Source organism: Notamacropus eugenii, chromosome 5 (genome assembly GCF_028372415.1).
Source record: "Notamacropus eugenii isolate mMacEug1 chromosome 5, mMacEug1.pri_v2, whole genome shotgun sequence".
Classification (NCBI taxonomy): domain Eukaryota; kingdom Metazoa; phylum Chordata; class Mammalia; order Diprotodontia; family Macropodidae; genus Notamacropus; species Notamacropus eugenii.
The window spans coordinates 44,407,282-44,478,235 of NC_092876.1; the positions used below are offsets into that span (position 1 = coordinate 44,407,282).

General features: G+C 45.2%; 4 protein-coding genes across 4 annotated transcripts in view; 2 read left to right on the plus strand and 2 right to left on the minus strand.

The window, feature by feature from the left end:
- The window catches only part of RPL22 (ribosomal protein L22), a 9,909-nt gene extending 8,910 nt beyond the window's left edge, over window positions 1-999 (minus strand). The window contains exon 1 of the mRNA XM_072608712.1: window positions 779-999. Within this exon, the coding sequence (XP_072464813.1) occupies window positions 779-790 (12 nt within the window). The 5' untranslated portion in view covers window positions 791-999. The remainder of the gene's footprint in view (window positions 1-778) is intronic.
- A 9,111-nt stretch (window positions 1,000-10,110) lies between these two features.
- Window positions 10,111-30,289, plus strand: RNF207 (ring finger protein 207). Its single transcript, XM_072608699.1, is given in 17 exon segments — window positions 10,111-10,304; window positions 11,364-11,496; window positions 16,030-16,174; window positions 16,310-16,391; window positions 17,535-17,610; window positions 17,716-17,841; window positions 18,174-18,220; window positions 19,052-19,124; window positions 19,724-19,792; window positions 20,711-20,779; window positions 20,929-21,026; window positions 22,431-22,617; window positions 23,496-23,681; window positions 24,186-24,237; window positions 25,086-25,203; window positions 25,641-25,724; window positions 26,813-30,289. Coding segments are annotated over 17 exon segments (1,839 nt in total). The 5' UTR covers window positions 10,111-10,113; the 3' UTR covers window positions 26,916-30,289.
- ICMT (isoprenylcysteine carboxyl methyltransferase) lies at window positions 28,859-40,783 on the minus strand. The gene is made up of 5 exons (XM_072608698.1): window positions 40,522-40,783; window positions 37,149-37,237; window positions 36,070-36,239; window positions 34,894-35,111; window positions 28,859-32,608 (listed from the first exon to the last, which is right to left on the minus strand). Exons 1-5 carry the CDS (start codon window positions 40,702-40,704, stop codon window positions 32,426-32,428), a joined length of 843 nt encoding a protein of 280 aa, XP_072464799.1. The 5' UTR covers window positions 40,705-40,783; the 3' UTR covers window positions 28,859-32,425.
- A 16,940-nt stretch (window positions 40,784-57,723) lies between these two features.
- HES3 (hes family bHLH transcription factor 3) lies at window positions 57,724-59,080 on the plus strand. The gene is made up of 3 exons (XM_072616498.1): window positions 57,724-57,819; window positions 57,974-58,055; window positions 58,287-59,080. The coding sequence occupies exons 1-3, from the start codon at window positions 57,739-57,741 to the stop codon at window positions 58,706-58,708; spliced, it is 585 nt and encodes a 194-aa protein (XP_072472599.1). The 5' UTR covers window positions 57,724-57,738; the 3' UTR covers window positions 58,709-59,080.
- The last annotated feature ends 11,874 nt before the right edge of the window (window positions 59,081-70,954 follow it).

A 70,954-nucleotide genomic window follows, 5' to 3' on the forward strand; every position in this document is an offset into this window, starting at 1 on the left:
ACCCAGCTCTTCCTGGCTTCCAGGCTGGTTCACCAGGGCTCGTTTATGTATGGGGCATAAAGGAGGGGCCAAATTGTAAAGCCCCTAATAAACTAAGGTCAGGAAAAGTTACACAAGGCTCAAGCCCAGGAAGGACGAACGCTCGTGTCTTCACGTGCTCTCCGGTTCCCGTCCTGAGAAGGGGCCGCCAAAGGAGCGGCTATTCTCCCCCATCTACAGAGAGGCAGACTGAGGCTCGGAGAAGTTCGGTCAGACCCCAGCCACGGGCTGGCTGGGAACTTCGGGCCCAAGTCCAGCCCGGAACCCGCCCAGAAGGAGCGTGGACGGCGGCCACAGGACACGACCCCCGGGGCTCCGTACCCCCGATTTACCAAGGGGTAAACTGAGGCCCAGCGAGCGGAAGCTGAGGCCGGCCGGCTCGCGCGGCCCCCGGGCCCCATCCGGGGCGGGAGGCCCAGCGTGCGGCGCGGGCATTCCCAGCTCCGGCGGGGCCCCATCGGCCTGGACCCGATGCGGCACCCGCGGACAGCGGCACCCGCGGCTGCCCCGAGCCCCTCCGGGCGCCAGCCCCCGGCTTCGGCCTCCTCCCCATGCAGCGTGCAGCAGCCGGGCCCCGCCAAGGCGGAAGAAGCGGCTGCCCCGGGAGCTGGGCCCCGCCCCGATCCCCCTCCCCACCCATAGCCCGGCCCGGGCTCGGGTCAGGCCAGAGCCCCTGGAGCCCAGGAAGGAGCGCGGGGCGGCCCCGAAGGGAAGGCCGCGCATGGAGCGCGATACTAACCACGGGCGCCATGGCGATCGAGGAGCCAGAAAAGGACCTCCGAGCACGGCGCAGGCGCAAAACCCTCCGCGAGCACGCCCGGCACGCAGGCTCCAGGCACTGTCAATCCCACAGTCACGCCCCTGGATCGCCAGGGTTTCCTCCCTGGCTCCGGCGATCGGGGAGCGATTAGTGTACCCTGTAACATCTACCTCCCTCCTTCCTTCCGCCGCCGGGTAGCCGGCACGTTCCATTGGAGGAGGAATGGAAAGGGGGAAACACAGCTAGTGGACTCTTCCATAAAGAATGGGAGGGAACTCCCAAAGAACATGCAAAGGCCCCTCCCCCTCGCTTCTTTGCAAGGTTACTTTGTAGAGTTTGTGTTTACTGGCTTGTAAACATGTATCCCTGTTTAAAAAGTAAGCCCCTTGAAGGCAGAAAATGTTTCTTCTCTGGAACCAGGATGGAGGAGCTTCTCAAAGTCTCCTCACACACTCCCTAGCTGGGTGTCCCTGGGCAACTTTTAACCACTCTGTGCCTCAATTGTTTTCTCTGTAAAATAAGGGTAATAAGAGCTCCTACCTCACAGGGTTGCTGAGAAAATCAAATGAGCTAAGGCATGGAAAGTCATCTGCCACCTCAAGGCTCTCCAGAAATCAATTAATTTATTGATTTAATCAATTTCTTAAGCTCCTATTATGTGTCAGGGCAGCTAGGTGGATAGAGATCAGGGCCTGGAGTCAGGAAGACCTGAGTTCAAATCTGGCCTCAGATGCTTGCTAGCTGGGTGACCCTGGGCAAGTCATTTGACCCTGTTTGCCTCAGTTTCCTCAACTGTAAAATGAGCTAAAGAAGGCGATGGCAAACCACTCCAGTATCTCTGCCAAGAAAACTCCAAATGGGGTCTCTAAGAGTCAGAAATGACTGAACAACAATAGTATGTACCAGGCACAATATTAGGTGCTGAAGATACAAAAAGAGGCAAAAATGGGACCTCCCCTCCTTATCAATGGGCAAATGAATAGACACATAAGCTGGAAACAGAATAAAGCAAGATAAGGGCAGCTAGGTGACATGGTGGATTAGAACACGTGAAAAATCAGGAGGATCTGAGTTCAAATCCAACTTCTATGAGCGGTGTGACTTTGGGCAAGTCATTTCACCCTAATTGCCTCCCCCCTCCAAAAAAAGAGTAAATCGAGATAACTTGAGAGGAGAAGCTGGGAAAGATGGGCAAGGGGCTCCTACAGAAGTTGATGCTTGAGCTGAAACTTGAAAGAACCAGGGATGTCTAGAGGAAGAGGTGAGAAGGGAGAGCATTCCAGGAATGAGGAACTGGCTGCCAGTGTAATGACAAAGTCTTGTAGAAGGAGCAGTAAATAGATCTGTATTGCTAAACCACAGAATTCCTAGAGGGGAGTAAAGTGTGAGAAAGAGGCCAGGTTGTGAGAGTCTTGTGAATTCCTTAACCACTAACCCAAAGACTAAGTCTCAGTCACTTAACTATCTATGTGCCTCCATTTACTCAATTGTTAAATAATAACAGCACTTATCTCACAGGATTGATGTGAGGTTCAAATGAGATAATATTTGTAAAGATCTTTGCCTGCTACATATAGTAGGCACTTAATACATGCTTGTTCTTTCCCCCTTTCCCCTCCTCTGAACTTAAGTATTAGCTACTACCAGAAGCCATTACAGATTTCTGTTTTTATTCATATTCTGCTCAAGCTTGAACTATTTTTTTGTTTACTTAGTAGATATTTTGTAGTTCCTTATCTCTTTTCATGAATTCCCTGAGTAGAATACAATTTCCATGACAGAATAGGGACCATTTTATTTTTGTCTTTGTATCATCAGCACCTAGCACATAGTAAGCACTTAATAAATGCTTTTTTTTTTTATTGAATTGAAATGAACAGTGCTGAATTACAAAGTCATAGGATTGTAGACTTAGAAACTGTAGAGTCCAAACCCTCTCATTTTATGGATGAGGAAAATGGGGCCCAAAAAAATTGTGTTTTCCATGGTCATGGAGCTGTTGTTCAATCTTTTCACTTGTGTCTGTGACCCTATTGAGGATTTTCTTAGCAAAGATTCTGGAGTGGTTTGCCGTTTCTTTCCCGAAGTCATTTTACAAATGAGAAAATTAGGGCAAACAGGGTTAAGGGATTTGTCCAGGGTCACACAGCTAGTAAGTGTCTGAGGTCAGACTTGAATTTAGGAATATGAGTCTTCCTTATTCCAAGTCCAGCGTTCTATCCACTTTACCACCTGGATGCCCGTAAAAGGTAGGATTTGAATCCAACTCTTCTTGGCTCCAAAGCCAAGGCAATATCTACTTCAGGAGTGGGGAACTAGGCCCTGATGTCTCCTGTTCACTTCATGGATGATCTACATTCAAGCCCCACCTTGCCACTGCCTATCCTGCAGACGAAGATCGGATGAACTTCCAAATTCCAAATTCCCTTACAACTCGAAGATTCTAGCAGCCATGACATCTTTCACTTGGAATATTAGACCCTTTACACATGACACATTAAGTTTCATGAGAAATCTATGAATCAGCAGAATAATATGCTCATTGACTACAATAATATAAACAAAAATGAAGCCTAATGCAGAACAATTGAAATGACTGATCTTATTCCTGGAGAAGAGATAGCTAACTGACTTAGGGGATAGAGCACTGGACCTGGAGTTCAAATCCAGCCTCAGACACTTACTAACTGTGTGACCCTGGCCTAGTCCTTTCACCTCTGTTTGCCTTCATCCACTGGAGAAGGAAATGGCAAGCCACTCCAGTATCTGTGCCAAAAAAACCCCCATAGACTGTATAGTCCATGAGGTGATGAAGAGTTAGCCACAACTAAACAATTGAACAACAACATTCTTGGAGAAAAGATAAAAAAATATACTGGCATGTTTTCAGTAGAAAAGTGACTCAGACAGGTGGGGAGTGTCAAATGAACACAAGATCTCTGAGTCAGAAAGCTTGACTCAACTGTTTTTCTTGGAAAGGAAGGTTCATTGGTGTTGGGAGTAGAGGAGGAAATATGACTGCAGCAGAAGAAAGACTAAAGACTTATCTAAGGAAGGACTTATGACTAAGATGGATAGAAATGACTATGGTGTTCAAATGAAACCATTGACAGCATTTCTTATTTTTTTTAAAGGGGTTATTAAACCATGTTTAATTGTTGTTGTGTTCATCCTTTGTTTTTGAAGAGGACCATGACATCGGAGAAATGATAATATGACTTGCCCTTGACTTTGTTTTGAATGAGGGAGGGCTGGGCAAGGTCACCAGTCTCACTTTCTCCTCCTGAGCCATCTGGGTCCAGTGGCCAGATATTCATTAGGATGACTGGAGATGGCCCAGGATACAATGGGAGACCTTGGCCTTTTTCTCCTAAGGCCTATTCAGGTACCCACTTAGAGTGAGGTGATGTCCATTCAGTGAATAGACCTCTTTAAGAAGTAATCAGGGAATGGGCCTTTTAATGAACAAAAGGAAAAAAATATAAGTAAATCAATCTGGGAAGGAAAGAACCACAGTTACTACTGATAATCACTCTGAAGCCAGAAGGGTCCAGAAAACAGTCATTAAGTGGAGTTTGGGCAGGGACTTATTGTTGTCCAATCTGTGGGCTTCAGAGGGCACTAGGTTTAAGGTTTATCTAGCCAGTAAACCCCAAGTTAACTGGGCATCCTCTGGCCATTCAAATTTACCTTCCTTTGGAGAGAAGAAGGAAGCAGGGGGACAGAAGGTAAAGGATGAGCTGAGTTATCCAGCTAGCTGGGTCCCCATTCAGGCAACTCGGTCTACTCACAGGTTGTGTTCATCCCTCGTTTTCAAAGAAGACTATGACATCAGAGAAATGATGACATGACTTGTACTTGACTTTGTTTTGAGTGAGGGAGAGCTGTGCAAGGTCACCAGTCTCACTATCTCCTTCTGACCCATACCATGTTTAACAGAGGCAAGATGGAGGTGAGGATGGGAGGTGGGGGTCCCCACCTGGGAGGTTCTGGAATGAAGCCAATCTACTGACATTGGAAAGAGATTTCCTCAGACAACTTCCCAACCTAGCTAAGTACCCATGTCAGATGCCAGCAGGATCTCTAGACCAGGGGAATCTTGCCAGGCAAATCAGAGAGGAGGGGCTCCCAAGATGCACTGAATCATAGCTTCCAGGGTATTTCATCATCATCATGGTTGTGTATTCAGGGAATCAGCAACAGTAGAAGACGGAAGAGTCCTGGTGATTGATAAATGGAAATGTTCTTGATAGATCTTCCTTAGCTGTGCTGGGCTCTGGAAGAAGAGACAAATTTATGTTCCCTAGTTCCAACCTGCAGCAGAGGGCACAAGCAAAAAGATGATTAACCTTCATATGTGTGGCCCAATGGGTGAAAATACTTGTGGTGGAGCAAACCTGAGGATAGAAATGACCTTTCATTCATTCAACAATCATTAAGTGCCTACTTAATATACAGCACTGTCCACCTCTGTGTCAGTTAATCAACAAGCATTTAAATAATCCCTTTCTGTACCAGGCACTATGATGAGTACTGGGCATATGAACACAAAAGTAAATCAAGCCCTGCCTTCAAGGGGTTTACTTTCAAATGGGAAGATAGCATGTATGAGTAGATGTATACACATACATCTACACACACACACACACACACGCACAACACATACAATGTAGACACAAGTTGACAAGAGAAGACACTAACAGTAACTGCTGGAGAGACCAGGAAAATTTTTCTATAAAAGATGAATGAGCCAAGACAGTTCTGAAGGACTTATGATGAAAAAGGTAACCCACCTCCAGAAAAAGAACTAATAGAATCTGAATGCAGATTGAAGCAGACTCTTTTACTTTATTTTTTCTTGGTTTGTGTTAGTTTTTTTTTGGGGGGGGGGCTGTGTTTTCTTTCAAAACACAGCTAATGTGGAAATATGTTTTGCATAACTGCACATATATAATCTATATCAATTTACTTGCCTTCTTCTCAAGGAGAGAGGGAGGGAAAGAATTTGGAACTCAAAACTTAAAAAGCAAATGTTAAAAAGTTGTTTTTACATATAATTGGAAAAAACGAAATATAAAAATTTTTTTTAAAAGATGATGTAAGTCTTAAAGAAAAATGAGAATTCTAAGAAGCAGAAATAAGGGATCATGTACATTCCAGGTATGAGACTTAGCCCAACCTATTCTGTATCAATTCATTCTCAAGGATGCTTTCCATGCTTTTCAAGGAAAAGTGAGCCAAGCCTGTGTGTGATAGATTGTGCTCCTAAGACAAGTAGCCACACTTACAATTTAGCAAAGTCACTTTGATCAATGAGTAAAGGATAAATTGGAGTAGGAGGAGACTAGAGGCAGGAAGCCCAATTAGGAGGCTGTCCAAATAATCCAGCCCTGGGCTGATGAGGGCCTGTACCAGGAGGGTGGTGGCTATGCAAATAGAGAAAAGGGGACATAGAGAAGAAATGTTTTAACGGGGGAAAATGGCAAGATTTGCAACTGTCTGGACATGTGAGTTTTAAAAAATTCATTTTAAACTTAAATACAAAATGAGAAAAGAAAAAAAAACATTTCAATGTAAACAGTGGAACCAAGAAAGGATTCAATATAAAACATTAAATTTCCTTTCAAACTGTTTCCCTCTTTTTTAAAACCGATGTAATAAATACTACACATTGTTTCCAAAGTTATCCAGCTTTTCTGTGCTTCCTTCTGAGTTTTCTTCTCTTCTGTGCACTGCTTATTTTTTCTCCTCCCCTCCTCATCCCACTCTAGAAGGCTACAATTAAATATGAATATATACATATACACACATATCTATAAACATCCACATATATACCTATACACACATATACATATATGTTAAGGCCATACTCTACATATTTCTACTTGTCATCGCTTTCTCTGGAGGTAGAAAGCATCTTCATCGGTCTAAGTCTTAACATGTTTTTTCTAAATCAACCAGCTTATCATTTCTTATACCACAGCAGTATTCCATCACGATTATGTACCACAACTTACTTAGCCATCCCCCCACTGAAGGGTATCTATCATTTTAGTCAGTCTGATAGATGTAAGATAACTGGATATGTGAAATGAGTAAGAGTGAGGACTGAAGGATGACTTTGAGGCTATGAGCTTGAGTGAATGGAAGGATGGTGGTGTCTCTTAGAGTATTAAGGAATATTGAATGAGAGGTGAGTAATTTTTGAGTTTTGTTTTAGACCTGTAAAATTTGAGATGCCTTCTGAATATGAAGTTTGAAAGATCCAATAGGAAGCTGGTGATTCGGGACTATAGCTCAGGAGAGAGACTAGAGTCATTGGCATAGAGGCAGTCTTTGAATTCATGGGAGAGGATGAGGCCAGCAAGTGAAAGTGTAGGGAGAGAAGAGGAAAAGGCCCAGAACAAAGCCTCGGGGGCAAGCCTATGTTTAGTGGTGTCGCGTGGATGAACTTCTAACAAAGGACACTGGGAAAGAGCAGTGAGTCAAGTAGGAGGGGAGCCAGGACAGAGCAATATCACAAAAGTCCTGAAAGAAAAGCATATCCAAGGAGGAGGGAAATGGTCAAGAGTAGCTAAATACAAGAGGCCATGGATGTTTACTAAGAAAAGACCACTGGTAACCTTGGAAGAAGCAGCTTCAGTTGGATGATGACATGTAAATACAGAGTAAGAGAGCAGAAATGGAGGTATCTAGTGGAGATGACTTTTTCAAAGATTTTAACTGAGGAAAGGGGAGACAGAAGATGATTCCAGCACTCATGGTAGGATCTAGTCAACACTTTTAAAGATGAGGGAGACAGGTCATAGGCATCAGTGAAAGAGTTGAAAATTTGATTGATAGACTTCACTCTTCTCAGCAGTGCAAGGACCTAAAATAACTCCAAAAGTCTCATGATGGAAAATGTCATCCACCTCCACAGAAAGAAACATGGGGTCTGAATGCAAATCAGAGCAAATCTCTATTTTTGTTTAATTTAGTTTTGTTTTGTATTTTCTTTCTCACATTTCCATTTGTTCTAATTCTTCTCTACAACGTGACAAATGTGAAAATATGTTTAATAAGTATGTACATGTAGAGCCTATATCGGATTGCATGCCATCATGGGGAAGAGGCAGGGGAGGGAGGTGGAGAAAATTTAAAAGTTATGGAAGTGAATGTTGAAAACTAAAAGTAAATTAATTTATTTATTTAAGAAAAGAAAATTTGAGAAATGGGGAGATGATATGAGGGGACAAACTGCTGGGAATAATAGGAGGTGCTGGGAGCAATGGTCGATGGACAGTGATTAACTTGGTAACAGTAGGGCCAACTTTTAATCAGAGACTAATGTAAAGAAGATAGTGGGGAATGATGTCTGTAGAGGGCTGAACAGAAGAGAAGAAGAGGGAACTTACATGGAATGGCCTGGCTTTTGGGTGATATAGGAGGTGAGAACCTAAGTGGAAGACTTGAGGGAAGAAGAAAAAGTCTGAAATATTCAGGGAAAGAGTCCCACAGAGATTGAACTAGGGAAAAGTATGAAGTATCACCTTACTTTGGGGAGAGTCCAGTTAAGATTGAGAAACATAAACTGGCATAGTCATCCTAATTCAATTCACCAAGCATTTGTTAAGGTTCAGCAATGATCCAAGGGTTGAGCAAGATGCTTGCAGTATAAAGGCAAAAAAGGAATCATCCCCTACCCTCAAGAAGGTTACATTCTACAGTAAGGCATGCAATCTCATGCTGTATACAACATGGATATAAATAAGGAAATACCAGTATATATGAAGAAAATACAAAGTACTTTTGTAGGTGGTAAGAGAGGGACCCCTAATAACTGGGTTGGTTAGGAATAGCCTTATATGGTTGGTCGCCCTTGAGCTAAGCTTTAGGTGATGAAGTGGGTTAGATGTTAGTCTTAGAATAAGAAATACCTAAATTCAAATCCAGCTTCAGACACTTAACAGCTTGATCCTAGGCAAGTCACTTAACTATTGCCTGCCTTATTTTCCTCATCTGTAAAATGGGGATAACAGTACATCTTCCAGGGTTATTGTGAGAATAAAATGAGATAATATTTGTAAATATTTTGCCCTGAAGGGAAGTAGGGCTCCAAGAGGAGATGAGGAGAGTTTTGTAGGCCTGTGTGGTCAGCCTATGCAAAGGCCTGGAGACCTAAATGGAATGGCCACAGATGTGTTTGCCAAGCTCAAAGAGTTCCAAGTCTGGGCTTGAGGAGGAGGGATAGCCAGAGGAAGGGCTTTGCATGCAGCTATTGGGAATAAGTCTTTGTTCCTTATAGAATGGAACATGGTGATACAAGAGATCCTGGGAGGTGGGAGAGGTAGGAAAAAAGGTTTGGAATTTCTTGGGAAGGGAAAAGGGGTTGGATTGATAAGAGAAGACTGAGGCTGGGTCAAACAATCCAGGGGCCCCAGTCAAACCAAAAAGGGGGAAGAGGATCACTGTTGGTACCAGGGTGGGTACCTTGACCTCAATGTGCTCTAGAGCTCCCCATGGCCTCCCTGCCCCTTGGATCTATTCTCCCTGCCCAGAAGGGTTTCAGAGTCCCCTCACCCCTGGCAGCCCCGCCCTGCCTCAGGAATGGCCATTCTGTTTTCCAGCCCAGCCCCTGGCCTTGTGGAGGAAGGCCTGAAGCTCGCCCCTCCTCTTGTCAGCGGGAGAGGACAGAAACTGACCAAATAATCTACCCCGAGTAGGGGTAGCTTCTGGCTTCCGCGAAGAGCCCGATGCTCCACTTCGATCCTACAGAGAACCTCGTCCAGCAGCCTCTCCCAGCCTGGTGAGCACTTTCTCCCACAACTAAGTAACAGCGCAGAGGTGGGAAAGTGCCTTGGGAACATCTGAGGAGAAGGTAGGAGGGGAGCGGCAGCTTGCCTACCTCCTCACTTCCCGCCCCTGCCTCAAATGCTTTGGGAGAGATGATGAAAATTATCTTCTCACTTACGTACAAATTCAACCCATTCATGACCTCTCGTGGGCCGTAGACGCCAGGAGTCTCTTCCCAGGCTGTCTCAGGGCTCCAGCAGTGTCCGCAGTCCAGGTGGGAGACAGCCAGTAGGGGAAAGTTGTGTTTGCCCAGGGTACCGGGGGTGCTCAGATCTAAAGCCCACTCTCTCCCCTAACCCTCGGCGCCAAGTCGCAGAGATTGCTGGATGCCTTCCCGGCCTTCGATGTTACTCCCACCATCCCTACGACCTCAGGCAGTTGTCCTCGGAAGCCGAGGTCAATGTACAGAGCAGAAGAGTTGATTCTGTCGCTCCCCTGTACCTCCTCTCCCACCCAATCCACGTTCCAATTCCGAGCAGATGTCGGGTGAAATCTTCTCACCTCTGGAGGGCCTCGCTGCCCTGGACGCCTCAAACGGCCACCCTCTCGTCTGCTTCCTGTGCCATGGGCAATATGAGCACCCATGCCTGCTGGATTGTTACCACAACTTCTGTGCCAGCTGCCTGCGGGGCCGAGCCGTTGATGGCCGTTTACTCTGCCCGCTTTGTGGGTGAGGAGTGTGTCCTTGGGTGGGACGGTGGCCTGGGTCAAAGTCAGACGCAACTCGAGTCTTTGCGTTATTAGGAATCCCAGAGAAAAAAATGAATTTGAGACCAGTGCTCCTTAGCTAGGGACAGGTTTGCAGGGAGGGAATTCGATGGCAAGCGCACAGGAGTGGGGAGTGAGTTGGGGGGCAGCCCTGGTCCTTGGCTGCAGCTGCCAGGGTGTATAGCCAGTGTGTACCTGGCAATCTCCAGTTCTTTCCCAAAATTGACCCTGCCCCCGAGGATATCCCAATGGAGATCGAAGCTCCCAAAACTGGGGGGAGGGAAGGTGCCCGAGAAGGGAAGGCATTTCTGCTCTGGGAGGCTTGTGTGTGCGGGGTCTTCACTTAGCTGCATCTCTGTCTACCCCTTCCTTTTGTACCCGGCCTCCAGTGCTATGGTTGCAGAGGCGGGGATGGGGAGAAGAAGGAACGCAAAAACTAACCAGCCTGCCCAGGAATGTGAGCCCCGCCGGAGGGTTCCAGCTAGGGTAGCTATGCACTTTAACACCCTGCCATGATTGTGTGCTCCTGAAACATCTATGTTTCTGCTAAGTCATCACCGAAATCCGATTTCTCGACTTTAAGACCCACTCTACACTCTGATTTTCTGCCTTCTAAAGTCTTGCTTCTAAACAACTCAAATTTTCCGTGAGCACTTGGGTTGGGTGAATATTGAAATCACCTTGACCAGGTTTAAGTGGTTGTGCAAGGGAAGAGAGGGGGCTTGTGTAAAAAGGGCAGGGAGATAAAGGAAGGCTTTTTTACGCTTTGAGATCGCGAATTCCAGAAGTCACACATGAGAACACATTCTGCCAGACGGATGGGAATGCGATAAAAAAAGTGGGGACTGGAACGGAAGCTATTTATAGCGAAAACAAGAGGCAGGTGACGGACCATTTTCCCGGGCGCCTCTCAACTATTTTTAGGTCCTGGTGAATAAGTGTGACAGGAGGGAAGTGGGAGCTGAAGCCAGGGAGGGGGCGTCCGGCCAGGGTTTGCCTCCAGCCTCTCCCATGCCTGCAGCCAGCCGTCAGTGGTGAAGGGAGCCAGTGGGCTGCCGCCTGTGGACCGGCTCCTGCAGTTCCTGGTGGATGGTTCCTCTGACTGCGAAGAGACTGTGCGCTGTGCCAACTGCGACCTGGAATGCCCGAGCCAGGCAAGGAGAGAAAGGTGGGAGGAGGGGGACATCCAAGGAGAAACTAGGACTTGGAGTGCAGATCTCGCTTAGACTAAAGACAAAATGCCTTATCTTTCATAATTCAATCAATAAACATTAAACACCCATGTGCCATGAGCAAGGCACTGTGCAAAGAACTGGCGATAAGAATGTATGTTCGTTCTTCGTTGCCAAAGAAGACCATGCCATTAGAGAAATGATGACATGACTTGCACTTGACTTTGTTTTGAGTGAGGGAGGGCTGTGCAGGTCACCAGCCTCACTTCTCCTCCGGAGCCATCTGAATCCAGTGACCAGACATTCATCAGGATGACTGGAGATGACTCAGGATGAGGCAATTAGGTTTAAGTGACTTGCCCAAGGTCACACAGCTAGTGAGTGTCTGAGGTGAGATTTGTCAAGTATCTGAGGTGAGATTTGAACTCAGGTCCTCCTGACTCCTGCTTTATTCACTGCACCACCTAGTTGCAGGATAAGAATAATTATTAAGGTAAAAGACAATGCCTGCTCTCAAGGAGCTCACCGTGTAACACTAATATACAATGCTATACTTGTAGCTTTATATAGCTCTTTAAGTTTTACAAAGCACTTTACACATACCTAATCTGAACCTAATCTGAAGCTATCCACAACACTGGGAAATAGGATCATTAAGGGAAATAGGATCATTAATTCAGGGCTGGAACAGACTTTAGAGATTATTTAGTCCCTTCATTTTACAGATGAGAAAACGGAAGCCAATATCGAGCCACTTGTCTTATGTCATTCAATTAGTAAGAAGGAATGAGAAGAGTGGAATTTGAACCCAGGCTCTTGCTTCCAAATCCCCAATTCTTTCCACCAAACCATGCTACCAGTCCTCACCCTCCTATCCTTCACACAGTAGAGCTCAGTCACTGGAGTCCCACCCCTCCTCCCCAGGTCCTTTCCCCATGACCAACCACACTTTCCTTGGGACTCAGATCAGAATGGGATGACCAAGTGCCTTGATGGAATGAACTGTGGGGTGGGAACCAAGCCTTGATGCTTACTTGATGGTTGATGTGACCCTGGGCAAGTCACATGACTTCTCTGTCTTTATTTGTATGGTGGAGAAAATAATACTTTCAACCCTACCTCCCAGAATGTTGTGATGAAAGTGCTTAGAGAGCCTTTGAAGGGCTATGGAAATAATATCAGTAATGGGGGGGGCGGGGTAGGAGATTAGGCTTAGAATCAGAAGACCTGAGTTCAAGTTTCATCTTTACTACTTACTAGTCTGTGAGTTTAAGCACATTATTTTACCTCCACAGCAGACCTCAGTTTTCTCATCTGTAAAATGGAACTCTAGGAAGATCCTATCCACCTCTAAATCCTTCAGTCTCCTTGGAGGTCTAAGACACTCTAACCCTTCTTCAGGGGCCAGCAAGTTATCTTCTGCCCCCCACCCCCAGAATAAGGGATTTTTTCCCTTTTTTAGTACAAGATATCTTGGAATTTTGGATAACGGTGATAATTATCTTCATTTGTAATCATTATTGGTGTAAGGGAGCTCCCAGTTAATCTGTAAATGCAGATTGGCATCTGCTCTAGAAAAAGGGAAACTCCCTGGGCCTCAGTTTCCTCTTCTGTAAAATGAGAGGGTTTGACTAAATAGCCTGAGATCCCTTTCAGCTCTAGCTATATAAGCTTGTTATCCTAGGACAGGGACTGGTTAGCTTTTGTCTCTGTGCCCGAATCACCCAACCAAAACAACAAATGGGAGAGGCAGGGATTAGATGTGTGACTTCAACAGTACAGGGAACTCATCGGTGAGGAAAGACCCTCTCCCAATGCAGGCAGGCACCTTCCAGACAGCTCACAGTAGTAGAGAGTTCCCTTGGAGCATTGGGAGTGGCTTATCCTGTGTTATACAGCCAGAGGCTAAAGCTCTGCAGCCAGGTCCTAACCCATTCACTGCTTTTGGGACACTCAGTGTACCTGCTCACTTTTTTCTAATATTTTAAAGTTTGCAAAGTATCTTCTTCTCAACAATTCTGTGAGGTGGAGAACACAAGTATTCCCCCCTCCTATTTTATAGATGGGGAAACTACCCAGAGTCACAAAACTAGTGTCAGAGTCAAGAACTGAACTCAGACCATAGTTTAGTAGGTAGATGCCCTTAGAGGTTAAGGGACTTGCCTAGAGTCTTAAATGAAAGAGGTAAGATTTAAAAAACGGTAGCTTGACTCCAAACCGGGCACTCTTTCTGCTGTACCATGCAGCAATCTCATTCAGTCATCCATTCATTAAACAGCTATGAAGGCTGCTACATGGTAGGAGAAACAATGTGGATGTTGTGGCCTGGGTGTCAGCCCCATCTCTGACACATGCTGGCTACAGTCCCTGCTCTAGGATAATTGAGGCTTGTAGAGCTAGAGCTGAAAAGAATCTCAGAGGTTATTTAATCAAATATCCTTATTTTCTATAAAAGTTTAACTTTTTATAGAATACATAACTTCATTTTGGACAGTGCTTCAGGTGATTTGTAAGTTGCAAAGAAGATGATGACCTGCATTGGTATAGGGAGTTTCCTCATTGGAGATTTCCCAATATCTGCCAATAGTTAATAGTTAGTAAACATTTACAAAACACCTACTATGGCCCAGGAGCATGTGATGGAGCCGTAGTGCACAGAGCACCAGGCTTGGAGTCAGACTCACCTTCATGAGTTCAAATCCAGTCTCAGATACTTACTAGCTGTGTGATCCTGGTCAAGTCATTTGACTGTGTTTGCCTCAGTTTCCTCATCTGTAAAATGAGCAGGAGAAGGAAATGGCAAACCACTCCAGTATCTTTGCTAAGAAAACCTCAAACGGGGTCACAATCAGAACTGAACAACAACTATGGACCAGGCACTATGCCAAATGCTAGGGATACAAATAAGAACAAAGAAAGAGGGTCTCTGCCCTCAAGGATTTTCAGCGAATGGGGGAAGACAACATACAAAAGGAAGCAGAAACAGAAGAGGAGTGGGAAGTGAGGGAAGTGCCTGATGCAGGGGCTTGCCTAGAAGTCATTCAAAGAAGTGTTGAGGTGGTGAGACCAGGTGAGAAATGAGATGTCTGATGGGAGTTTTCCTTAAACAGAGGCCTGGTCCTACCATCCAGTCTGAGAGACAGAAGATAGTGATGGGTGGGCTACCAAAGCTGCTGGGATCTTACAGGATAATGAACTTATGCCAATAATGAGCTTCCTGAGGCCAATCAGAGAAGTCTCAAAGCAGTGAAGCGAGAAGGGAGAATGAGAGATATAAATGATATGGATGAGATATAAAACAAAAATCTAGTTCCTGTCCTAAGATCATAGATAGAGATCTGAAGGGACTTTGGAGATCATCTAGCCCAGCTCCCTTCCTTTATGATGAGGAAAGTGAGTGTCTTGCTCAAGGTCACCCATGTAGGAAGCATTAGAGACAGCATTTGGACACAAATCTGCATTTTCCCTTATCCCACATGACCTCCAGGTCACTTAATATTATCCCCTCGTTCTAATCCCTTTTCTCAAGAATTTTACAGTCTTCACACACACACACACACACACACACACACACACACACACACACACACCGCAGATAAGTACAAAATAGACACTGAGTAAATGCAAATGGTGAAGTGGGGAGACATGACTGAATTCAGTCTAGTCTGCCTCTCTATGACTCCACTTGGGGTTTTCTTGGCAAAGACATTGGAGTGGTTTGCCATCTCCTTCTCCAGTTCATTTCACAGATGAGGAAACTGAGGCAAACAGGGTTAAGTGACTTGCCCAGGGTCACACAGCAAGTATCTGAGGTCAAATTTGGACTCGGGTGGCTGACTCCATGGCTGGCACCCTATCCACTTTGCCACCTAGCTACCTGAGCTAAATTCTTTACCATTTGAAAACATTGTGATACCAAGGCCTCTAAAAGTCTATACAGTTATCCCTTCCAAATTTGGAAGGCTGTTGGGTTAGGGGGTAAGAGTGAGGCATCTTCGTGATCTGGAAAATCCATGTAAAACTTTTTGGCCCTTTTTTTATACCAAAGAAGAAATCTAATTTTTTTTCTTTTTCTTTCATGGGGTGTTTACATTATCTTATCGTAAAATTTGGATTATGGATTTGGTCATAGGCTCTGTGTCATCTTCTGGCCCTAGCATGTCATCTGTGACTTCCATAAAACTCTCCCAAAAGTCCCATTTCTTATGCCAACCAACAATATATCAAAACCTCAATGGGGAGAGTCAAGATATGGAAGGGACAGCTAATTACTGTTTGTTAAAGGAATGAATGAATGAATGATTTCCACAACTATCCCTCTGGACAGTTTCCAGGATTCGGGTCCCAGCTCTTTCCTCCCTAGCCTTGATAAATGCAGACATAGGCCCTAAATTACGATCCATTTTCCTGGGTGAAGTCCTCCTCTTACCTTGGATTGGCACCATTGGCCAAGCCAACCTGGCGAAGGTTCAATCCATCCATCCCACACTCTTTTCTCTTCCCCCTCCTCCCTAGGATGCAGAGACCACCTATTTCTGCAACACCTGTGGTCAGCCACTCTGTGCTCACTGCCGGGAGGAGACTCACAAAGCCAAGATGTTCTCCCGCCACGATGTTGTGGTCCTAGGCAAACGTACCAAAGATACCCACAAGAAGTGTTGTGAGTGTCCAGTCCTCATCCCTAAATGAAGTAAAGAACTATTTGAATAGCCTTGTTACTGCTGCCATCCTCTGCACCCCCCTGCTCTGTGCCCTCCCCCCTGCCCCAGCCAATTAACTTGTGTCCCTATTGTAGCTTTGCATGGTGAGCCTTACATCATGTTCTCCACTGACAAGAAGTCCATGCTGTGCATTCGATGCTTCCAGGACATGCAAGGGTATGTGGATCCTTCCTTCCTTGCTTCCTCCCCTGTTCTCTCCTTTTCTTGCTTCCTTTCCCTCCCTCATTCCCCCTCTCCCTGCTTCCATCCCTTTCTCCCTTCATCCCTCATTTTCTTCTTTCCTTTCCTTGCCTCCTTCCCCTCATCTTTCCCTTCCTTCTTTCTTTCCTTTCTCTCTTCATTCTCTCCCTTCCTTCCCTCTCCCATCCTTAAACTAACGTTGAGCATCTTCTGTTTGTAAAACACCATGCTGAACTCTAGGGGAGATACCTTGTCCCTGTTCTCATGGACTTGACAATCTACTAGTTTATACCATACAGGTGATAAGCAACATTTCTTAAGGACAACGTGAGGTACAACAGTGGGAGATCATGACTGCTACTACATTGCAGAGACCAGGAAAAACTTCTGGGAGGCGATAGAGTTTCAGTTGGGCCTTAAAGAATAGAAGTCACCAGGCAAAGACTTGAATGATGAGAAATTTCATGCAGAGAAAACAGCGTGGTAGAGGCAGGATAATGTGGGGTCCTTAAAGAGAGGCGGTGAGAAAGTCTAGTCCAGTTTAACTGGAGAGTAAATTGTTGAAGGAAAATAAAGAAAAGTAAGGCTGGAAAGGACAAATGGATTCCACTCTATTATGGATTTCAATTCAATAACCACTTATTTATTAAGAAGTTATGTATTGCACCAGCTCTGGAGTCAAGAGGACCTGAGTTCAAATCCATCTTCAGATACTTATTTGCTGTGTGACCCTGAGCAAGTCACTTAAGTGCTCATGACAGTTCCTAAGGTTACAAGTAGCAAAGAAGGCGAACAGGTTCACAAAACACTAAACAGTCTCCATCTTTGAGGATTTTCCATTCTACTGGAGGACCTTGAATTGATCAGCCTGTGGTTTTGGCTGATCTTTGCACTTGGCATTCTGGGCTGGACTCTGGGGTTATTTGGCTAGGGTTGAGCCCATCCCTGGGATGGGTTGAAGGGGAAGGAGAATCCAGTCTGATAGCCACACCAAACATCATTTCAGTCCTTCAATAGAGCCCAAATCCTGGGAACCAGGATATCAGGAGAACAATGGAGAGATGTGTAGGCCCTATGAAGGGAGGTCTGGGGGTTCCCTGAGGCAAGCCATCTTTGCAGGGAAAGCCGGGCTCACTGCATTGATATAGAGACAGCCTACATGCAGGGCTGTGAAAAGCTGGACCAAACTGTCATGGTGAGTAGTTGACACCGGCTTCTGGGGGTTGGGAGGAAGTGGGATGAACAAGGATCAGTCACCCCAGGCCTGTTCAGCCTGCTAGACAGCTTCCCTCCTCTTAAGGCTGTGAAGGCTTTGCAGACTTCTACTCGGGAGGCAATCACTCTGCTGCAGACCATGGTAGAGGAGGTGAAGCGCAGTGCAGCTGAGGAGGAGAGTGCCATCCATACCCTTTTCAGCAGCATGCAGGTAAGTCCCCTCCCACATCTAAGGGCCAGACAACCTCAATTGTGGCTCTTTCTGAGGACCCACTGGAGTATGATGGTGGGAGCCATAAGAGCCTAGAATTCTCTGAGTTGGAAAGAATCTCAAATGGACATTTGGCCCAACCCAGTCCAGGCTCCTTCTACAATGCCTGCTTGATGACCTTCAATGCTGGGGAACTCTGTCCTCTCAAAGACAACTCAGTCTGCTCCTTTTGAGCTGCAGGCTCTGGTCCTCCAAAGGCAAGCTTCTCTACTCCCATCTCAACCCTCTACTCCCACGCAAATTCAGATTGCTGTGTTATCGGTCTCTTGTAGGAGAAGCTGACAGAGAGGAAAGCATTATTACTGAAGGCAGTGCGGAGGTTGGTAGGGCCAAGAACAAGAACAATTCACACTGATTCATTTAAATGTTGAAAAAGCACTTGCCTCATACAACCCTGTGAGGTAAGTAATGGGAGCGTTCTTGTCCTTGTTTTACAAGTAAGGAAACTGAGGCTCAGAAAAACTTAAGTGACTTGCCTAGGGTCACACACCAGAGCTGGGACTCAAACCCAGGTCTTTCATCCCAAGACCACTGCTTCCACTTCCCTAGTGCCCTCCCCAGGTGCAATGAAGAAGAGCAGGTCTCCTTGACGGAGCACCCATGGTGTTTTGTCACTGTCTTCAAGAAAGCTCTTGAGATGGGGCATCTTCACCAAAAGGGAAAGGACCATTTTCTAAAATGCACCAATGTGTGACACTGCCAGTTATCACTCCCATATCACAGACCCATAGGATTAGCCTAGATCTTAAATCATGAACCTTCTCCTTTTACACTGTGAGGGGTTTAGAGGCCCAGAGAGTGAATCCTCAGAGTTCTTAAGTGAATTCAGCTTAAGTGAAGGCATCTAGATGGTGCAGTGAGTAGAGTGTTGGACCATGAGTTAGGAAGACAGAGTTCAAATTCACTTACTAGCTGTGTGACCTTGGGCAATCACTTAACCTATGGCTGCCTCAGTTTCCTCAACTGTAAAATGAGGATCATAACAGCACCTGCCTGGCAGGTTCTTGTGAGGATCAAGTGAGATATTTATAAAGTGCTTCAGCACAGCATACAGTAAGTGTTGTATAAATGCTTATTCCCTTTTTTTCCCCCTTCCTCATGCTGATCCCTGAATCCAGAGCTAATTGACCTATCTCTCCTGCTTCCTCAGTCAATATGAAGAGAAAGACAAGGCCTTCAAGGATCAGCTCTCCCACCTGGTGTCCCTGCTGCCCACACTGCAGGTAAAGAGTCAGAATCCACTTCCTGGTGACCAGAAGGGAGCACAGCCAAGGAACTAGAAGGTGGCTGGGGGGTTGTCTCGGGATATCTGGGCAATCACTCCCCTTCCCCTTTACTGCACCCAGAATTTACATGCCACCTGAACTTCCCTCAACATTCAACAAATGTTTATGAAATAAGGAAAGGGAAGGGAACGAACTTTTATATAGCACCAGCTATGTACCAGGTACCGTGGTAAGCATTTTACAAGCATTACCTCATTGGATCCTCCCAACCCTGCAAGGTAGGTGTAATTGTTATTCCTATTTTACAGTTGAGAAAACTGAGGTCTCATGTTCAGAGTTCTGACCTAAACTGGGGAAGGTACAGAGTTTAAATGAGACTAGGCCCCTGCCCCACTGGAGCTTAGCTGGCAAGAGGGGAAATGACTCATATACAAATAAAAACGACATGCAATTTTTTTGGTTGTTTGGGCCTGCGAGCTTATCTGCATAGAGAATCCCCTCTCTCAAGGAGTTCAGCATCATTCCTTGGGAATCATCTTTTCCATTCAGACTCCCACTTTGGATGATGAATTGTGGTCATACCCTTGTCCCCATAGGTCCACCTGGTCACCTGTTCAGCTTTCCTCAGCTCAGCCAACAAGGCAGAATTCCTGGACTTGGGATATGTGAGTCACCCCATGGAATCAGATGATATTCACCTCTAGGTCAAGGCTTGGCACGCTTTCTGAAATGCCCTGCTGAGTTCTGTCCAGGGCTTTTCTGGGGTTGGAAGTGGGAGCAAGGAGGGGGCACTACTCAAAACATCTCCCCACACTTTTCACCAAGTGCACAATCATTTGGGTTGACCACTTCTTTTCCACTGAATTCAAGAAAAATCTAAGTACCTACTAGGATCCAGGTGCTGGGGAAAGGTAGACAGTCCCTTCTCTCCAGGATCATTTTTTAAAAATGGCAGCCTTCCGAGCTCACAGACATTCCAGTTATAGTGAATGGTTTTGATTAAATAACTAGATTTCTTTCCTAAGAACAGCTCCTCTGAGGGGATGAGGATTTAGGGATTGATGGCTGAGAAGAGAGGGGAGACTCATCTGGTAGGGTAAGGTGGAGGACGGTATGGGAGCATTGTGCTCCCTTGGGGAAGGGAAAAGAGGGTGAGCAGCAAGGGATTTGGGACAAATTCCCTTAGGTGACAGACAAGTCTTTAATCCAGCCCTGTCTGCCTCAGCACTGTATGCTACCCCTAGCACCTCAGGGCAAGGCTACTCTAAGAATTTGGGAGGTTGGCCAGACCGGACCTTTCCAAATCATTCTCTGCAGTCAGGCTCTCTAAGAGCTGGGCTGGGTGTGGGGCAGGGCTGAGTGATCACTACCTGGAGGAAAATGGCATAAACTGACCTGGGCGTCTCCCACCTTCCTTTGTACTCACTCTGCCTTCCCAGACCCCAAGAGGCCAGCTGGCTTCTGACTAGCTAGGAAATGACCTGGGGGGTGGGGGAGAGGGTGGATCGGAATAGAGGCTCCCCCGAGGCTGTGAGGTCCCAGGGCCCTGAAAATGCCCTCCACACACACCCCGGCTGCCGCAGGAACTGATGGAACGGCTACAGGGCATCGTCACCCGGCCCCACCGCCTGCAGCCAGCGCAGAGCAGTAAGGTGCAGATCAGGGAGCCTGAGGGTGGGGAGGAAAAGGCTGGATGTGAGAGCCAGGGGCCTGGGGGGCGGGGAGGGGGTGGCGCTGAGCCAGGGGTTCCCAGGCTCCAAAGCTCCGCTCCTAATGCCCCTGCCCTGCGATGGCCCCACAGATCACCAGCGACCACCGCGCTGAGTTCGCCCGCTGTCTGGAGCCGCTGCTGCTGCTGGGTGCGCTCAGGGCGCCGACCACTGGGGCTGCAGCCACCATGTGAGCAGTGTGGGCAAGTCGTGTCCCTTTCCCCGTCCCCACAGCCTTCAGCCCTCATCCCAGGTTGTCTCAGAGCACTGGAGCCCTGGGTTAGGGAGCGAGGGTCTTGTCACAGACAAGAGGTGGACACGGTGGCTCGGGATGGGTCCAAGCCTGCGCTTCCTGAAAACGCCCAAATGTGGAAAGGGGACACTGCCCTCCACGGGAGGGGCCATGCGTCCCCTGACCTGGGTGCACTTCCTTCTCCAGAAGGGAGGAGCAGAGGTCGAAGTCCAGAAAGGAAAGAGGCTAGATGGATGGCGAGCCCTGGGGCAGCTAGCTCTCCGGGTCCCTCCCGGCACTATTTTTAGTACTCCTCTACCTGGCTATATATAGACTTCTTTGATACTGTGTCCGGGGGAGGTGGGGAGAAGAGGGAGGAAGAACAAAGGGTTCCTAGCAGGGGCCAGCGACGTGAAGCTTTGAGATTTACTGTAGGGTGAGGTGCCGAAGTGGAGGGAGCATCATCCGCACTGAGATTGGTATGGCAGAACCCGCTTAGAAAGTCTGCTGGAGGTGGCTCTGGGACCGAAGCTATAGAATTGAGAGGGTGTGGGGAGCAGAGGAAAAGGCAGATGGATATTTGCAAAAGACACTGGCAGTAGGATCTTCTCCCTTGCCTCCCACTGGTTTGCATTTTCAAGTCAGGAAGAATGAAAACTCCTTGAGAATCATGGGAACCCTAAAAGGCTTGGGAGGCAGGCCTCCCAATGATTTGGAGGAATTTAGGGTTGGCTCAAGGGGTTAAGCAGGCTCAGGTAAGAGGAAGGAAGCTGAGGAAGAGGCTGGTGGATGGATGACTGATAGCTGATTCTTGGGTTCCCCCCAATATCCTTGACTCAGTCCCCAGAAAGAGGAGCAAGGCCTCCAGCTTAGGGTGTTGTCAACCTTAAGGGTCGATGAGGAGCTCCACTCCCTGCATTCTATTTACCTGAGTTGAGGAAGGACCAGTCTCTCCAGTATAACACTCCATTTCAACAAGGGTGTGTGCCCTGTATGCACCATACATTTAGACAGAACACTTTTCTCCTGCAAAATGATAGCTGGATATAAAAGGAATAAAGTAGGACTTGAGAGGACACTTGAGAAAAGCAACAGGCCTCAAATGAGCACTCACACTCCCTGGTCCAGTTTAGTGAAGCAGTACTGATTTACTGGGCAGGACTGAGCTAGGGACAATGTGCAAATGTGTCCTTAAAAATGGCTTGCACTGATAAACCTCTCAAGTCTTGCTGATAAGGCTTCAGGCTTTATAATGAACTCAGCAGCTGGTGTTGGGGGGGTGGTGGAGGGGGGAGATGTAGTTAATTCATCTCCAGTCCTCTTCCCAAATACATCCATCCTTCCACTACCTTCTCTCCACAGACTTTCCGGGTGTTCAACTACCAAGGCCCTCCTTAGTTCTGGCTGTCCATCCCCAGGTGGAAAGATGTCTGGGTCACCTATCCACAAGCCCACACTGCACCGATCCATCAGCACTAAGGTGCTACTGGCTGAGGGAAGTGATACTCCCTTAACGGAGCATTGCCGTCACTACGAGGAGACATACAGGGTGAGGGCCTGGAAGCAAGAAGGCTGAGGAGTCATCTGAGCAACCTGGCTTCCCATCTTGTCCAGTAGAAGAGGCCTCTGTCTTCAGGGCATGACTGGGATCAAATTCTGCACACGAGGGTTCCTGAAAAGATAAAAACCTTTGCAGTTTATCCTGAGAGTGTTCATGGAAATGTTCATCCAATTCCAGACTACTCTCATGATGGGACACTCAGGTAGCAAAGTAGATAGAGTACTGGACCTGGAGTCAGGAAGACTCAGCTTCCTGAGTTCAAACATGACCTCAGACACTTATTAGCTGTGTGACCCTGAGCCCTGAGTGCATAACTTTGTTTGCCTCAGTTTCCTCTTCTGTAAAATGAGCTAGAGAAGGAAATGGCAAACCATTCCAGTAACTTTGCCAACAAAACCCTAAATGGGGTCACTAAGAGTTGGACATGACTGAAATGACTGAACAACAAAAACTCTGAAATCCAGATCCAATCCTTTCATTCACCAAATGCTGGTATTCTCTGCCATTGGGGGTACCTGACTACAGCATCATTAGAATGAGCAAAAACCCTGGTGCCCACTGAAGCAGACAAAGGGAAAAATTAGTTACTCCAAGGTCCTGGAGCCCTTTCTTAGAGCATGTTCACATCTGCCTGAGTGCTAGACACAACTCAGACTAAGTATAGTTACCCAGGCAGCTAGATGGAACATGGGATAGAACACAGGACCTGGAGTCAGGAAAGCCTGAATTAAAATCCCCATCTACCTTGCAGGGTTGTCCACATAATATTTGTAAAGTGCTTAGCACAGCCTGGCACATAGTAGGCACTATATAAATGTTTATTCCCTTCCCACCCCACCCTCAAACCTGGGCTTCTATGAACACAGACCCTGCAGTCTGAGATCCAGAACCTGAAGGATTAAGTGCAAGAATTACATCGAGACCTCACCAAGCACCATTCCCTCATCAAGGCAGAAATTATGAGTGACATCCTGCACAAATCCCTACAGGTGGATGGACATATCGCCTCCAAGTACTCCTCAGTAGAAATGATGAGGCCTGTCTTTGAAGAGGTAAGAGGCCTCCAGGGGAAATGTCTCTAAGGTCTCTTCTGTCCTCCATCAGAATATACACAAAGGAGGAGGCTGGAACCAGAAAGGAAGTGATCGATTATTTCATTTGCATGTGTGTGGGAAGTCAGTGTCTTTACCACCCAGTTAAAGTAGATATCCTCTCTAGCTGGAGATGCTAAAAGGAAGCACAGGGCAACTCAGTGACCACTACACTCAGACATGCTCCCCTTTGGACAGTTCACCAGCCAGGTGGCTCAGTAGATAGAATATCTGAGTTCAAATATGGCCCCAGGTAGTAGCTGTGTGACCCTGGGCAAGTCACTTGTTCTTTTCCTGTCTCAGCATCCACCTCTGTAAAATATAATAGAACTTGCTTCCCAGGGCTATTGTGAGACATTTGCAAAGAGCTTTGCAAAGCTGAAAGCACTGTATAAATTCTAGCTGTTGCTACAGCACTGTGCTCTGATGGGCAGGCCAATCTAACTCTCTCATTTTTTCTTTCAGACATGGGAGGAAACCTATCAGAGAGTGGCAAATGAGCAAGAAATTTACGAAGGTACCAAACAATAGAGCTGCCAAGTGAATAAACTGCCCTGACTCACCCTAACAAATTTCCTGTATGAAGGAGGATACACACACACACACACACACACACACACACACGCACACAGGAAACATAACTAGGAGGAGAAATGCTGTAGTCAGTCATATTGAAGAGGATGTTTTTGGTGGCAATGCCCAACTATTATTTCAGAGGTCTGAGTAGGAAGGATGCCTCCTACCTCCCATCAGAGAAAGGGTGGAATACAAAAGCAGAACGAACATCCCCTTCCAGATATGCTCAAGGGGCTGATTTATCTTGTTTAACTGTAAGCGGGTTAGGAGGAAAAGAGTCATTAGAAAGTGACACTGATTTCTCTTAAGCACCAGTAAAACATTTTTTAAAATATGAAATAAAATATCCCAGAAAATTGCGATTAGATAGTACTTCATCTGAGTCTGCAGTAAACTAAATATCCTCATTAATTGCCCCATTACCCTTCCCCTCCTCTCCAGAGATGAAGTAGATAATAAGTGAGAAAGGTACTAAATTAGGCAAAGGAGAGGGATATTTCAAATTCACATTAAGAACTTAGAGGCAGCTAGGAATGGGGCTAGAGCATTGGTCCTGGAGTCAGGAAGACTTGAGTTCAAACCTAACCTGACTAGCTTCACTAACTAGCTGTGTGATCCTAGGCAAGCCACTTAACATCTGCCTCTTTTTTTCATGTGTGAAAGACACTAATATTAGCATCTGTTCTAAGGAGACCTTTTGTAAAGCTCTTTGCAAATGTGTTAATGGTAGCTTGTATGAAAGTTTAATTGGTCTCCTTGCCTCAAACTGAACTTCTTTCTTCTGGGCAGCCCAGCTCCATGATTTGTTCCAGCTGAGACAGGAGAACAGCTATTTGATCAATATTACCAAGCAGATCACCCCTTATGTCCGCTCCATTGCTAAGGTGATGGAAAGGCTAGAGCCCAGGTAAGAAGAGATGACTCCACACTCCCCATTGAACAAGTGTAGATGCTGGAGCTGCCGGTTTAGATTGGCACAGGCTTTTGAGAAGGATGTTATGTAAGGTGCAAGATGGGTGGGGTGGCTTCTAAAATGCTATAAGAAAACTGCCATGCCCCATCTGTATCAGGTGAGATCTTCCACAGAAACCAAGGTCAACACCTCTAGACTTAAGAAAGTATAAAATGTGAGACCATCACTAGCCCCCCCAGAGGGAGGGGCAATATGAAAAGTCTGACATCCTTGGAAATGTAGCTGGCTCCTCAGTATAATCCTGGAGACCTGGGCAAGGAGGGAATTCACAGCTAGCTATGTATTTGTTTACACTTGTTAGTGTAATGTAAAAAGTGAGCTTGCTGCCTTTGGTTCCAAAGGTTATAGTTAAGAGACTCTCTTTCTGACAGATTCCAAGAACCTATTGATGAGCAGTTGGAGAATTTGCAAAAAATATATGAAGACATGGTGGTGATCAGTGAGAATCAAACCAGGTAGATGAAAGGTCTTTCCTAGAGAAAAAGGTCAATGAGAAAAGGAAGGTGGTTGGGTTTTGTTGTTGTGTTGCCTGCACAGTAGTTGGAAAATGTTGTTTGGTTAACAGAATTAAAACTTGGAAAATTCTTAACAGCAAAACTACCTGGGTAGAAGAGAGAGGCACAAGTAAGTCTGACATTTTGGCTCTTGGCACTTATGAAATGGGGTGCAGCTAGGTGGCTCAGTGGATAGAGTGCTGGAACCGAAGTCAAGAATATTCATCTTTCTGAGTTCAAATCTGGCTTTAGACACTAGTTGTGTGACTTTTGGGCAAGTCACTTAACCCTGTTTGCCTTGGTTTCTCATCTGTAAAATGAGCTAAAAGAAATGGCAAACCATTACCTTCCCAAGAAAAATGGGGTCACAAATGGACACAACTGAATGACAAATGTATGAAATTGATTTCATGCAGTCTCAATTCCTATCGATCCTTTAAGGCTTTAGACAAAAGCCACGTCCTCCAGTGTGCCTTCCTTGATGCTCCCCACTCCTCAATGTCTATGGTTATAGTATGCTGGATCATATGATTGGAACAGAGCTTAGAAGCCATCAGATCCAAACCTTCTTGTTTTACAGATTATTCAAGGCACTGAGAGGTTAAGAGATTTGCTCAAAGTCACACAGCTAGGTCCAGCTCTCTTTGCCTCTCAAAATATTAGTGTATGTATATCTCCTACTAATAGGAATCCCATGAGGGTCAGGGCTGTCTTATTCAAACTTTACATCCTGTTCCCACTGCCTAGTGGGTCGTTTGTGTTTATTGATTTGAATAAAATAGTTCAACTTCCCTTAAATATGAAGAGGAACTTAATCAAAGCTTACTGTACCAAAATTTGCCAAAATAATTGCTTTGGAAGGATGGGATGAAATAATGTGCAGACGAGATGCCTTTGATAAGACCCCATTTGCAAAATACATGTCAGGTTTCATTCTCCAACTGCTGATCCCCAGGAATCTTGTGATACAATGAAATGAGGTGTATGTGAGGAGAAGGGATAGTGTGACAAAATTACATTTAATACTTCATATGAATTTGCTTCTGTAGAAATGAACCAACTAGTAGTTCTGAAGAGAAGAGAGAAGATGCTGGGGTTCAACAAAGGGGACAACCAAATTCTGAACAGACTCTGAGAAGAACTGAAAAATAATGGCTGTTAACAGATCCAAAGAGAAATATGGGATAGGTACCACCAGTATAAAGAACCCATAGCTTAGTGAGAGATTTGTCTTATCAGGTTTTTTAAAAGTAGATTTAAAGTTTCCTTTCATCACACTTACCAAATATAATGGATAATTTTGCCAAAAATAAATTGTGGACTTAGGTATCAGGGTTTTCAAATGAAGATTTAATCCTCGCTTGAGCTAACTTTGCGCTTTTTTCCCCCTTTACCTGTTCACAAGTGCACCACAGGCCAAAACACTACCATTATGGGAAATGAGATTTAGAAACTCTCCTCCATTCAATTAAATTTCAAACCAAAGTGAAAAATCTGTCCTCAATGTGTCAATAATAATCCCTTACCTTAACTAGAGCCTTCCACCATCTGTTCAGCCTACTAGGCTCTTCCCAGTTGGGGATAAGGTTTTGCCAACACCTCTCCTTTGAGATGGATGATTCTGGCTTCTTTTTGACCAAAACTTTCCTATCAGGGCAATGTCATTTGGAAAGTTTCTGTTCTTTAATTAATATAAGGGATCAGCAAAAGGGGAGAGCACAACTCTCTCCAGATTCTCTTTCAACAGATGTGCCTATAGACAAGTCTTGTCTGAAGTGTGTTTGGCAGAAAGAACTATCAAGGCTATCTCCCCAAAGTTCTGTGTTTAATTTCTCCCCCAAGTATGGTTATCATTTGTTCACTTTTTACATTAAAGTATAGTTCAGTAGATGCAGCTTCTTATCAATAAACCACTTGGATGAAAGCTTTCTTATATTCCAAAAGAAACTAATCTGCACGATCCCCAATTAATCTGTAACATACACACACACACAAGAAGACCCTATCTCACATTGGTCCACCATGAAGTTAGGTTTCCTGATTGCTAAGTAACAAGTAGCTTGTTTCAAACATCCCCTCCTCTTGGTAACTATGGTTACAGAGATGGATGAATTTATTTTTGATTGCATTAAAGACTATAAGGCAGGCAAATGAAATATTGAGAATACTCATTTTAGAAAGGTTCAATAGTGGTTGTGATTTGTCCACACACATCAGGACAGGACCTAGTTCTCAGTCCTCCACCTGAGAGACTTTAACTTAGGTCTCATGGCTAGTATGAAGAAGCGGCCCTAAGCCTTGCAGGCTTTCTGACTCCAAGTCCAGTGTGATATGAAATATCAAAGCAGGCAGGACAAGATCAAGACTTGGCCAAGCAGATTTCATGATTGTATGCCGGCAGTTTGATTGTACCTCCCCTGGCCTTTTCCTCAGGTACTACTGATACAATTCCATCTTGCACCTGAGCAATTACCTAACCCTCCTCACCTCTCACTGGATCCCTGCTGCAGTCTCTTAACTGGTCTCCTGCCTTCCAGTCTTTAGCCCTTTCCGAATCATCTTCCACTCAGCTGTCAGGCCCATATTCCAGAAGCACTGGTGTGACCATACCATTCCCCTGCTCCAGAAGCTCTCCACTCCCTTTTGTCTCAGAACTCCTGAGCTTTCCACTTAAAGCCCTTCTGCCTTGTTCATCATTTGTTTTTTTCGAATTTGCCCCATTCCTGATGAACAGGGTTTCCCAGCCCCCACCTTTGGGCTTTGCACAGGTTGGCTCCATACCTGGAAAGTTCTCACTCCTCACCTGTCTCTTGGACTCTCGGTTCAGCTGCCACGTACATGAGGCCTTTCCTGATTCCCCCAGTTGTCACTGCTTCTCCCACTACCCACCAACTCTGTACAGGGCATGCACAGGTCTCTCTCACATATGCCCCCTGGAAATGGGGAATATTTCATTTTTGAACCACGCCTGGTCATAGTAGATGCTCAGATAATCCTTTTTCAACTGAACTGACTTCATATCAACGGTTTCTTCAAATTAAATGATCCAAGGCAGTTTAAGAGAAATGTGTTTTAAACCCCACACATTCTTCATATTGAAATCAAGAATAGTTTTATTTAAGAATTGGAAAGAATAATCAATATCTGTGAAAGAAAAGTCATTTAAAAATATTTAAATAAACATTTTCTTCATGTAAAAAGAAGAGTAGAATAATTACTCCATTAATCGAATACATCCTGGGTTTGGGGCAGGCTTCTGAGAGTGAGGCACACAGGACCTCTCCAGGTGGGTCCCTATCCCATCCCGTGTAGTCAAGCCTCTAGGAACTGGGAAGCAGAACGACACACCTGCCCTCAGATTTTTTGAGCATCCTTAACTTAGTACAAAAGCCACACAGGAGTTCAGAAACTACCCCAGGCAGTAAGTAAAAAGTGCCAAGGAGGGAAGGGTGGTTTACTGGACTCATTATTGGGAGGTGATTACCTATGGTGAGTTGGGACTAAGCTTCATCAAGCCTTAAACAAAGATATTTGTATTAATAACCTATAGATTTGGGAATATATTTCTATATATACTTCCCCCTCTCATTCAGAAATCTAACTGAATTGGGAAGAATATTATGTAAATGGCAGGAAAGACAGGACTAATAAAACTGACTACTTTTTAGGCATCAGCAGCATTTGTACTAAGGAACAGTCAGGTCCATGTCATCATTTACTGACCTTGTAAAAATAGATCTGGCTCCTAGTACTACTCATTCCCTGTAAACCCAACCCAATCTGATGCATTGAGGAGTCCTGTGAGTGGCTGCCAGGCCAGCTGAAGAAACGCTGCTCCATTTTACACAGCTCTGGGCCCAAGTATTTCACAGGACCCTTTTCCTGGATAAGAGTTATGTATTTATGTATATATATTTATATCCATTTAAAAACTTTGAAATAGAAAAAGCATCTCCTGCCACTTCATTATTTAGAAGGAATTAGTGATGTCAACCTTAAAGTGAATGCGATAAGCAATGAACTTATCCATCTAATTTTTTGTAATGTACAGTTATTGCTAAGTTTATATATTGTAAATGAAACCGAAGCTCATGGTATCAGATGGCAGTCATTCGTACTCTAATCCTGCCCTCAAATATTTTTGTGTTCTCCCCACAAGTCATTGCCAATATCTGCCCTGGTTAAGGTAGATTGGATTTCTCGCCTACTCCCACAGGAATGCCACCAGATCTTTCTACAAACCAGAAAATAAAACACAGTATCCAGGGCAGCTGAATAGCAGCCAAATGTCACAGTGCAACCTTAAGACCTGGAGGTCCAGGGTAGCCTGAGATTGGGGCTCGGTCAAATGAAGATAATGCACTTGGGGATCTAAGAGGATGAGTAAATAATTACACTGATACCTGTTGCCTTCTGGTCCATGAAGCATGGGTGTAGTAATGAAACTGCCCCCCAAGAGCACATGCCACAGGAAAAGCTGTTGAAAGGACAAAACGTGTGGCCTTTAAAAAAAAAAAAAAAAGAAATGGAATTCTGGATTTGGTCCTTGCTGGGTCCAAGCAAAGAAAAATCCTTCTTCAAGCGCCTGGAGGATGATGGTCTCTCATAGAGCACACAGGTCTAAGAGCAGACTCTGCTCTGCTTAGCATAGTTTGGAGAAGAACAAGGTGGGAATTAACTTAACTGGAGCCACTAAGTGCACATCATTTTACCATCAAGGGCTAAAGGGCTGCTGCAAAGAACCCTAAGGCCCACAAATTCAGCAAGCAATTTTTTCTTAAACTTATTTCAAGCTTGTAACTAGAGCAAAGACTGAAAGTCCAGCAATTATCCATGCAGTCCTAACAGCAAGTTTTCCTAACAGTAAGCAAAGAACTTGTAAAGCCTCTTTGGTATACAGGAACAGAAAATAAATTAAGCCATGAAACCTGGAAAAAAGTAACATTTCTAAGTTGGTAAGACCTAAGATGCTTTGAACGTACATTTTAGGTCTGTGTGTATAATGGGTACACACACTCATTTTCTCAATTTTGCACAGATCGTAGTTTTCTCTTATACAACATCACTCTCATTCATCTGAGTTAAAAATGTGTAAGAGACATTCTTTCTTATGAATCCTCACAACACCCCTGTGAGGTAGGTGTCATTATCCCCACTTAGCATGTGGGGAGATTTAGGCACAGAAGGGTTACGTGACTTTACGCAAGGCCTCGTGGTGAATCAGTGGTAGATATGTGCTCTACCCACTGGCCCCAGATGCCTTCACATTCATAGCTAGCTAGTGTCACTTGGAAGGATCTCACACCCAGACTAAACTCTGTATCAATTCCAGAATCCAATAGGCATTTTATCTCTTAAAGCTTATACATCTGACATGTAAAATCCATCATTTTCCCTGCATTTGGGAAACAACAAAAAGGATCCCAGTTGGGATTATAAAATTGATTTTCATGAGCGAACTCAAATTTGTAGGAACGTTATCATCAAATGCCCAAAATCATAAAGTACACTGGAATTTGAAAAAGAGAAGAACCAAGAAGTGGAGGTTAACAGTTTTAGATTGTAAATTTTGGATGAAATGCAGGAAGCACAGCCAACAGGTAGGCAGACAATTAAAGGGGTGAGTAATGACCCGCAGGGTTTCTCAAAAGATCTGCAACGACAACCTGCTGTTCCCTGCTCCCCCTTTCTGACAGCAACAGAAAGAGGTCCCAACATTGGGCAGTATCTCACTTCCCACAAACTTCACCTTTTGGGAAGGAATAAAATGCAGGAAATATATCTTCCCACAAAGGTCATGGACAGTCAAATTGGATTTGGGGAAGTAGATTGTTACAGTATATTTAGCACTGTAGGGAAAATTTGCAATTTCAGAGAGTTTTCACTCACCTTAATACAATCTATAATCATTTCAAAATGTTAAGTTCCCACATCTATTTGCTGCCAAACATAAATGTGAAGATTTAAAAAATATCAAATGAGAGAATAACATTGCTACTAAAAAAGTTACAGAAATGGGGAGAGCCAAAGCATCTTATAAGCAAATATTTCCAACATGGTACCGATGCTCATGCACTTGGAAAGGAGAGAAACGAAGAGGTCAGAGCAATGAGGTCTGGGCTTGCCTGTTAAATCAAGTTTTACAATCGAGTTTCTACTGCACATAAGAAGCACTTATATCCCCCCCAACACACCCACACCCACAGCAACACGCACACCTTTTTGCCTTTTGATAGTATCACTATTGGGAAGCAGTTCATCCATCGGTGTTGCAGATTCTTCTCTATGGTGTCTCCACAGTCAGCTCCTCTCTGGTGGGCAGAGGAGACACAAGCAGCTTGTCACTCACTATGTTCCTTTCTGAGGAACACCACCAGAGAAGATGAAGTCACTTCCTCCTGGTCTGTCTGCTTTTAGCTACAAGTCCTTCTTGCCACGGCCAGGGATGAGGATGGATCTCTGTATCTTCTTGGATCCATTTCAAGGCCTTCTGACTATCCAGCCCTTAGTGCTTCTCCACAGCATAACTAGTCAAGTACAAAATGACTACTAGAATCCTTGGCTTCCTAAGAGAGAAGCACATGTGGCTCCTTTCCTCATGCCACCCAGAGCTGGAGTCACCTTGTCCAGAGACACCGTCCCCCTTCATGCCCTGCCTCGGGTTAGAGTTCTACCTTTACTCCTTTAATAAAAGGTAGGCCTGTGGGCACCTTCTTTTTATATTCTAGGTATTCTTCTCCAAAAAAGTGGATTAATGAGATTTCCTCCTCTTCTGTTCGATCTCGAAAAAATCTCCAAACAGTCAGAGCATATGCAACACCACATATGGGGTTACAGAGCATCACCTGGAAAAGGGGAGGAAGAAGAGAAAATGAGGAAGACTGAGGTCGGCACATAAGCACATGCACACATACACACACACTCACACTGAGACACACTTTTTTTCAGGGCATACACACACATGCTCACTCATTCAGACATGCACTCTCTCTTTCCTCCCCTCCCCCCCTTTCTCTCAATTTCACCCTCTCTCTCCCTCTCCTTCCTCTTTGTCTCTCCTTCTCTCTCCCCTGCCCCCACCCCAACACGAATTTTACAAATGAAAGGATTACATGAGACACTCTCTTAAGGTTCCTTCCAGTTCTAAAGTTGTGCTAACATATGAAAATCAATCCTGTTTCCATTAAGAACCCGAAGTCACTCTCCTGGACTAGAGTAGGTGCTTAGTTAGGGTTGGGTGTTGCTCATTTTTTCAGGTCACAGAGGACTATTCAAGAACATTATTACTGTTCTAGGAGCTGAAATTGATCTAGCAATTAATTAATCACCTTGAATTTGAGGCCAGGTTTGTTTGCTATCACTTATGAGAAGCCTTTTAGAAATGAAAAAGCATTCTACAATTTCTTATTTCAGATGTTTTCAAATAGTTGTTATTTAGGGAAGTTCCAGTGTGGGACATTAATCCAGAATCTAGTAAAGTTGGTCAGTAGCAGTGTTTTACTCAACAGCATATTCTGTATATCTTTTCCCCAACAAACCAAAATTAAAGTCAAATAATTTTGTTTTAAAATAGTATCACTGCCATTCCCATCCCCTCTCCCTATTTCCTCTGCCCCCCAAGCCTAATAAACAAGCTTTGCCACAAATTAAAAAAAAAAAAAGAAATGAAAAAGCAGATGACTTCCTTGGGGCTTGTTCCCTCACAGATGTGGGTGGCATGAGGTAATCTCAAATTTCCCTTCCCTTCCCTAAGAGACAGAACGGGATGATGGAGTGTCAGACTTAGGATCAGGAGAGACTCAGGTTAAAACTCCCAGGACTGACAATGAGCAATGTGACTCTGGGCAACTCCCCTTCCCTCTCCACCTCAGTTTCCTCATCTATAAAATAGTGCTGATGATAATAAGGCTTTCCCCATCTAGTACTTCGCAAACCGACATAAATGTGAGTTATTACAAATAAATGACCAGATGCTGTGACTCTCCTTCTAGTTTCTTAATAACAACTGGAAAAAAGCCACAGCCTCCTCCTCGTTCCATCTCCTAAATGTGTGTGCCCCCTCAGATCCCTAAGCACTTAACTCACTAAACATCTTTCACAGCATCTTGGAGCAGATGATGGAAACGTCTGCATTCTCAGCAATCTGGCAAGTGTGAATTTTGGAAGTTTGCAGACTTGATAAGCTACAAAATGTTTCAAATATGGTTCTGTGAAAATATCAAAGCCAGAGGAAGTAGCTGAGGGCAATAACACCCTTTGCAGTGAGTAAAGTGGAATCTGGGGGGTGAGGGGATTCTTTGGAGGTGATCTGGCCTGGCCCTCCTACTGAGCCCTATCTGATGGCTTGACTACCTTAGAGACAGCTTCCAAGGAGCAATGCAATGATCCATGGTCAAGAAACAGAGCAAGGCTATTTAGGTCACATTGGCCCAAAACTGTTAGTGTGACCTCATTAAATGAGCTCATCAGTGACAGAGCTGAATTATCAAGGCAAACCTTCTCTAGATTCTGCCCAGACTCTCCCCAGACTCTCACTTGATCATCTGCCCCCACACTGTGCCAGAGAGGGAGGAAGAGAGGAAAAAGCAGGTAAGGTCAGCAGTAGACAGCATCCCCCCAGCATTTGCACACTGAGGGCATGTCAATTTGAGACATACCACCTTTTACCACTTCTGGGAAAGCACACTGATTTTGTGGGTGTGGGTGCAGGTGCTCCCTTCACTGATGCAGACTGAAACTACTCTCTCCAATTGGGAAGACCTTTGGGAGTTGTTGGACAGGAAAAATTCACCATTCTGGAGCCAACCTACAAGATGAGCTTGTTTCCAATAAGCAATGCTTATCCTCAAAGGACAGACATGCTGGGTCTACACAGAAAGCCCTTCTGGCTTGGGGGAACCAGACAGAACTTATGTTCTGGCATTATCAGCTTCAAGAGGAGAAGTCATGCTACCTTGAGGCAATGGAGGAGGGCCTGGAGTGAAGAGAGACTCCTGAGCAAAAGACACCACACCATTAAACCAGGCCTATGGAAGATTTCAGGAAGGTTCTCATTGAAAACATGTTACAATGAAAATCCTAAAAAAAACCACAACCGGAGAGAAGACTGCTCTCCAATTACAAACAGTACCTGAGTTCCAATACTCCAGTAAAACCATCCGACATAAGAGGGGTGCCTGAACCAAGCATATACGCCACTTGTCACCAGAGTGTGTGTCTCTGATTTCTCATTCTGAACAACATGGTTGAAGTTGGAACCAGCTGTAAACATGGCAGCTTTCCGAAGACACTCCCCAAAGACCACCATAAGCAACCCAGTGACACTGAGCCATGTTATCTGCTTCATTTCTGTAATCAAAGACACAAAAGAAAACAAATTGGACTATTCCCCTGGGAACCTTACCACTTCTGCTTAAAATCCAGCTCCAAGATATCACATCTGTCAGAGATGGAAAGATGACATAATTATTTTTCCAGGACCACATGTTAGCACTCCGGTCATAGCAGCAGTGATATTACGTCAGCCCAATATTCCTCCCGAACTTAGATGGTCCATACATCTACATAAAATAAAATACTTCTCCATAAAGCAAGGAATTAAAGGACAGTGCTCCAATACCCAAGGCCTATTTCCTCTAAGTAGTTGGCTTAAAAGTTGTGTGAGCAGTTATGTGCCCTGGCTGCTAGGAACACCAACTCCATCACCGATGACTTGGGTCATGGCTGTGATGAAGGACGGAATAGTAGGAGAAGGTGGAGTGCATTTGGCCAGGGACTTCCAGAGTCAACTTTTTATTTCATGGTTCACAAGGTCACAGTTCTATTTCACTCGATTTCAAGTACATTACAGTTACAAGAGTTTAAAGGTTTTGTAAATAACTATTTCAATATAATTGGCTTCCTTTGTAATACTATATGTTCTATTTTCTGCATTGTGTGTATTTTTAAAAATTTTATGCATTTTAAAAATATGATTCTGAAAAGGAAGCCGTCTCTATAGGCTTCATCAGAATGCCCCAGGGGTCCACAGCACAAAAAAGATTTTGTGAGAACCACTGGTCTGGAACTATAGAAAACTAGAAATTTAAACAAAACACATCACATTGGATGTAAAAGAAAAAAAAGTTGATGACTTTGCCCTCGATTCAAAGTCAAGAAATGATACCCAGCAGAAAGATTCATCCTTCCTAAATGGCTTAGATGAAGGAAGGGAGAAAAAAAGAAAACCTGTATCTAGACCCCAAAAGCAGTCAAATGCTATTCTCCTTAAAATCCCATACCCAAGGGGAAAGGTATACATACCAACCTGGCCAAAAGTAATTTTCAACTGTGAACTCTATCCAAGAAGAGACAGCAGCCACTGTATACTCCAAACTGTGGTTCAGAAGAAAAGAGTCCAAGGAGAGGCTTTTAGGATTATTAACCGCTGTCACTAAATATTCAGAGTAATGGAATAGTGACAAGGAGCACATATACCTAAAAAAAAAAAAGAGAGACAGATGGCAGAGTCTAGAGTGAACCAAAACGTAGAGCTGGATTGTGGCGCTGCTCAGCTATGAAACGTGTGCTGTCGCCTGGTCCAAAGCCCGACGCCAGCACCTGCTGCAGAATCACTCTTCCTTTGGATAACAAAAATGTTCACTGGGACTCAGTTTTTCAATTCCATAAACAAGAAAATATTAGGTTACTATACAGTGTGCCATTCAGACCTCTTAAAAATGGCCACATGGGAGAAAGCATGAAAATGGAGGCAGAGTGTAATATAAAGCTACAAAGTATGTCAATTTATAAAGTTCAACACAACTGCAACATAATTCCAGTAAAGAAGGCTTAGATGGCTCACAGTACTGATAATAGGATAGAAAGCTTTTTACCTTTAGGTCACTGGTTCATATCCAGGTCAGGGACTAGAAGGCTCAAGGGACTGAAATCATATTGTAGGGAAAAATCCTACAATGGCCCATGGGGGATGCACTAGATGTGACCTAATAAAAATTAGAGATGGAAAAGGCCTATGAATCCAAAACACAGCCTTTCACCTTGATATCATTGATCTGAATCCCATTCAGGTCAGGATGAGACACATCATGGAGCAAACAGGTGAGGGACTCCTGCAGGGAGATTTTCATTCAGACCTGTCTCCTGCCAACAACAGGGCCAGATGATGATGATTAATCCTAATGATTGAAACCAAGGAATCTGACCAGAAACTGGCGATGAAAGAATTGATACCAAGTACAGAATAGCCTTCAGTAAGTCAGAGATGAGATACTGTGACCAAGAGGTGAAAGGGGTAATGAAGCACTATTTCTAATTCCTTGATCTATCCATACCAACCCAACCCACCCCTCACTGAAAAACAAAAATTAATAAGTTATTGCTTACCAGCCAAAATGATTCCAAGAAGTCTGGCTAAAACTTAGCAGCAATCCACATCCGAAGACAAAGCCAAGAAAACAGGCCCGGATGGCTATCTGAAATGAGAGAGAGAATGAGAGAAAGAAAGAGAGGGAGGGAGAAAGAGAGAAAGAATGAGAGAGAGAGAGACAGAGAGAGAGAGAGAAAGAGAAAGAGAGAAAGAAAGAGAGAAAGAGAGAGAGAGGGAGAAAGGCTCTGTCACCTCACAAGTCCCCACAGGATGCTGCACCACAATGCAAAAACCTCTGAATGCTGACCCAGATGTGGCAATACCTTTTACATTGACATTTCAAAGACAAGCTTTTCCCCCAGCCTCAGTTCAGGATTTTGTAAAGGGGATTAGTGAATCTAGTCTATTGAGAGGACAACCAAAGAACATGTTCTTCCCCAAGGTTACCCCTAAAATCTAGGGCAGAGCTCTGGAGAGCACTACACCTCGGGGGCCAACACAGGGACCGGCCCTTTAACTTGGCACAGAACACCTTCAGTTATATAAAATAAAGTCACATGTTTGCACCCCACGCACATCTGCCTCTGCTGCAGCTGCTGAAAAGCACGAACTGCTAATGACACCCACTTCCCTAGGTAGGGAGGGTGTCAAGCTCTCCTCCAAAGATCCCCCCAGTACTCTTGGGGGAAGCCAGCCATCAGACCTAAACATGGAACAGGGACTTTAGGGAGCTCCCCTCTCCTCCAATAACCATCTTCCCTGTCCACTCCCCACCAGAAATTCAGCCACATAAAGGTCCTGGCCTGTCAATTGCTCCCAAAGAGGCCCTTCTCAAAGCCTGCCATCACTACTGCCTTCCCTAACCATTGTCTTTTACTCACACCCACCAATGCTCCTAACGCTCCAACCTTCTGGTGCCCACAACTTCAACCACGCCAAATCTCCCACTATCCCTATTCCTCAACCAGAGTTTCTACTCATCCCAAGTGCCCCAACCTTTCCCTCATTTTGACTCCAACTACCCCCACCCACTCCTACTCCTTAACCACCCCCACCTCCTTGACTCCATTCTGAAGGTCCCATCATTCCCATCCCCTCTCAGATACCAGAAACTTCCATAAGCCTTCTCCATCCCTTGACATCCCTTTCCTCATCGTGCCCCCAACTGCTCTGGCACTATTGCCCAGCTCCAAACATCCCCACCAACCTCTTCCACCACATTTCCAATGCCCACAGAACTCTCCTGCTGATCCCTACGCATCCTGCTCTCTAGGCCTATGGTGCAGTGGTTAGAGTGCTGGGCCTGAAGTCAAGAAGACTCACCTTCCTGAGTTCAAAGCTAGTCACAGACACCTACCAGCTGGGTGACCCTGGGCAAGTCACTTAACCCTGTTTGCCTCAGTTTCCTCATCTGTAAAATGAGCTAGAAAAGAAAATGACAAACCACTTCAAATGGGGTCACAAAGAGCTACTGAAAAAACCGACTAACTGATTTCTCACCACAAAGTTCTAATGTCACACCCTACTACCCCCCAAAGTTAGTCTTCACATACCCTACACGCAGCTCCCAGTCCTGTCCCCCCTAAACTTCCTAATGTGCCCTATTTCCCCCTATCAACTAAATACCATTGCTCCAACACACTCTATGTACCCCCCAGAACCATCACTCCTATCTCCTGTATCCCACTCCTTAGTGCTAAATTGTTCCACAGCCCCCTCCCCATAACCCAATGTCCCCGTTATCCCTTTACTCTCCCTAACACTCATTTCTTCAGTCTCCCAAATGCACCCCACCCACAAAACTCAGTTGGGTGGAATCTGACATGAACTCCCTTCTGAAGGAGAACTTGGCCCCACACTTTACTCTCACCATCCTCCATTCAGTCACTAATTCATCTAACACTTAATCCCTGGCTTCCCTTTATCCTGATCAACAGCCTAATCCACCTTCCACACACACACAAAGGCCACTCCAGCCATACCCCACATTAACCAATACTACCCCAATGCACCTCCCAGTGACCACCCCCAATGTTCCCCATAACTGACCCCAGTAATCACTACCTCTACTGCCCACTCTAATCCCCCCTAACCAAGCACTCCCCTCTAAAACTCTTAGCCAGCTAACCCCAGTAATTATAATTCCCCTACCATCACTACCCATGTAAGCTATTTACTACAGCTACACATCCTCCCCCACTGCTTTATTTCTCATAATTCATAACTGACCCCAGGAACTACCACTTCCAACCCTCTCACCCAAGCTTTATCTGCCAGACTCCATAACCGCCCACCCTAATAACAGAGGGGTCAAAGCCACCCCCATAACCCATAACTAACTAACTTTAACTTCAACTTGTGGCCTCCACCTTGAAACAGTAGCTTTCCAAAATTACCGCCTCCTAAACCGTCCCCACCCATTGACCAAGCCCTTCTAAGCTCTACTTCCCTAACTCATGACTGATCTAGGGGACCACCAAGTCTTCACCCGCCCCCATAACCAAGGGTCTCCATAACAGCCCTCATACCACACTTCAGTTTCCAACACCCCATAACCTTCCTACTTATCTCTTAACACCAGCAGCTCTTCAAAGGTCCCCCAGTATCTGCAGCTCTGTACCTGCCCAAACGGAGCTCCCCATTACAAGAAACTGACCCAAGTACCATCTTCCCCATGGTTCCCATTCCTGAACCCCGAAAAAACAGCTCTCCACTCCTCACAAGGAACCACTCTTGGTAAGCACCACCCCAACATCTCCCGTGGACTCTTTGCCTTTCATGCCATCCCCCCCAAAAAAACCCCACGGCTCACTATCACAAGGACCCTGGCTCCCTTTCCCTGCCCCTCCCCCTTCCACCCCCAGTCCTTCAGTGGGCTCTTCCTAACTACTGCCTAGAACCCCCAAACCCCACAGATCCTCACTGCTCAAAAGAAAATGACCCAAATAAATGCCAGTCCACGGCTCCCCCGTTCTTCGGTGCCAATGGCTCCCCATAGCCCCCCAGTGCTCATAAGCTGTTGATCCAGGCAAGCCCCACACCCTGCCAGCCTCTGCCCTAAGAAGGGCAGCCTCCCCCGGAACACTGGCACCTCCAAGCCCGGCTCCCCAATACTGATGAGGAACGCTGTGTGACACAGCGCCCTGAGGACAAAGCGGGGCCCCCCAAGCCAGGCTCCTAGGGGCTGACCCCAGCCCGTGCCCCACTGGCTCCCCACCACCGCTCTCTGGGTCCCCCAAACCACCGTCTCCACCGCTCCCGAAGCTGACTCAGGGCAGGAGGGGCTCCCCACGCCGGTTCCTGGATGGCCCCCAGGGCGCAGCCGTCCCCGAGCCTCGGGAGCAGAGCCGGGTGGGCTCCCTCCCGGTCCCGGCGGGGGGCCCGGCTCACCTGGTAGCGCGGCGGGCGGTAGAGCAGCAGCAGCAGCGCGTTGAGCGCCGCCACGTACAGCGCCAGCACGGTGCGGGCCTGCAGGCCGGAGCGCGTGAGCAGCGGCAGCCCCACCACCGAGGCGCCCAGCAGGAAGGTGCCCAGGCTCAGGCGCGCCTCGGAGCCCAGCGCGGCCGGCGCCATGGCGCTCAGGGCGGAGCGGGCCACGGACCGCGGCTTCGGGCGGCGGCCGCGGCCGCCGCTGTCGCCCCGACAATCCCGCCGGCCCACCGGCCGCGCCTGCGCACTGCGCCGCCCGAAGCCGCGCTCTGACGAGAGCGTGCCCGGACTGGGACTCCCCGGCCTGGGCGGCGAAATATCGCGAGAACGGCACCGCCCGCGCGGACAACGGGCCTGAAATTGGCGGGAGCTGGGGACGCCCCGCCCAGCCCCGCCCCCTTCACCCCGCCCCCGCCACACCCCCTACGCCCCGCCCCGTCCAGTCCTCCGCGAACAGCCCAGCCAGCCTCTTAGACTTAGAGCGAGCTGGGACCTTGGAGGGGTTTCTGATGCAAACCCCTCAAGTGTCAGACGGGGCAGACAGAGACCCAGAGAGGGGAAAAGGATCCCAGGCTGGAAGGGACCTCTGAGACCGTTCTCGTCCAGCCCCCTCATTTTACAGATGGGGAAACTGAGGCCAGGGGAGGGGAAATGACTTGTGGGATCTCGCACAACTATTCTTTTTTTAAATTTATTTATTTAAGTTTTCAACATTCATTTCCACAAAATTTTGAGTTCCAAATTTTCTCCCCATTTCTCCCCTCCCTCACCCCAAAATGCCTAGCATTCTAATTACCCCTATCACCAATCTGCCCTCCCTTCTAACGTCCCTCCCTTCCCTTATCCCCATCTTCTCTCTTGTCCTGTAGGGCAAGGTAACTTTCTATACCCCATGACCTGTATTTCTCATTTCCTAGTTGTATGCAAAAATACTCAACAGTTGTTCCTAAAACTTTGAGTTCCAACTTCTCTTCCTCCCTCTCTCCCCACCCATCCCCACTGGGAAGGCAAGCGATTCAATACAGGCTATATCTGTGTAGTTTTGCCAATTATTTCCATAATATGTCATGTTGTCACACAGTTGTTCTTGGTAGAAGCTGTTTTCATCGTATTCGGCTACAATATCAGAAACTGGGTTTTACCCAGTCAGTCAACAAGCCTTTCTTTACTAAATGCCTACTATGTGCCAGGCAAAAACAAAGTCTTTGTCCTCTGCTCTCAAGCAGCTCACATTCTAATGGAGGAGACACTAAAAAACAGCTCCACAACACACAAACACACACGCACATACACGGAGACATACACAGACACACACACTGTAAATGGGAGATACTGGCAGAGTTAGGAAAGACCAGAAACAGCCTCTTGCAAAATGTAGAATTTGAGGTGAGGTGTTTTTTTTTTTTTACCGAAATAGACATCAAAATATTTATTTTTAAAAAGCACAAGTTCACAGAACCCAGAGTAAGAACCTCTGATTTAACCCAACCTCAAAAGGCAAAACGAAACTAGAGAATAAAGCAACCCATCCTCCACTGGTGAGCCCCACCTTGACCAGGAGAGTCTTGCAGGTCCTGGGGAAGCTAGGAGGCAGAAGTGAGAAGGGCAAGGGTTCCAGGCGTGGGAACAGCCAGTGAAAAGGCAGGAAGGTAGAATGTAGAGTGTCATTTGTGATAGAGAGGGGGCCAGGTTTTGAAAAAGTTTAAATGCCAAACTGAGAATCATATAGTTGATACTGGAAGTCATAGGCAGCCTCTGTATTTTATTGAGCTCTGTGTCTTCAGAAAATCACTTTGGCAGCTGAAAAGAGGAAGGATTGGAGCAGGGGAGGGATCGGAGGCAAGGAGGCCAATTTGAAGGTTATTGCAATAGTCTAGGTGAGAAGTGAGGAAGGTAGTGGCGTCTCAGCTGCCCTTTGAAGAAAGATAGTGATTGATCTGAAGAGGCTGAGGTGGGAAGGGAGAACATCCCAGATGTGGGGGAAAGCAACTGATAAGGCGAGTGAGGGGCACTGAAAGGAGCTGTCACCCAGGTAGCAAATATATGAGAAGCAATTCAAACATGTCTTCCTGACTTCAGGTCCAGAACCCTAACCTCTATGATTCCAAATATGAAACCTGCTCATGCTGGCCCTCAAACCTCATCTTTAGAATTGTTCAGAGATTAATATGACCATAGAGACGTTCTCTATACCCAACAGAAGTCTAACAAGGGGTCTTCCAGATAAAAGTAAATAAAAGTTGCCAAGCATTACTATACCAAATAGCTGAAATTCATGGTTTAGGGATCTTTCAGATTGGATTCCCAGGCTCCTTTTAAAATGCAAATACAATTGGGTAGAGTTAACACATTAAGCCACAGATTTGTCATTCACACTTTAGTGTGGATTAGTTTGATTCTAGCTACAAACAACCAAATGAGGACAGTTCCTTAGAGTTTTGATGAGTTAGGAAAGAAGTAATTTTAGAGCCTGGGGCATTGAACTGGCAGGCCTGAAGGGGGGAGGTTTCAGGAAGGCTGCTCAAAGGCACCTACGGGAGGAAGTGGGCAGGTCAAGGAGAATCTTTAGGGTATAGAAAATCAGGTCATTCCCTCCAGGCCTCATGCTTTTGACACTGCTCTTTCTTTGGAAAGGAGCAGGAATAACCGAGAAGAAAAAAATCAGGTTAAAAATACCTTGGGCTTTTTTTTTTTTTTAGTACAGTATTACAATGTAGACTTGAAGTGAAGGATCTATTTTGGACAAAATCGACCAGTTAGAATAGTGTTATTGTGTCTGACTAATAATAGTGTTAGTGTTTTGTGCCTGACTCTTCATGATTCCATATAGGGTTTTCTTTGCAAAGAGACAGAAGCAGTTTGCCATTTCCTTCTCCAGTAGATTATGGCAAACAGAGGTTAAGTAATTTGCCCAGAGACACCTAGCAAGTGTCTGAGGCCAGATTTCAACTCAGATCTTCCTGACTCCAAGTGCAGTGCTCTATTCATTGAGCCACCTAGCTGCATTTAGAATTGTAACTAACACTTCTATACTACTTTACAAATATTTTCTTATTTTACTCTCACAACAACTCGAATGAGGTAGATCCTATTATTATCATCATTTCCATTTTATAGTTGAGGAAACTGAGGCAAAGGTGAAATGTCTTGCCCAGGGCTACACAGCTATCAAGTGTCTGAGACTGGATCAGGTCTTCCTGATTCCAGGCTGAATGATCTATCCAGTGGCCACCTAGCTCTTCATCTATATCTACTTTTCAACATCAGAACTGTTAAGCAAAATGTGGGTCTCAGTGGGTTATCTAGTCAAACCATGCTTTTTAAAAAAGCATCATTTTTGCTTGATAGCTTCTGCTTTTTAGGTCCCCTTTATCTCAATACATCCCTCCTCCCATTCCAAGCAGACAGTCCTAATAAAAAAAAAAACTAAAGTGGAAAGAGTAATTCTAGCCAATTAGCCAACAGGAGATACAGTGTTCCACATCAATAGTTCATCGCCTTTTCTAATGAAAAGTGGCAGGCAAATCTTCTGATTTCTTCTTTAGATCCAGGCTTCCACCTTTTAATATTACCTCTGAAGAAACTGGAACCCAGAGAGTTTAAGGGACTTTTGAGAGACCCCACACAGATGGCAGATTGTGGATTTGAACTCAGATCATCTGACTTCCAAATCATCATACCTCATCACCATGTAAATAATGTTAATTTCAAACTGGAGTTGGGATAACCAATTTCTGTCACATTATAGATGTGATGGTCGCCTGCCTCCATCTAAAAGGACTTTGATTTGTGAGGCTGCATGATGTAGCAGTGGAAGATAGAAGATGTAAGTTTGAATTCTACCTTTTCTGCTCGTTACCTATTGTAGCAAGTCCATTCACCTCTAAACCTCAGTTTTCCCCCTCTGTAATATGAGGGAGGTGGTGTAGATGCACCTCTTAAAGTCTCTTTCAGTTCTGGCTCTGAGATATTTTCTGGTCTTTTCTCATACTGGAAGGAGGGAGAGAGCACTGGGTTGAACTTTTACAACTTTTGGAACTAGAAAGGAATTTAGAAGTCACTCTACAGAGGATGAAGCAGAAATATGAAGAGGCGAAGGGAGATGGATTTGAACTCATATTCCAGCACGCTGCCCATGGCACCACCTAGTGGTCTGCCTCATCCCTTGCAGATTATGAAAAAATAAGCCTTTAACAATGACCTTGTAATATTTCTAAGTAACTGCTGAGAGGCTAGCCTGAATTCCTCTTGTGTAATCTAGGATTTGTGGTCTTAGGGTATTTCCCTTCAGCATTAAACAGATTCGGAATATTGACTTCCATAAAATGACTTTTTTTTAAAGTTGTAACATCTTTCCCAGGAAATTTTTTTTAAAATAAAAATTCATCTATTTTCAGAGCACTTATGACTAGTTTGTCCAAACTCACGTCTAAAATTTCCATCCAACCTTCTGTTGTAGGGATTAAATACACTTTATCACAGAGTGACTCTGATATCTCTATGACATAGACACCTTTCCTAGGACCTGACCCGGTAACTTCCCCCTTTAAATCAGAAAGTAGTGATGCACACAAGAGGGAGCTCACTAGCTGTTCCATTAGCACTGGCCAGGACCAGTTTTGGGTTCCTAAAAAGCCCACTCCTAGATTGGGAAGACTAGAAGATCCATCATTCGAATTTGCTCATTTGCATCTGCACTGAACGCTTTCTTTTTCTTTGTGGTGTTCTCCCCAGGAATTGTGCTAGTCTGTGAACCGGTAGAATAAAAACTTATTGAGATGAGACAATTGGATTCTGGGTAGAAACTGCTTTCTCTCTCAACTCCACCAGGCACAGCAACTTAATAATCCCCTCTAAAAAAGGAGAGAAAGAAAGACAAAAACTTCTTGAAGAGGGATAGAATCTGAGACAATCAAAGCTGTAGTTTTGGGGTTTTTTTTAAGTTGAGGCATTGAGAGAAGAAGATACCCAGTATTCATTCCTGTGCTGACTAAAAATAAAACTATTTTCGTGCCTTGCCCATAGAAAGAACTTAATAAATGCTTCATTCCATCCCCATTCATTCACTATCGATGGATTCTACAAAGGAAATTTTGTTTAATGGTTTGATCATTTTGTATCTAAACACACTTTACAGCGTTAACGTAAGAAGCCTATTCTAACTCAGCTGGAGAAGCAGAATGACCTAAATGATACAACCTAGCCTCACAGAAAGGAAGATGTTCACCTGAGTCCCAATCCATAGTGGTTGTGTGACCCTGGGCAAGTCACTTAACTTCTTGGTGCTCTAGTCAACACTCTAAGGCTATAAATTATGAAGAAAGTGCCTACCTGACTCCTAAATAAAGTTCCTTAGATCAATCACAAGTCTATCCTGTGAAGTCTATCCCCGCCCTTCAGCTTCTAGTATCCCCCCAAATATTGTGTGTGTGTTGTCTTCTCCAGCTAGATTGTGGGCTCCTCCAGGGTAGAAATAATCTCATTTTTGTCCTTGTGTCCTATGTGCTTTAATCAATTGTTGACTGATAGTTTGAACAAACTTTTTTTTGGAGAAACTAATGTGCAAGAAAGGATGCTTGGGGTAGTAAGACAGAGGCCCCGGCTATTCTCAAGGAGTCTACAATCTTGTTGGGGTGATAGGGAAAGGCAGGAAAATGTTGGAGAAAAGAAAATCAGTATTGTGCAGTGGGGGTGGGAGAGAGAACAATCTCACTTTCCTTTTCTTTTAAATAAGAATTTGAATATGTTTTGTTCTGGGAACTGCTGCCTGGGAGCAAAAAGGCACACAGAAGAAACTCCATTCTCATGCAGGAATAAACCTTCAACACCGACCTCCCCAGTCCAGTGGCAGTCAGTTTTCCTTTGGTGGAAGCTGCACCTTCGTGCTTTGTAGAAGTTTCTTTTGACTTTAAACAGATTCAGCACAACTACTTTTACAAACTGATTTAAAAACAAACAACAAAAAAGGTGCTTTCCTATTGCAAATTGAACTAAAGAAAATGGATTCACTTTATATTTTGTTTGTGTGATGAGGCAGACATTCAGAGATTTAGATCTGGAAGAAACCTTAGAGGTTTTCTGATCCAGTCTTCCCATGGTACAAAGCAAGAAACTGAAAAGAAAGTACATGTTGATGGTCAGGACACATAGATAGGGAATGACAAAACAAAGATTCAAACCCAGATCCTGATTCCTAGGGTCCCATTCTTTCCATTCACCACCCAAGAGAGCTTAGATTTATCCGCCCCCCCCCCCCCGCATGTAAGTTCAAAGTTATTGAACTATTAAATTAAAAAGAGTTAACACAAGAGAGTTTAGATTTATCTCCTCAAGACATAGGTTCAAAGTTACTGAACTATTGAATTATAAAGAGTTAACACAAGAGCAAAACACAAGAGAGTTAGTTTAGATTTATTCCGCCAGAATGTAAGTTCAAAGTTATTAAACTGTTTAATTAAAATAAAATTAAACCTTTGTTTCATCCAAACAGATAGCTAAATTATTTTTCCAAAATGTTATTGATGCCTTTTTTTTTACATCATGTTAATTTGTGAATATACCCCCTTTTTCCCTAATCCCGTGAATCTTTTTTTTTTAAATCCAGCAAAAACACTTTGACTTTGTCTAATAGCATACATGGCATTCCACACCTGTGGTCCCCTACCTCTCCAGCAAAGAAGTAAGGTCTCATTTTTCTCCTCTCTTTCTCTGGGGCCAAAATTGATCATAATAGAATTATACAACATGCAAGATAACTAAGTCAAGGACACACTTCCTTCACCATCCTCTAAGGTTGAGACGTATATGGATACATATCAAGCCTTTCAACTGGGTCATAGTTAACAAAGCGCAAAATAGTAGTCATGTAAACTATTCTAAGTTATTTGACTCTTAAAGAGGCCCCTTCTTTTTAGGAAGACTTCTTCCTTCAGCTCAGAGTCATTCAACCTCTCCTGCCCAGATATTGTTTCCATCTGAAAGCCAGGATTCTTGTTTGCATTGTATAACCTCTCTGGGGCGGGGCCTGTTGGGTGTGATTGCAGGATTTCCCCAGAATCCTGTTTTCTCTAAAATGTAGCTCTTTCTCCCCTTTCTCCCATTCTGTCCTCAGTGAATGCAAGTCCCTCATCTTGAAAACTGTGTAAATGATGCGGAATATATAAGTGCTTTAGCCCAAAGTGCATAAGTTCTAGCTGAACAAAGGAGTCCCGGGTAAATATTTAGAGATTAGAGCCAGCTGGGAATAGATACAAAAGCCTGGAACAATAAGCTCTTTCTCAATGCACTCTTCCCCACTCCAGCAAAGCCCAGGCAGTATTCATGCACTTACTTACTGGAGGACCCAACCCCATTGTGTTTCCTCAAGGGTCCTTTGGCTGTCAAACCCGTTTGTAGTCCAAACCAAACTAAAGAGATTTAAACAACTGTGGCCTCTCCAGACCCATCTGGAGACAATTGACAGAGTTATTTAAGCGCATTTTGCTGTATCCCCAAAGTTAATTACTCTTAGGAATCACTTAATTCCTCTTTGAAATATATCGGCAGAAGATACATTTCTGAGCACTGGAGGTATAAGATCACTGATAGACAGCAGAGAGCTCATCAGTGAATTTTCATTTAACCACTCTTGACTGGATGACACCCCCATGCCCTTTGGGATCACAGTGATGGCTCGGCTAAGAATATTGTGAGGTACTGCAGACTTTGATTCCCCTTTCTCCTCGTGATTCAACTTTCTCTGAAATTTCTGTTTACTTACAAAGGACAAGAGCACAATAGAGGGACAAAATAGTCACTAAGATGCATTATAATAGCTGACATTTATATTGCACTTTAAGGTTTATGAATTACTTTACATTCAATTTAACAAACATTTATTAAGTGGCTACTAAGTGCCAGGCACAAAAAGTAAAGAAAGTTCTTCAACCTCATGGAGCTTAGAAAACATAGTGGAAGGGGGTGGGGATGGGATAGCATGTGTACACTGATAAGTAAATACAACACATATATAGCAAATTCAAAGTAATTAGAGTGGAGAGAGGACTGGTAATCCTCTCCTTATCTCACCAGATTCTCACAAAAACCTGCCAGGTACAGTCACTATTATGCCCATTTTACAGATGAAGAAACTAAAGCTCAAAGAAGTTATACAACTAACCTTCAAACCCAGTCTTTCTGACTCCAGGTCATAAAAATATAAGATCACAGGTTTAAAGCTAGAAGGGACTTTGGAAGGCATCTGGTCTAACCCCTTTGTTTCAGTCTATATCCACTAATTATGCTCACTAAATTGTAGATATTCTTTACCATTTTATATTTAATAATTTTTTTACAACACCTTCATTTCCTCCGATCTTCTGCTTCCTCCTCTTCTCTCTTGTAGAGAGCCCATCGATATAATGAAGCATTTAAAAAGAAAGGGGGAAAACACAGAGTATCAAAACTAAATAAAACATCTATCAACCTACCATTATATGTAATGGTCCACACCTATAGTCCTCCACCTTTCAGGGCATTAAAAAAAATAGATGGTTTGTGCTTATGATAGAATGCTACTGTGCTGTAAGAAATGACAGACAGGTTGGTTTTAGAAAAACATGGAGAGGCTTGCATAAAATAGTGCAGAGTGAAACATGCAGAAGCAAGAGAAGGTTGTATCAGTAACAGCAATGTTGTTGGAAGAGTCACTGAGAATGACTAAGCTATTCTGAGTAATATAAACATTCAAATCAACTACAAAGAACTTGTCCAGAAAAACGCTATCCTCCTCCACAGAAAGAACCAACATATGGAAGTATGTATGGTATGGTACCACATAGATATCCATGTCAAAAGTTGACCTTCTCTGATGTGGGGTTGGGAGAGAGGGAGGGAGATAACTCAGAACTCAAGATGCAATAAGATAAATTAAAAGCTACAATGGACACATCACTGTTTTCCACCTTAAAAACAATATGAGTAATATTAAGATTTTTTCTTTCTTAAGAAAAGGTCAGGTTTCCCCAAAGGTTCTCTGCGTCAAATGTGTTCTATTTCCTGTCCCACTCTGGGATCACAGTATTAAATATGGAAAACATCGGGCAACCTACATTAGAGGTTGCATAAGCAGCCATGTCTAAGTTTATCCCTCCTCTTCCAGGAGGTCATGGTCTCTGCCCTTACCTCATTCTCATACTCAAGCTGGAGGGGAGGAGAGTGTGTTGGGGAGGGGAAGGAGGATGTGGTCAGTTACAATTTTCACACCTGACTCCTAAAATAATTCCCCCAGGGTCCTCACACTTATGTTGACCCCCTAGGCAGCTTCCTGAAACTGGGAAAAGAGGAACCTGAATAGTTCCCAGAGCCAGCTGTAAGTATCCTATGGCCCAGAGTTAGGGAAGGAAGATCTCTCCTGGGCAAAGGGAAGGCCCTTAATTAGAGATTTTGTCCAACCCTGAATCCTTTTAAAATAATTATACCCACAAATGTGTGTTTCAAACAATTCAAGTATTTATGCTTAGCATTTCTGAAAGCTGTTAACCTAGAAAAGGGATCAAAATTACTGGTGGCCAGTTTCCAAGGTCCCATCCAAGTCACAGAGTGAAGGGGAGTGGAAAGGACCACTAGAATTACATAGAGGAGCACCAGAAATCTTTCATTTCAGTTTTTACAAGTAGATTTTTTTTTTAAAAAATCCATCGATCCACCCACCAGCTTCCCAAAGTCTCAGCACTAGTGCCTCTCACTGAAAGTTTAAAAATACATTATTTGGGGCCCAAGTCATGTATTGGCTTTATTCATATTTCCATATGTTGCTTTCCTTCAATATCTGTAATCTGATTTATTCCAAGGGAAGTGTGCTCAGAGCTCACTAAAGAGCAAAGGGAAAGAACAGTATGAGGCATAGCATTAATGAAGGTACTAGAGGGTGGTGGGAAACAAAAGCAAGAGGAATACAGGAAGGGAGATGTAGTAGCTTTAATAGAAAGAAAAAGTCCCGTCTGGGGCCCACAATGAGGCCCTCTTCCTAAGCCCAAGTATTGAGAAGGAAAATTGCAGATTGCTGGGGCTGGACTGAAGGAGATGAACCCTCAGGCCACTTAGTCAGAGATGGTCCCCGGTTCTATCAAGGCTGATTGTGCGGGTCATCTTGCCCAACAAATCACAGAGGGTTTAGGACCCGAATGGGGAGGCAAGGGAAGAGGAAGGGAAAGGCCGGGAGGACAAGGCAGGCGCTTTAAGTAGGCCAGGGCTTGGAGAGTGACGAGGCTGTGAATAGCCTTGTAGCGGCTGAGGCCAGGGGCTCGCCTCCCGTAGCCAAAGCAGAACATTGCGCATTAGTGACATTTTTCGGTCAATTTTCCACCGTGTAAAAGTGAGTGTGCCACCCACATGAGTCAACCCTGCCCCAGAGAGGCCCAGGGGAAGGAAGAGGCCGAGCGTAGGGGAGGCCTTTTCTTTCACATCTCTCCTGGGTTCAGAAGACAGACTGCAGGGCACTAGGGAAGGCTTGTGGGGCTGCCAGGGGAGAGTACTCGAAAACAAGCGAAGGATGCTGCTGGTGTTGGAGAGGTCTCAGTCCTTGAAAGAACTCGAGTAGCATACAAGTTTCCGTTTTTGTTTCCTCGGATCTTAAAATCACACACCAACATTTGGAAGAGGACCCAGGGACCATCTGGCCCAACTCTCTTTAAAGATAAGGAAACCGAGATACCAAAGAGGCTAGGTGATTTGAACACAGCACGTGGCAGGGCTTCCGACTCTGAATTCATGGCACCACACGGTCTCTCCAGCGCCTCGCACATAGTTATCGAAATGGATCTGAAAGAGCTCAGTTCGGTCCCTCACTCACCTTTTGCTTTTCTCTTGTTGGGAGTGAAGGGGGGTGGCTGGAGGCGGGGCGCAGGGAAAAGCTAGGCTCTCCGAAGGTGCCAACTGAGGCCAGAGGAGGAGCGGAGAAATACAGTAGATAAGGGCCACTTTATGGGAGCATTAATTCTGGAATGGGTGTTGGGGAAGTGTCCTCTTGTACTCCACCCCCGCCCCCGAGGGCCTCGTGACTCAATTGCCCCGGGCCCTCGAACCCCTGCAGTGCGGAGAGAGGCGCTTAACAAGGACCATTCGGTTGCTAATGGGCCCTGAGCTGAAAGCTCAGTTGGACCCCCGAGAGCTTTATGGGGAGCGAGCCGTAATTAGAGAACAAATTACACCCGCGCTATCCCCTCCTGGCCCTAGAGAGAAGGGGAAGGGAGGAGCAGCCTTTCCTCTTAACACTTAGAATTGGGGAGAGGGGCAGTCAAGGAAACAGTCCCACGACCCCCCAGGTTCGAAGAGGAGGGGCACAAGGCAAGAGGCTCCTAGCAGCCAGCAGCAGCCTATTCCTCAGCAACAGGAGGGAGGGGGTGGGGTGGGGGCATGAGGGTCTCCCGGCGGTCCAGATGTTTAGCAATTCAAACCCCTGGCCTGTGTCAGGCGCCTCGTGTTTGACCACAAAGGCCGCAGGCTGAGGCTGCCTTTGTGCACACCACACAAAAGGGCCTTTCCCACCCCAGTTCCCAACCCTCTTCTCCCCCTGCCCCGGCCCCTTTAGGGCGGGCTTCTTAACACTCGGCTACCCACAGTGTCCTGTTAATCCGGGCAGTCCTTTGTGCCGCCCGCCCCAGAGCCCAGCCCTCCCGCAGACTTCTTTGTCTCAAGCCCGAGCCACAAAGGCTTGAACAACTTTGCTCCTAGTCCATAGAAATTCTCCGGGGCCCGAGAGCGACCCGGCTCATCAAAGCGGCTGGACACGTGCCTGGGGCCTCCTCCTCGCCTGCTACCTGGCTGGGACCAGCTCTCGCCGCCCAGACTCATTTCCTTGGCCCGGTCCGACCCGGCCAGGCCCCTTGGCCCGGGTTCAGGGGGCCCCCGGGAGAGAATGGGAGGGAGGCGCGGGGAGCAGCAGGCAGGGCTGAAAGGCCGGAGGGCGGTGCCGCGATTTTCCACGCTGTGAGGTGCAGTCCTGCCAGAGAAGGCCCGCGGGAAGAGGGGGCCCCTTGGGTAGACAGGCCCCATCAATATCCCGCTAGAGCCGAGCTGGGAGGGAAGGGGGGGGGGAGAGAGAGTTGGGAATCCCTGCGAAGTTCCAGGTGCTGGGGTGTCCTCAGATCTCTACTTCAAGTATCTGGTCCCAAACGCTTCCCGTCGGAAATCAGAGGGTTCACTTTCAGATCCCCTCCTTAGGAAAATTTCTCCAGAGTCTGTTGGACCATTGACTCCTCCACACTTGTACCAAGTCAAAGCTCTCCTCATAGCTGTCCTGGCCAGGGTGGGGTGAGGTTCATGGTGGCAGGCTGGAGAAACTAGATTGTGTATCTGTTGGTTCCCCTTCATTCGGTCATGCAGTCCTAGTCTAAACCAATGAGATTGCGTTTAGGTGCAGGTAATACTCTAACTCGGCTGATCCTGCATGTAAGAGGCATATTTGCCAGTCCCCTTCTCTCTTCAGTCCCCCCATCCCCACCCCCCATTCCGGGAATGCACTTCTTGTCACTTGAGATTTCTTATTTCCTGGGCTCGATTCCTTCAAGACTCAGCCCAAAGGCCACTTGTGGCATGAGGCCTATTCCCGGCAACCCCGCCATCCTAGCTGAAGCCTTTCCCTTCTAAGGTACTCGCTAAGTATCGTGTGTGTACACATGCATAATACAGACAGAATGTTTTTAAAGTTTATATGTAGCTCTAAACTGCACTTTGGGGACACCATGTAAGAGGCTAACAAGTGCTTGGTGATCATGCTTTTCATCCTCTTCCTGGTACAGTGAAAAGATTGCTGCAGAGGACCTGAATTCAAATTTTGCCCTGATAAGCAATACAAACGCAAAGGAGAGGAGAGAGGCAATGATATGTATGGGGGCAGCAAGTGCACCTGCATCATAGACAGCGTGCTGGGAGACAATGAGGGGCAGAGGGAGAAGAATGTGCAATCAGCCTATGGGGCTTTGGGCAGTTGGATTCACCTCTCTGGACCCCAGGTATTGGACTAGATCAGTGATTCTCAAGGTGAGGTGCCCTAGAAGATCTTCAAGGTCAAAACTATCTTCCTAATAATAGTAAGATGATTTGCTTTCTAATAAACACTCTAATATAACCCACATTTAAAAAAAATTATTGGGTAGGTTTTTCAGTAATTTTTATTGATGGGTCCTGAGACCAAAAACTTTGAAAAACTTTGAATTAAATGGTCTTAAAGATTCTTTCCAAATCAAAATCTAGGATCTTACTAAATTCTTCCTTATTATCCAGATGAATAGGTAACCCTGGAATCTCAGTCAGTAAAAAAACTGAAACAGCTGTTTGTACATTTAGAATACATGTTTCATTTGCTTCTCACAACTTTGTGAAATAGATACTATTATTATCTTCATTTTACTGACAAGGAAACCCAAGCACAGAGAAGTTAAGGGATTTATCCAGGTTTATTGTCTGAAGTGCAATCTGAACTCAGATCTTCTTGGCTGTAAGCCCATAGCTCTATCCAACATACCACTAGTTCTCCTCCATGGATTAGTCAAGTTGAATTGAGAGAGGCTCTTTACCTGAGCAATTATTTATTATTGCTAATATTATTTTGGGGTCACTGGAGTTCATAAAGACCAGACTACTAAGGGGCAGAAGGGTTTCGATATCACAGGAGGGAGTGAACGCTCAGATGAAATTACGGGTCTTTTGAAGTTTGAAACATGTCCAAACTTTCCTAGGTGCTTTTGTTTTTTGGGTTTTTTGGAGGTTTTTTTTTGGCGGGAGGCGGGGGTAAGGTCTGAGAGATTGTTCTTCACTCAGTCACGTGCACACAACACGTCCCTACTCAGACTTTCCAGTTTCCTCCAACCTTGCTCCTACCGGCCTTGTAACTGTCCAGGTCTCTTATTTAGCGCTGTGGGGTTCCAAGAGAAAAGACTCAGGTTCAGTGGAGGCTTTGATTACTTGTGACCGGCTGTATTGCATCCTCAGTTCTAGTTACCTACGTCTTCCTCGCTCTTCAATACATCAACAAGCATACACACACACTTTGTTCCAGGCAGAGGCATCAGTAGATAAAGCATATAGAGAACTGGTTCCAGTTCTGCTTCCCCTACCTATTGGCGGGGTGATCCTACGGCAATTTGCTCTCTGTGTCCTGGGCTATTCTCTAAGACTCCAAGTTACAGAGAAGGTGCCAGGCTGCATTAGTAAATGGAATTTTCTCATCTGGGAATTTCCTATCCCAGTGAAATCTCAGCTCTGGTCCAAAAATCGTGCCGGCCTCAAGGAACTTGCCGTCTACCATTTGAGGGAGACATAAGTAAATATGTTCGCATAAATAAATACCAGAAATAGAAGCCAGCGTCCTAGCAACTGAAGGAATAAGGGAAAGGCCCCTTGAAAACGCTGGTCCAGGAGCTGAACCTCGAAGGGACCTAGAATTTCTAAGAGGAACAGATGAAGAGAGAAAGAGCGTCTCAGCCATGCGGACAGTCAAAGCAAAGACAACCAGGCAGGAGATGGAATATAGTGTACTAGAGGCAGCAAGGACGCCAGTGCGCCGGGAGCCGACGTAGAGTACTGGGCAATAGGATGCCAGGAAAGGAGCACAGAGAGTGACTTTGGAAGGGGGAGGAAGGGGCAGAGGCTCTAGAATTCAGGTAGGGGAGATGAAGATAGACGAGTGTGAGGGCGTCTCAGCTAAGCAAACAGGAGGTGATAGAGTTAGTCACAAGCCAAGCAGGTGCCCAGCCGCGGGGGCTCCGGCAGAGGGGGGAAGGTTGAGCACAGATGTGTGGAAAGGAGCGGGGTGGAGGTGGAGGGAAACTTGTTTTGTACACAAACTCCTACCTCCTGATCCACTTTTTGAGTTCTCAGGAAAGTGGACCTGTGCTGGGGCATTTGATTCTTTTGTCCTTACGGTCCGGGGTGTCTTTTAATCACAAAACGGGTTCCATTGAGCCGGGTGAAAGGCCTCGTTACAGGGAGAGCTAAAGGCACAATAAAGCAATCACGGGAGGACAAATTACTAAGGAAGAGAGAGGGGCTCTTAAGGGCCTGCCGCCCTCAGACGAGACCTACTGGGAACCAGGAAGACAGATGGGTCATTGTGTCTCCCAACGGTTCCCCACAGGGTGCAGCCTAGAGTCCTTGCTCCTGTACCGGTTGCGCAGTCGGCAGACCCTGAAATTCTGGCGAGGGGAGATAAGTGGGAGACGGAGGAAAGTGGGAGTCATGACTGTAATCATTCCCCACCACCACCACCCTTAGATCCCCTTGAAAGTAAAAGATGAAGAGAAATCTCGGGGCTACCGGTCAATTTTCGGGCAAGAATGCCGGGATGCTCTTCGCTCCTCTCTGGCCCTTACGCTTATTTTTCCGCGGAATGATAGAGAACAGGCATGGCAAAAAGCAGCTAATATTGCTAGTTTCTAGAGCCTCGTTCTTCGGCCCCTTATCCTCAGGGACTGACCCAGGTCGAGAGGGGATCTCTTGGGGTCCATTGCCACGCGCTCAGGGAACAATGGACTCAGCCCCATTGGAGGGTGAGTGGGAATTTTAAAAAAGTTAGCTTTAGAAAAAGCCCTGACCTACCACACACAAGCATCCCCTCTGCCCCGACGTACACAGGGAGTTAGGGGTAGGAGAGGAAGGCTTTCTGCGTGTGCAAATCAACATCGGCTAATCTATTTACATCTAGACTGTGGACACCTTCAGTGGGGCTCTGTCAGTCAGTTCACTAGCATCTATTAAGTGCCTACTAAATGTCAGGCAGTGTGCTAAGCTCTGGGGACACACACATTCCTTTACACAAAATCTAATGGAGGAAAGAGAACACAAGCAACCAGGTACAAAGATTACATTCACACACACACATACACACACACACACACACACACACAAATCCAAGATAAAATGTGGGTAGTTTCAGAGGGAAGACAAGATTAAGGAGTACTGGAAAAATCTTCTTGCAGAAGGAGGTATTTTATCTGAAACTTCAAGAAAGTCAAGAGATAGAGGTGAGGAGGGAGAGTTTTCCTGGCATTGGAGACAATTCCTAGCAGGGCCGCAGGAGAGTGGAATGTAATTCCCGCATTTCCATAGCCTTGGGCATCAGGCCTGACCACTTGCCTCCTGCTGCAACACACATCTTTCTCTCCATGCGACAGGAACTGAAGCCTATGAATATTTTGCCCAGGGAGGCCGCGTTCTAGAGGGGGGGGGGGGGGGGGGGTAGGGTGTCGGACCGCAGCTTCCCGGGCAAAGACACCTGCAGGCGGCAGGTCCGGGGCTTGCACGGTTTAATGAGACATATGTTATTTTATGTCTCAGTTAGGAGCGGAGAAATCGGGCCTTTCCGGGCTTTGAATTACCAGAGGCAGAAAATTGCTTTATTGTCAGGACATTAGGGTTACTAATGCAGCGTTGCGGGCGCGGCCGGACCGTGAAGCCCGGGGAGAAAGGACTGATTCGCGGCCTCTATTGGCATCTTCATCTCGGCTCCGCGGGGGCTGCGCGCTTCGGTCACAGTCATTATCCACGGCCATTCCTTCTCCTCCAAAGTTCGACAGGGCTAACTAGCTTGAGGAAGGGCCCGCGGGCGGCAGCGAGCCAAACTATTTCTATGCTCCCGGAGTCCTTCAGGCTACTCTCTTCCCTAATCAATCTTTAGCCTCTTGGGGTGGCTTCCCAACATGACTTCCCTAGCAAAGATGAGCAAATAGGTCACAGGGCGGCGTGGGGAAGGCCAAGAAGACTAAGTCCTTCCCACTGGAGAAAGTCTTACTTCAAATCCGCCAGTGGTCAGCAGGCCGCCAATCAGCGAGGTGTCCCGGCCTGGCTTACTGTCCTTCCCTCCCTCTTTCCATTCTTCCCTCTGTTGTAACACCCCCCCCCCAGGGGGCGGGGGGCCAGAACCAGAGCGCCGTATTGACATGTAAAATAAGGGCCCCCTATAAAGGCTAGGCATTCCTGTGTTAGCTGCAAGGACCCCATTGCAGCCGCACAGAATCCAGGAAGAGGATGGTCACCGATTCAGAACCTCGGGCGAATCTGGCAGTTTGCAGTTTCCGAAAGGTCTTTGGGATCTGGGAGGTGGGGAGACTTGAGCCCCAGGGGAGGTGGGGAAAGGAACCCACCTTCCCAACAACGCTATAACGAGGGTTTCCCGGGTCTCTTCAGATATCCAAGCCACTAATGGAAAAAAAGAGACGAGCGAGGATCAACGTATCCCTAGAGCAGCTGAAAACTCTGCTGGAGAAACACTATTCTCATCAGGTAAGCTCGGTGTTCAGCCAAACTGGGAGGAATCCTGAAGTCGTGGCGGTCCGGAGGCAGAGCGCTGTCTGGGGTGGGGGAGGGTGGGGGGGGAGGGGGGTGCCAGAGCATTCGCCAGCTAAGCCTCTGACTCTGATTCTGTTCTGTTCTGCAGATCCGAAAGCGCAAACTAGAGAAAGCAGATATTCTGGAACTGAGCGTCAAATACATGAAAAGCTTGCAGAACTCTGTTCAAGGTGGGTGCCAGAGGCCAGGGACGGGCTGTAAAGGGTCAAAGAGGGAGCACAGGGCCATGAGCATCCGGGAGGGAAATTCAGTAGGCACCTCCCTGCTCTCCTCAGACTCCTCCCTTTTCTTCTTTCTTCGCCTCTCCTCTTCTTCCTTCCCTTCCTCCCGCACCCATTCCACCTTTGAAAAGCAGGACTCTCAGGCTCTAGAATCTCCTCATTCCTGGATTACTTCTTCAGGTATTCCCCCAGTGTTCACCAGTGCCGAGTACCAGGCGGGTTTTCGGAGCTGCCTCCACGGGGTGAGTCAATTTTTGCGGCGCTCAGAGACAAGCTACAGCGTGCCCTGCCACCTGCTGCAGGAAGTCTCTCGTGTTGGCCTACAGGCGGGCGCCCTGGGCTTCAGTACCACGGACAGCGCCACTCCTATTTCTAACCCGGAAGCTCAGTCTCCAGGCTTCTCCAGAGGCCCCGGGACTATGGAGCCTTGGGGTTCCTCACCCACTGCCACCGCTCTGCGCCCGTCCAGACAGAGGCTTCTTCTTCCTATCGCCTCCACCACAGCCAGCCCAGTTCCTCCAGAGAGTCCCCAACCCGAACTCCAGCGGAACAGCGCCTCCGGGGAGGGTGGCAGAGGGCCGAACGTGTGGCGTCCCTGGTAACCCTATACCCACATCCGGCTGGAGAAGAGGACTGTATGCCCAGAGCTGGCCAGGTCAGCAGTTGGAGGGCAGCAGCGGAGTATTGGCACCTCTAGGGGCTCTCCGTGCTTTGCTCTGGGATAACTACAAGGCCCTGGCTTTGATGTCCCTTTCTTCTTTCCGCCCCAGGGAAAGCTGCTTCAAGAGGTCGTTCAGACTTCAGGACTGGAGAAAGGGAAAGGGTTCTACTCCCACTTGTGGGTGTAGGCTATTGTTGGATGCTATTTAAGCAGAAAAAGAACAACAACTGAGTCAGAGTTCATCCTGCTGGAGAGAGTCCTTCCATTTTGGGGAGGGTGGAAAACTGAGATACAAAGCTGATTAAGATTTGGAAGGGTGGAAAATAAGCTAGGAGTGTTTCCAGGAAAATAGCATCCTAATCACTCCTAGGAGACCTTCAGCAAGCCCAATTCTAATCCCCAGTAGCAGGGTAGTCATCTTCCCCCTTTCAGAGTTTGTACATTTCCTGCATGTGAAATAAATAGAATCACATATTTGTCTGTTGGTCTGTATCTGTGTGACTGGGTGCTCCACTGTATTGGGGACTCATCTGGGTTTCAAGGATGGACCAGGCCCTGTTGATTTCTCTTCATATCTGGGCACCCCAAAGAGATGGAAGCTACTATTCATTTTACCTCAGCTGTGCTGGGTGGTCTGAATGATTTGTGAGGGTGAAATATAAGTCCTATCACAGGACTCATCATCATTCCACACATACCCACACATGAAGAGAAGGCTCATGATCCTTCATTCCAATCATAGATCCCTAAATCCTAGCTAATGTATCTCTCTGTTCTCTTCTCCTAAAGTGGGTACAGACAAGCCCACTCTCCTTAATAAATTCCAGTTGTTCCTGGAATCATGTGGGAGTATGTGGGAGGCAGGAGGGAGTTCTGGGCCTGAGAAGCACCTTCTTTTGGTCCTGTGATAGTAGTGCTCCTTCTCCCCTCCCCCAAGTGAGGAAGGTGGCTGTGGGAAGCTGACTCTCTGGCAGTAACCCAGAGCAGACCCCTCACAGCGAGGAGAATCGCTGCTCCGCCCCTTCATCCATTCAGCTGCCCCAGACTTTTGGTTCCCACCAGGACAAAGCGAACTCTAGCCCCAGCCCCCTACCCCAAGATCTGATCGAACTGAGGGCCCCTCCCCTTAAACCTCACCATCTCCTCAACCCCCAATTACCAGAGCCCTGCCTGGAAGCTTGACTGAGAATGGTTTCCCAAATTTGCTTTGACCCTATGGAGAGGAGTAATAGCCAAGGAAAAGAGTTTTGGAAGCAGGGATGGGATCTAGCACTCCAGTTCTCCTTAACATATTCATCATCTTGCCTAATGAATCTTTGTCTGCCTTACTTTCTCTCTGCTTCTTTGTCCATGATTGGGGGTCCCATACAGTGACCTATGTTAGGTACTGTTGGAGAAGAGGAGGAAGACAACAGAGTTTATAAAATGTAGACTCTTCTCTTTGCCAAGGCTAAACCTCAACATGTATCCTGGATATCCTCCCAGCTCCTTCCTGCCTGCCTTCTCTGGGACTTTATCCCATCAATTATTCACTCTTTGATTGACTCCTTTCCCTACAGCCCTTACCAAGTGGTCCAACCCCACTCTTCTATAGTTCCTCATAAAATGTAAACTTCTTGACTATGCAGATTTGTTACAAGACTTTCCCCCTCAAGTTGTGGATGGGTAGTGGAAGTAAAAAAAATATATGCTTGATCACTGAAAATAATTAACTTAAAAACAATATCAGATTCTAACATAGTGCCTGGCACATAGCAGTCTTCTTGAATTGTTTTGATTTTCTACCATTTCCCTACACATGGCTATCCTCAAACCAGATTTGCATTTTCCTATTACTAGGATTTTTGTCATGTCCTTCGGCCCCCTGAATGTCTACCTACTCATCTCTGCCTGTCAGAATTTTGTATATCCTTCAAGGCTCAGGTCTCATGCAGCATACAAGCTGCTTATTACTATATCTCAATTCAGTAGAAAAAGAGGTGGATTTGGAGATAGAGGACTTGGACTTGGATACTGAATCTACCAAGTATTCAAGTACATGTTTTCTGTGACATGGACCAAATGGCTTAATCTCTTCTGACCTCAACTTTCTCATCTATGAGATGAAGGAGGTAGGCTAGATGATTTTCAAGAGACTTTTTACTTCTAATCTATAAAAGATTTAAAAGATCCCATAAACTATATGAGCACAATTACAAGACACTTTTCACACAAATAAAGTCATATCTAAACAGTTGGGAAAATATTAGTTGCTCACGGGTAGGATGAGCCAACATCACAAAAATGACAGCACTACCTAATTCATTTATTCAGTGCCATGCTAAGCTATCAAAAATTGAGTTAGAAAAAGAATAACACAAAAATATTCCATAATCTTTTTAAGAAGTGGATTCCCTTGATTGGGTGTGATCTCTCACTTTTCTGAATCTCTTTGAAATTGGTACCTCAACATATTCTGCCTCCTACATTTCTTGTCTTTACCTTTATAACTAGACAATAAGTTTGATGAGAGAAAAGCTGGATCTTTTCCCATTTACCTATTCTATAGTTGCCCACAGAGCTGGCAGATAAGCAAGTCAAGACATCCTCCTCCTGATGTCATTGGTCTCTTCAAGAATGAAGGAAGAACAACAGTATGTGGAACAAAGTAGGTGCTCTGGTGATGTTAGTTGAATAGGCTTTTAAAGGCTTTCTACTGTCTGTCTCCTACTTCCCTTTCTAAGCTAATTACATATTACTCTCCTTTCAAGTTCTCCATGTTTCAATCAAACTGCCCCACACCCACCATTCCCATCTCCCATCTCTTGCCTTTACAATGGCTATTTCATTTAGACTGTGAGCTTCCTGAAAGCAGAAACCTTTTTGTTTGTTCATTTTTTCTTTGTAGCCTTAGTGCTTAGCAAAGTGCCTGGCACATAGTAGGCACTTAACTGTTTATTGACTAACTGATGACTATTCCACCTACCCCCAATGTCTAGATGCAACCTTAATACACTCCCTCCCAACTTCTTTGGACTTCTTCAGCTGACTTATCACAATGGAACTTCCCACAGTACCTGAAGTCTTCTAACCCTGGAATATCTCTCCACTCAAAACCCTTTCTCCCACTGGTGTTTTTCTTCCATGACCTCCATTCTTGGGAGGGGCTGAGACAACCATCTTTCATTCCCCCTCTAGCTGTAAGAACTCCAACACAATGCCCTGCCTGAGTGCCTTCCTCTTCTACCTCATTTTCACTCCCTTTCAAATGTAGTCTTTCCTTCTTAGAAGTTGGCTCCTGGAGGGGAATGCCTTTCTTTTGCTTTTATTTGTATCCCCAGGGCTTAGTACAGTGTCAGGCATATAGTAAGTGGTTAATAAATGCTTGCTGCCTATCTGTTGCCTTTTATCTGCCTTCAAAGCTCAGCTCAAATGCTACTTCCTTACAGGAAACCTATCCTGATTCTCCCAGTTGCTAAAGCACTCTGTCCATAATGATTTTCTATCTGCTTTTTTGGCTAGGTATGGTTTCCATCATTAGAATGAAAACTTCTTGAAGGCAGAGACCGTTTCACTTTTGCCTTTGTAACCAAAGTACCTAAGCCTGGTACACAGTAGGTGATTAATAAATGCTTGTTGAATGAATGAACGTACATAGTCATCCAGGCTCAAATCCTCCTAGCTGGCTCCTTCTCCTCATCTTTACATCTGATCAGTTGCCAAGTCCTTGTCATTCAACCGCTGCAACAACTTTCACATCAATCCCTTCTCTTCACTTAGGAAGTGAATCTTAATTCCTTATCTTTGGCCCTTATTACATTTTGGCCTTACTGTTGGGATAGTCTCTTGACTGGTATCCTCCATCTCTAGCCTCATTTTCCTGGTCTTACTCCTCTGACCTGAAACCTCCAGGGGGTGACCCAACTGCCTCTAGCCAATTAGTCAGTCAAATAGCATTTATTAAGGACCTATAATATGCCAAGTACTGTGTTAAGTGCTGGGGCCCCCCACAATTTGACTCCCATCTATTTGTACAACCATGACTTCACTTGTTTTACTTTACATTCCAGTCAGACTAGATTACAACCAGCTCCCCTCCTTCCCCCCAAAAAACTCCACTTGCCCTCTGCTGTCTCTGCACATTGTGGAGGTTGTCCCTCATGTCCACAGTGTATTCCTTCCTCATGTCTGCCTTCAGGAAGCCTGATTTTCCTTGGAGACTTACATTTAGATCTGGATGGTGACACTGAATGTAATACACATGCATACAAGCTCCCCTTCAAACCCTTCACTGGCTGATCCCACACCTGGAACACTCTCCCTCCTCATCTCCAGCTGTTGGCTTCCCCAGTCCTTCTTAAGAACTTAAGGCCTTCCCTCTGAGACTACTTCCAATTTATCCATGATTTCTCTTGATTGTACATTGGAGGTTGCAAGTTATCTCCTCACATTAGACCATGAACTCCTTGAGAGTAGGGACTGTTTTTTACCTTTTGTTGTATCCCTGGCACAAAGTAAGTGACTTCTCCATGGAGTCTTCCTTGATCACCAACTGGAGACTATCTTGCCCTTTTTAAATTTTATACTTTGTTAGGAATCTCTCTTTTGTTTTCCTATACCCAACTTTTTATTAGACTTGTCTGCATATATTTGTATCCCATCTCCCTTCAAGATCTCTTGGTTAGAATACAAGTTCTTTTTTTCTTTACCTTATTTTTCTTTTTTTTTTAATTTATTTTAAGTTTTCAACAATCATTTCCACAAAATTTTGAGTTCCAAATTTCCTCCCCATCTCTCCCCTCCTCCCACCCCAAAATTCCAAGCATTCTAATTACCCCACCACCAATCTGCCCTCCCTTCTAACATCCCTCCCTTCCCTTATCCCCATCTTCTCTTTTGTCCTGTAGGGCAAGATAAATTTCTATACCCCATGAGTTGTATTTCTTATTTCCCAGTTTTATGCAAGAACAATACTCAACAGTTGCTTCTAAAACTTTGAGTTTGAACTTCTCTTCCTTTCTCCCTCCCCACCCATCCCCACTGGGAAGGCAAGCAATTCAATATAGGCTATATATGCATAGTTTTGCTAATGACTTCTATAGTAGTCATGTTGTGTAAGACTAACTAAATTTCCTTCCATCCTATCCTGCCCCCCATTTCTTCTATTGTCTCTTTTGACCTTGTCCCTCCCCAAGAGTGTTGACTTCTAATTGCTCCCTCTTCCTATCGCCCTCCCTTCCATCATCCCCCCCACCCTGCTTATCCCCTTCTCCCCCACTTTCCTGTATTGTAAGATAGGCTTTCATGCCAAAATGAGTGTGCATTTTATTCCTTCCTTTGGTCAAATGAGATGAGAGTGATGAGAGTAAACTTCACATTTTCGCTCTCACCTCCCCCCTTTTTCCCTCCATGGAAAGTCTTTTTCTTGCCTCTTTTATGAGAGACAATTTGCCCCATTCCATCTCTCCCTTTCTCCTCCCAATATATTCCTCTCTCACCCCTTAATTTTATTTTTTTAGATATGATCCCTTCCTATTCAACTCACCCTGTGCTCTCTGTCTCTGTCTCTGTCTCTCTCTATGTGTGTGTGTGTGTTCGTGTGTGTGTGTGTGTGTCTGTGTGTGTATATAATCTCACCAACTACCCAGATACTGAAAAAAGTTTCAAGAGTTGCAAATATTGTCTTTCCATGTAGGAATGTAAACAGTTCAACTTTAGTAAGTCCCTTATGATTTCTCTTTCCTGTTTACCTTTTCATGCTTCTCTTGATTCTTATGTTTGAAATCAAATTTTCTTTTCAGCTCTGTTCTTTTCATCAAGAATGTTTGAAAGTCCTCTATTTCATTGAAAGACCATTTTTTCCCCTGAAGTATTATACTCAGTTTTGCTGGGTAGGTGAGTCTTGGTTTTAGTCCTAATTCCTTTGACTTCTGGAATATCATATTCCAAGTCCTTTGATCCCTTAATGTAGAAGCTGCTAGATCTTTTGTTATCCTGATTGTATTTCCACAATACTTGAATTGTTTCTTTCTAGCTGCTTGCAATATTTTTTCCTTGACCTGGGAACTCTGGAATTTGGGTACAATGTTCCTAGGAGTTTCTTTTTTTGGATCTCTTTCAGGAGGTGATTGGTGGATTCTTTCAATATTTATTTTTCCCTCTGGATCTAGAATATCTGGGCAGTTTTCCTTGATAATTTCGTGAAAGATGATATCTGGGCTCTTTTTTTAGTCATGGCTTTCAGGTAGTCCCATAAGTTTTAAATTGTCTTTCCTGGATCTATTTTCCAGGTCAGTTGTTTTTCCAATGAGATATTTCACATTATCTTCCATTTTTTCATTCTTTTGGTTTTGTTTTGTGATTCCTTGGTTTCTCATAAAATCATTAGCCTCCATCTGTTCCATTCTAATTTTTAAAGAACTATTTTCTTCAGTGAGCTTTTGAACCTCCTTCTCCATTTGGGTAATTCTGCTTTTTAAAGCTTTCTTCTCCTCACTGGCTTTTTGAACCTCTTTTGCCAATTGAGTTAGCCTATTTTTAAAGGTGTTATTTTCTTCAGCATCTTTTGGGGTCTCCTTTAGCAAGTTAGTTGTTGATTCACTTTTCATGATTTTCTTGCATCTCTCTCATTTCTCTTCCCAATTTTTCCTCCACCTCTCTTGCTTGATTTTCAAAATCCTTTTTGAGCTCTTCCATGGCCTGAGACCATTGAATACTTATTTTGGATGTTTGGGATACAGAAGCCTTGACTTTTATGTCTTTCCCTGATGGTAAGCATTGTTCTTCCTCATCCAAAAGAATGGGAGAAGATATCTGTTCACCAAGAAAGTAACTTTCTATAGTCTTATTTTTCCCCCTTTTTGAGCATTTTCCCAAACAATTACTTGACTTTTGGGTCCTTTGTCAAGAGTAGGGTATACTCTGAGGATCTGTAAGATCTCAGTTCCTCCAAGGTGGCACAATCAAGCCTGTACACTAGTCTGGGAGCAACAGAAACTTTTGTGTCCAGAATCTGTGAGTAGTAGTTTCCTCTCCACAACCACCTGGCCTCCAGTTCCACCAAGCCAGCACTGGGGGCTGAGATTCAGATAAGCTCCTCAGTTCTCCCAGGGGCTTTAGTTGGGAGCAGAGCTGCCATTCAGCGTGAGATAAAGATCAGCTGCTGGATTCCTCCAGGAGCATTAGGTGGGGGCAAGGCTGCCACACAGGGCTGAGGTAGGGATCAGCTACTCAGTTCCCCCAGGTGTTTTACAGTCCAACAAGGCATTCAGGCTGCTGTGTGAGCTGCTGCTGCCCTCAATGCAGCCTCTGCCACTGATGCCTGAGGCTGGAGCTATGGGAAGACCCTACTCCCTTCTTGATCAGCTGAAAAAACCCTCACTGACCTTTGGTGCCTGTGGGTTGAGGGATCTGCAAACCACAGCTACTGCTGCTAGGGATTCTGTCCCCAAGGACTGCTCTGGTCCTCCTCCCAGCTCTGTGCAGCATGGCTGGGTGTCCAGTATAACAGACCTTTCCCCTCGGCCTTTCAAGTCACCCTGGGCTGGAAATCTCTTCCACTCTGTTGATCTGTGGCTTCTGCTGCTCTAGAATTTGTTGAGAGTCTTTCTTTACAGGAATTTTATGGGCTGTAGGGGAAGAGCATGTGCATGTGCATCTTTCTACTCCACCATCTCAGCTCTGCCCTACCTAGAATACAAGTTTTTTAATGGTTTCTGTGCCATTTATTTTGTAGGCAGCTATTGTATCAATGGATAGAGCACTTGGTTTAGTGTCAGGAAGACCTGAGTTCAAATCTAGCCTCAGGCACTCATTGTGTGATCTTGGGTAAGTCTCTTAAAAAAAAAAAACCTGTCTCTGCCTCAGTTTCCTCATCTGTGAAATGGGGAAAATAATAGCACCTACCTCCTAGGGTTGTTGTGAGGATCAAATGAGATAATGCTTGTATGGTATTGAGCACATTGTAGGTGCTTAATAATTTCCTTGCTTCCTTCTCTCCTTCCTTCTTTCCTTCCTCCTTTCCTTCCTTCCTTGTTTCCTTCCTTCTCTCCCTCCTCCATCCTTCCTTTTTTCCTACTATTCTTCTTTCCTTCTGTCTCTCCCTCCCTCTCTCTTTCTTTCCTTCTTTCCTTCCCTCCTCTCTTCCTTTCTTCCTATCTGGAGTACCTAGTATTTTGCCTCCTAGTTCTCATCACCTTGATGCCCTATTGGCATCTGGAATTTCTAATTTCTAATTCCATTTCTAATATGGAACTCATTTCTAATATGACTTCCCCACTCTGAGAAACTTGTCTTCCTAACTTTCTTGTTTCTTTTCTTCTAGTCACACAGGTTTGTAATCTGGAGTTGTCCTTGATTCTCCCTCATCACCATCACCCCCATGATAACCTCCCATTAGGTAGTTCCCAAGTCTAGTCAACTTTGCTTGTACTGTATTTCTCATACTCCACTTAGGAGGCTACTACGCTAGTTCAGGGCTTTCTTACCTCTCATCTGCATTGTGAGCTTCCTAATTGACTTTGAGTCTTCTAGCTTCTCCCTTCTCCAACCAATTCTTCATGCAAGTCATTAAACTGATAGCTCTAAAGGGCATATTATTCCTTGATCAAGAAGCTTTAGTGGCTTCCAATTACCTCTAGGATAAATGTTAACTCCCTTCTTTGGTCCTTCACAATCTGGCTCCAATCTATCTTTCTAGATTGATTTCATATTATTCCCCATGCCCATTATTCTCCTTTTCTATTTCTCTCCCAAACAACCTGTTTCAGCCAGATTCACCTACTTATTGTTTCTCACTCATAACATCTCATATCTTGGCCCTCTGTCTTTGTCCAGTCTGTCCCCGAGACCTGGAGTGTTGCCCTGACTCTTCTCCACCTCCTGGAATTCCTAGCTAGTTCTGGGACAGTGATACCTCTTTTGTGAGGCCTTTTGTGATCTGATTCTGTTAATAGGTTTCCAAAATAATTTTGTATTTACTTTTTATAGAGTTACTTCATGTACATGCCTCCCTCTACTTTTTATTAGACTTATCTGCATACATTTGTATCCCATCTCCCTTCAGGATCTCTTAGTTAGAAAACAAGTTCTCTACCTAAGTATAATGTAACCTCCTTAAGGGCAAGAACTGTTTTGGTTTTATCTGTATTACCCCAGAACCCTGCACAGTGTGTAGCATGTGACAGATGCTTAACAAGCACTATTGAATTGAGTTAGATTATTACATTTTTTTTTAATTGAATCAAATGTCCAGTTTGAACTTCTTCCTATGGGGCAGGTTGATCTTTGAGCAGTCTCCCTTCACCTTTGACAATAGGAAAAACCATAATAACCCTGCCCAAACCTTCCATTGGTCTATGGCCTAGTGCTCATTCCAAAAGCTAGGGAGCTGTGGCTGGGGACTGGACTTCCTATTACCTCAGTTTCACTCATTCTTTCATGAGACTTCAAACAAATACCATGTCTGGAAGGTTGACAGTTAAAGCCAGCCCTGTGTAGGGAAATGAGATTTAGAACACTTAGACTTCTTCCAAAGGAAACAATGGCTTTGGAGATGTTAAACATTAACCTGTCAGAGAATATGTCATCCCTGTGGGGACCCCCAGTCTACCCCAGTCATCAACATGAGACACAATGGACCTTTGTTCCCTCCCTGGACTCAGAGGGAGTGAAGGGATTCCCAGATGTAAATGCAGGATGATAAACAGTAAGGAAACTGGACAAAAGAACTCAAAAGACATAGATTTGTCTAAGACCAGCTACACAGGCCCATGAATGAGCTCCACTCTGGTACCAGGAGGCTCAGGTTATACTCCCACCTCTATTACTAATGCCTCTGATCTTCAGCACATCCCTAGCCCTTTCTAAGCCTCACAGAATCATAGGACTCAGAACTATTTTATTTTATATTCAGAACTATTTTATATTGCCCTTTGTTCCAGCTGAATTGATTCACTCCTTGTACAGAATATTCTACTATTTCTTATTTCTCTCCCTTTAAATTGACTGTTCCCCTATGCAAGGAATACTGTCCCTCCTCAAATCTGACTCTTGCATCCCTAGCACCCTTCAAAGCATAGCCCAAGTGTTATCTCCTGAACCCCTCAGCACTCTCTCTCTCTGCCTGTCTGTGTCTCTGTCTCTCTATCTCTCCTCCATCCTTCTCTCTGTCCCTCTGTCTCTTTCTTCCCTCTATCCTTCCCTCTCTGTCTATTTCTCTGTCTCTTTCTCTCTCCCTCTTAAGAGTTATTTATAGTACTTTGTTTATATTACGTTTTGTTTCTTGAGTATTCCTAAGCTTGTAGGAATGTCTCAGTAGGAAAGAAGGAAGCAAATATTTATTAATTGTGTATTATATGCCAGACATTATGCTGAGTGCTTTACTAATATTATCTCATTTGATCCTTACAACAATCCTGTGAGGTAAATGTTATTATTATCCACATTTGACAGTTGAGGAAGCTGAGACAGAGAGAGGCTAAGCAACACAGTAAGAATCTGACTTTGGATTTGAACTCAGGTCTTCCTGATCCCAGGCCCAGCATTTCTCCACTGTGCCAACTCGATGCCACTGTACAATAAAATATAAGTTCTTTGGCGGAAGGAATCATGATATATTTTCCCCTTATTTCTCCAGTATCCAGCACAATGTCTTTCAAATAGTAGGCACTTAATAAGTGTTTGCTGGATTTAATCTAACTTACATAGTTTACAAATGAGGAAACCAAGTCACACAGAAGTGGAAAGACTCATCCAAGATTGGTCACAAAAGAAGTAGTAGGCAACAGAGTAGTAGTGATCCAAATCCAAGTTTTCTGATTCTATCAAAATCCTCATGAGTAAAATCTAGGAGAGATGAAACAGTCCAGTTCTGAAATTCTATATTCTTCTAGCTAATCCTTAGCTTGCCTTCTTTGAACGACCATTAAGAGACTCAACTACTAGAACAGGCATGAAAAGTCTTTTTGAAATGCAAGTTCAAGTCTTCATTTTTCAAGTGTTATTGCCTAGAAGGGAAATCTCATCTGAGAGAAGACCCACTTAGAGAAGGCAACTGTAATTCACATTCAAATCACTGGATGGCGACATTGATTGCGACACAGTCTCACTCGAACACACAGTCATGTACATATATAGGTATATGTATGTGTGTATATATGTATATATAAAATATATACATACATATATACATAACTGTGAGTGTGTATGTGTGTATGTACACACATTTTATATGTTTATGCATGTGTGTGTACATATGTGTGTATATACATATGTATATACACACACATATACATACACCTTCAAACAAGGTCTAAGAGAATAATAAAATGGGGGGTAAGGAGTAGAAGGAAGGTTATTCTGATCGCTCAAGGCAAAAGAAAAAACAAGGCAAGCTTTACTGATCGTTTTTTTCTAAGCCCTATCTACTCTGGATTCATCCCTAAAAGGGACTTCCTGAAGTACATTGGGGAATAGAAAGTGAGATAGGGGGCAGGACCCTTGGCTCTATGAGGGCCAGCAAGCATAAGTTATCGTTGATCCCTCCCCTACCTTTTTACTCTTTCTTGGACTTGTCCACTCCTTTCCACACCTACTTACCTCTCACTGTTTTCAAAGTGCCCCAGCCTTCCCCAATATATTCAGCCAATGAAATCTCTCTCTAGAGGTCAAGTTGTCCATCATCAGGGGCCAGGTGAACACCTCTACCTCCTTGACTCATTGGCGTATTAAACTCAAACCACCCATAATGGAACAGATTCTCTTCCTCACTTTTCTGTTTCTGTAGAGGGTTCCATTTTCTTTTCAGTTACTCAGTTCACAACCAAAGAGTTATATTTGACTCTTGGCTTCCCATTACTCAAAATCTCCATCAGCAAGCATTTATTAAGCACATACTATGTGTCAGGCACTGAGGATACATAAACAAAAGGGAAACAGTTCCTGCTCTACACCTCTGGAGAAGAGTGCTTGAATACACATGGTTGGTTGTTGTCCTTTATTCTCAAAGGGGACCAAAATGACATCACTACATCCAGGTCAAGGGACTATGTGTCCACCTGTGGCTGATCAGACCAGTACAAGCTCAGAAGGTTCTACACAGATCAGACACAAATAGTCCATATGGATATTTGCATTAGAGATGTCTCTAAATTTACATAGCTTGTGTTTCTTTTGAGCTACTGCCATTCTGCTTTACTCTTGATCACGG

Excerpts from the sequence above, each read along its gene's own strand:
- ICMT (XM_072608698.1), bottom strand. The coding sequence starts at position 40,704 with ATGGCGCCGGCCGCGCTGGGCTCCGAGGCGCGCCTGAGCCTGGGCACC. Across the intron at positions 36,240-37,148 it reads TCTTGGAATCATTTTGGCTG|GTATATGTGCTCCTTGTCAC; the intron begins GTAAGCAATAAC and ends TTTTTTTTTTAG. Across the intron at positions 35,112-36,069 it reads TGAAAATTACTTTTGGCCAG|AAATGAAGCAGATAACATGG; the intron begins GTTGGTATGTAT and ends CTTTGATTACAG.
- HES3 (XM_072616498.1), top strand. The coding sequence starts at position 57,739 with ATGGAAAAAAAGAGACGAGCGAGGATCAACGTATCCCTAGAGCAGCTG. Across the intron at positions 57,820-57,973 it reads AGAAACACTATTCTCATCAG|ATCCGAAAGCGCAAACTAGA; the intron begins GTAAGCTCGGTG and ends TCTGTTCTGCAG. Across the intron at positions 58,056-58,286 it reads CTTGCAGAACTCTGTTCAAG|GTATTCCCCCAGTGTTCACC; the intron begins GTGGGTGCCAGA and ends TTACTTCTTCAG.